Source organism: Aquila chrysaetos, chromosome 3 (genome assembly GCF_900496995.4).
Source record: "Aquila chrysaetos chrysaetos chromosome 3, bAquChr1.4, whole genome shotgun sequence".
In the NCBI taxonomy this organism is placed as follows: domain Eukaryota; kingdom Metazoa; phylum Chordata; class Aves; order Accipitriformes; family Accipitridae; genus Aquila; species Aquila chrysaetos.
Genome location: NC_044006.1, coordinates 77,318,771 through 77,390,859, shown reverse-complemented (window position 1 = coordinate 77,390,859; position 72,089 = coordinate 77,318,771). Strand labels below are relative to the sequence as shown.

General features: G+C 42.9%; 1 protein-coding gene across 2 annotated transcripts; it reads left to right on the top strand.

Annotated features, from left to right (window-relative positions):
• Window positions 1-13,382: 13,382 nt before the first annotated feature.
• On the top strand, window positions 13,383-49,960 carry MYL3 (myosin light chain 3). 2 transcript variants are annotated; one of them, XM_030010455.1, is made up of 8 exons: window positions 13,383-13,572; window positions 13,969-14,108; window positions 35,425-35,452; window positions 40,649-40,798; window positions 41,937-42,110; window positions 43,992-44,069; window positions 45,546-45,581; window positions 49,122-49,960. In XM_030010455.1, exons 1-7 carry the CDS (start codon window positions 13,491-13,493, stop codon window positions 45,572-45,574), a joined length of 681 nt encoding a protein of 226 aa, XP_029866315.1. In that variant the 5' UTR covers window positions 13,383-13,490; the 3' UTR covers window positions 45,575-45,581; window positions 49,122-49,960. The 2 variants fall into 2 exon arrangements, with proteins under 2 accessions (XP_029866315.1, XP_029866316.1); XM_030010456.1 differs by lacking the exon at window positions 13,383-13,572 and adding an exon at window positions 13,758-13,776.
• The last annotated feature ends 22,129 nt before the right edge of the window (window positions 49,961-72,089 follow it).

The window sequence follows — 72,089 nt, the reverse complement described above, 5'->3', positions numbered from 1 at the left end:
AGACAATTCTAATTAAAACCAGCTGGCCCTAACTATATTTAGTGATACTTATTTGGGTTTTGACGCTTCTTTTTTTCTTGTTTAATCCATATGGCTGTAAAGAATTTCGAAACAAGCATGTTGTTGATCAGCTAATGAGAACAAGAGCTGGATAAAAGGGGATGGCAAACCCAACCGAAGGGCGCAATATACCAATGAACTGGCCATAGGCAATAGAGCTCTTGAGCTTGCTTTGTTGTAGGGTTGTGACTGGAAACTAAAGCAGCTAATTGTCATGCCTGTGTGATTGAGAGGGTGGGATTAGTTCTGATTCCTAGTGGGAATCCCAACATCCTGGTAGACCCTGAAAGACCATCCAGTCCCAAGGCAGGAACAATTATATCTATGCTCTTCCTGACAGCAGTTTATTTAAACTCACCTTAAAGCGTTCCAGCAGGCAAAAGTGTTCCATAAGACAGATTCCAGCACACAGTATTCATCCTAACACAGAGTTTCTCCTAACATTTAAGCAGAAATATTAACCGTCCTGCAGTTTAAGCTCTTGATTATCACGGACATTGAGAACAGAGTAGTTTTGTATGCTCTGAAGCATTTTTTCATGTTCCTGAAGGTTATCAAATTCTTGCCTTCTCTTCCCCTCTCGCCCATCTCATTCCTCCTTAGTCCAAACAACCCCAGTTCATTCAGTCTGCCCTCATGGTTCACATTATTTGGATCTGTGTTGTTTGGCAGCATCTCGAGGAAGCCCGCCTTCCCCTCCCCACACAAACAACAAACCTACTTCTGAGTCTCTGTCTGTCTGTCTGCAGGATTTGATGGGTTGCCATTTGGGTGAGATGGGTTGGCTGCATAGCACATGGCCATCCCCACTTCACAAGAGTAGGCGCTCACCCCTCACCAACTGGTACTCATCGGACGAGGATTTACACAACTGGAAGCCCCTTCCCTTCCTCCCTTTAAATCAGCTTCTGAGCTAGTGATGTAACAAGTCAGATGGTCATATGGCTCCTATTTCCTTGGGATCTGAGCAAGGCCCGTCACTTCATCTAATACCTTGTGAGTGGTGGCTGGAGAGCTGATGTTTTGTGAAACGATGCATTTCACAGCTGATGAACCAGAAGGGAAAATCTGGTAGACTCCGTGTTTTATGAGAATGGGGACAACAATGCTGTCATCAGATTGCACTTAATCTTTCCCTCTTGGCAGTCCAGATGTAAGCAAGGTTGACATGCTGCTTTGTTTCAGACTGTGCAGTGCTGTTGTGAATATGACTGTTCTCTCTGCAGCTGTCATTCAACGTGACACAAATGAGACAAAATCAAACTCTGCAAGACTTGGAAAACCCCCCTAGCAGGTCCTCTGACCTGTTTATTCTTCTTAAAACTCTATTTTTCTCTGGTTTTCCTACACTGAGTGGTTGTGTACAGGGAAAAATGCCCAGCAGGCTGACATTGGCTGAAAAAATGTTCATAAAATTCATATCCATAAGCAGTTGTAGGTGGTTCTCTTTCTCTATAGATGTTTTTACCAGCTGAGGATGGGAAATGGGATGTAGCAATGTCCCCTTCCATGTTGTACTCTGCATTCAATTCATTAGGTTTACTTTGCATGGTTAAGCGAACCCCAGAAAATAATCATAGTTGCGTATCTTTTGAAGATACACTGAACAATTTATCATGACTGCACCTACACTGGAGGAGATCTGAACAAATCACAGCATCTATCTTTTCACTCATGCCTGTGGGACTGAGACTTGGTCACCAAATAGTTCTCTCCCTGCCCAGTATAGGATCTGTTGCAAGGTTGACAGGCTGAGACTGCATATATGTGTCTTCATAAATGCAAAATTTCCTTGACAGATTCACTGAAATACAGTGTATTTTTCAATTCCTGCTATATGTTTATGTATTTACACAGTAAATATTCATAGGCATGCATGTGGCAATGCAAGCACACAAACATATATGTATTTCTGCTCCAGATAAGCCAGTGTAACAAGCCAGACAGCAAGCGAATATGCTTTGATATCAGAACCTCAGAACATTCTTACAGAACCACTTTTGGGTTTTGGGAAATACTTTAAAATGGTCAAGCATATCTCTGGTTTGTTGACGTCAACAAGCATGAATTAGAGTCATTCTTTCCAGGAACTGTCCTCTTCTGTTACGTCCTTGTGGTGTGCTGTAAAACCAAGACGTGACTGGCCTGAGCTAGTGGGGATCACATGTCTCTTATCGCATGAGCTGGAGTCCAAGGTCCACTTGTGAGCCTAGTCCCAGTGTATGTTAAGTTTTGATGTGTTCTCAGACACCGCTTTGGGATTTTTAAAGGAATACCCAGCGTGTCTTCAACTGCTGTCGAGTGCTAACCACTGGTAATAAATTGCTATTTTGGGGGGCAGAAGGCATTGCCTTTCTGTGCACTGGGTGCAGGATACCCTGCAGACAACACTCGTAAGACAGGACTCATTAGTTGCTTCTGTAGTAGTCTGATATCCCCCGTGGGTATCACAGCACAGAGGATACTTGGCGGAGTGCAGGTTCAATGTTGTATTATTTCCCATGTCCTTACCCCAAAATATCTTTTGGCCTTCTTCTGTACAATATCATCTCTGGGCAAACTCTTGTAACTGAAACCAGGCAGGACCAGGCTGTTATCTATTTTATGGCTTTTGATTTATTTATGTCAACGTTTGTTACAGAGATCTGGGATGTTCTCTGTGGGGGTGGGCTTGTTTGTTTTAATTTTGACATTTGATCACTAAATATGCTTGGAGTAGGCTGTGTCTTAGTGGGAGAGTTTGGCCATTTAATGCATCCTACACAAAAAGCGTAACCCCATAAGGACCAGACACCCTTGGCATCTCTTTAAACAGAAAGCTGAAGGAATAAGAAACCCCAAGACCAGAACATCAATCCTCTTTCCCACATGCCTTCTAATAACCCAGTCATAGGACCATTGCAACATACGATCCACCTACAGTTGTCTTCCCACTGCAAAGTAGTGTCATTTTGGTCTTTTGGCAAAGTCAGATGGGCAGGCTTGGCAGATGCCTCATAGGTCAACATACTCAAGCCGTTTTGGACAAGCGTATGAGGATTATAGTGAAAGGCGAAAAGAGTCTTGTAGATGTGTTCTCCCTGTGGAAAAGTATCCATTTTTAGCCCTTTCTGTGATCAGCAGAGCACAATGTCAAAGGAAAAAACTTCAGCCTAAAGTAACACTTGAGAGGTCAGTGATATGTGCTGGCCTCCCCAGTGAAAAATGCGTATTAAACGGAACTGACTCATGACAAACAGCTTTCCAGGTCCCAAAAATCTGTGGCTCTCTTATCTCAAATGAGATTCAGTGAATGTTAGCAGTGGATCAGCTGACCAATCATAGAGCTCATGCAGTCTTTAGTCATTAGATAACTGTCCAAATCTTATTCCAGCTTCTTGAGTCTGTATGTGGGAAACCTCTCTTGGCACAACTAAAAAGCTAGGGGAAGGAGACAGAAGAGTACAACAAAAAAGTGAAAAGGGTAATTTTTTAAGAACAATGAAAGTTTAGTTAGATGTCAAGACCAAAGATATGTGTTTGGTGGACAACTTTTTAAAAAGGATCTCAAGCTCCTTCAGAAATGTGCCAGCTGATCAACAAAGAAATAAGAAATAAGAGGATAAGTTGATAACTAAGGCAGAGCAAGAAATGTAACTAGAAATACACTCAAGGGCAAGTCCTGGGTACGAATGTTGGGGGGTTAGCATGGGATCATATTCCCTGTTCGTGTGCTGAATTGTGTCTGTATGTCATGAACTGATCCATGGGCAGCTCTGGATCTCCACGTGCTTTGCACATACTTGAACACTAACTCGGCTGCCGGAGCTCAGCTCTCTTTTCAAACCTCCATGGCTTCTTCAGCCAAGCAGTGCCTGGTGGAGTGTCCCCAGGGTTTCAAGAGTGCAGAGCAGAGCTAGCCCTTGAGTCCTTCAGCCCAGGACATTCCTGGCGTTCCTCTGCCAGCCAACTCTATGTGACTATTGTTCCCAAGCTGTTGATTCAGATTGGGTTACAGCCCTTCACGGGGGGGTTGAGTTTCACAACCAAGCCAGAAATTCCACTGCATGAAAAAGGAAGATGAGTATTTTGGGAAGTGACATTAATGTTACACCTGTGACATCACAAGAAAAGACTCCATATTCCCTTTTGATAGTCCCTCTACTTATTAAAAAAAAAAAAAAAAAAAAAAAGAGCATCAACAGTAAATTATCTATGGTTAAAACATTGCTGTGTGAGGTTTCATGAATATGTTCCCATCACATACACTGTGTGCCCTCTGCAGGAATTGTATTCAGCTCCCAGGATGTATAGAACAGTGTGGAAACATCATGAGAAATTTATTTATTTCCTAACTCTGTCACAGACTCTCTGTTTGACCTTGGTCAAATCATCTACCCTCCCACTACAAAAAAAAAGGTGTAGGATAACATTCCCCACTCCCTTTTTCTCCTCTTGTTACTTGTATATATATTTTCAATTTTTATATTTTTTTCTATATTTTACATATTTTTTAATTTTTTTTTTCTCCATATCTGTAACTAGCAAGCTGGAATTGTGGTTTCTGCCAGGACCTCAAGATATTCCTGTGACTCAAATGATAATGATAAATGATAGCAAGGTGTAAATTACTTTGATCATCACTGCAAAGGTTGCCTTTATGGTTATGGCCCAGAATTTTAAATATCTCTGGTAATAAAAAAGGAATAGAGAAATGAGTAGCGGGGCCAGATCATGAGTCTTTATGGCTCATTTCAAGTTGTCAGTGCTAATCTCCAAGTAGGATTTGGCCTACAGGAAGCAGAAATGAGATAAGCCGGGTACACCTATTTTTGTTGTTGAACAGAAATTTCCAACAGAGACCTGACTTGTTGCAGGCTGTTTCTTCTGCTGTAGGATTTCTGCCTTCATCTCCCATCACATCAGGAGATAACATAAACTGCAAGCTTCCCAAAGCTATGCTTAATGCTATAGTTGTGTATGTCCTGGAAATTTCTTCTGATGGACTCTGGGCTTAGGCTTTGATAATGACTGAGTAGAGACACCTCCCCAGAAAATTTACAAGTGTCTCTTGCACATAACTCTGAGAGCACTGGAACAGAAAAGTGGGAGTCTCAGACTCAGTCTGGGACCTCTGCTAACCCCAAAGTTGCAATACTGCAGCAGTTACCACAACTTCACAGCTTGAAATACAGTTTTATTTGGCTGGAACTCATTTCATATAACTACCCAACCTGATTAGTCTTCCAGGCTTCTTGTCTCGTAAGTGAAGTGATGTAGATGCCTTTGAAAAGCAAGTAAGAGAGATTTCCAAGAGAATGTGATAAATTGCCCTTTTTCATAGAATCACAGAGTGGTTTGGGTTGGAAGTGACGTTAAAGATCATGTAGTTCCAACCCCCCTGCTGTGGGCAGGGACACCTTCCACTAGACCAGGTTGCTCAAAGCCCCATCCAACCTGGCCTTGAACACTGCCAGGGATGGGGCATCCACAGCTTCTCTGGGCAACCTGTTCCAGTGCCTCACCACCCTCACAGTGAAGAACTTCTGCGTTACATCTAATCTAAATCTACCCTCTTTCAGTTTAAAGCCATTATCCCTTGTCCCATCACTACATGTCCTTGTGAAGAGTCCCTTCCCATCTTTCCTGTAGTCCCCCTTTAGGTACTGGCAGGCTGCTCTAAGGTCTCCCTGGAGCCTTCTCTTCTCCAGGCTGAACAGCCCCAACTCTCTCAGCCTGTCTTCACAGGAGGTGCTCCAGCCCTCTGATCATCTTTGTGGCCTCCTCTGGACCTGCTCCAACAGGTCCATGGCCTTCTTATGTTGGGGGCCATGAAAAACTTCCATGGGAGTTTTTCTATTAGTTTCTAAAAGGGAACCTGAATGGACAATAATACAAAAGAATATGCATATTTAGGGGGAGGGAGGAAAGAGGGAAGGTTGACTTGTAGATACAGTATGGGAGCAAACTTGGCATTCACATTAATGTGTTGCCTTTTGGTGTCTTCAAATAAGGGAAGAGTCAATTGCAGGCCCTGACTAGAGATTTTTTTTGAGGTTGAAGGCAAGAGTCTTAATTACATGAGGTATTTAACAGTGGCCAGTGGTCAGACTCTGGAGGTGACTGGAAAACTTCAGTTTCTGTAGGACTTTGGAACAAACTTTGCTTTAGGAGGTCTGACCTGCCACTGTGATTCATCTACTTTAGAACAAAAAAAATCAGTGTTTGGTGATGGGTCTGGGTGAAGGTGCCTCCCAAAATACATACCACATTCCTTCCAGTGTATGATACTTTGCTTTAATTTAAGTGGCAAGACTTTATGCTACAGATTTGCTTGCATGTGAATGTGCAGAGAGAAGTGGGATGTTCAACTTTTTATAGATGATCCCATTAAGGAGACTGGATGATTAATTATCTCCTGTGTCCAGTACCAGGTCAGAGAAGTCTCCTGAGATGTCCTCAGACTTTGCTGTGAATCCAGATAAATTGGCTGGTTTTTTGGTTTTGTTTTTTTTTCTCTGCTGTATCCATCACTGGCCCCTTTTGGGTCTATTTCCTAGTATAGAGCTAGATCTCTGTGAATTCACTTCAGGTTGCTAAAAGAGGGCAGCTGTTACTTAGAGTCCCTGGGATTGCTTTTCAGTTAATGTGTGAAAACAACACAGCTTGGATAAAAGGAAGAAATCCACCTTTGCCCACCCCTTGCACTGCAGCTGTCCCTGGTAGTGGTTTAGTAACAACATGAAATGCTCAGCTTTGAAATTTGCAGCAGCCACATGGCAGTCCAAGTGGGGACAGTCAAAGGCTGTCAGAATAGTTGCAGTGCCATATGAGCTGCTGATCTCATACAGTACCAAAAAAGAGAGAGAGATGGAGGAGAAAGGAGGACAGCTCATTGAAATCAGCCGTGTGTATCTCCTTTTCCTTATAATGGGCTCCACAAAGTTGAAAACACAAGGTGATGATGAAATGGTGATGGTAGTGGGGGTTTCTGGCTAAATCAACTTGGATCTACCACTTTTGCCATCAGCATCTGCTCTAGGATCTGCAAGGTCACCCTGAAAAGAAGTATTTACTTGCCTGCTAAGTAACCAGTGATCAGGGTATGGGTAGTAACCTGTTGTCAACCTGTCATTCGCTGAGGCTAATCATTTTACTTTGTCCCTGAGAAGATCATGAGTTGACTTGCTCATAGCCCGTAAGTATTCAAAGCAGAAGAGTTCTCAGACTCTGCTGAGTCCCAGAGACAAAAGCATAAAAACCTGTGATGGATGGAGGTTGGGGGTAGGTATACTCCTTTTGGAAATAAAGGAATGTGTTATTTTATTCCTTTCCTGAAAAGAAAATTGAAATATCCTAGTGGGGATAAAAGGGACTATACGAGTATGGAAATGTGGGATTTCCTCACTTTAAGCACCTGAAAGTTAAGCCTCCAGTGTGAATGGCTGGGACTTCCTTTGCTAATATATATAGAGAAAGAAAAGTCTAGAAGGATATTCATCCTACCTGTTATAAAGACCCAAAATTGGAAAGTATCACCATGTGGGAATGTTTCTTCATTTTGACAAAGAAAAGGCATAGCTGATCACTCATCTAAAAGCTAAACATTTCATCGATGCTAAAGTTAAATGACATCATTGTCCCTTAGCATTTCTAATAGGAACTAGATGATTTTCTGAAGAAAATAAAAGTCTATACTTAAAAGAAGTAGGCTATCATGAAGTCTGCAAAATAGCTGTTAATTAGTCCTTTTAATTGACATCTAACACTTTTTCCTTTCAACAACCAGCTGAAGGATCTTGTTGATTTTTGCAGACTTTTACTGGCTTTGCAGCAACACCTTAAAAGTTTGCTAAGGCTGTAACTAACACACAAAGCATTTCATTTGTGTTCCTCATCCCGTGGTACCTAAATAGTCTCAGGATCCATTATATACTAATTTTCTACTAAATTCCACATGTAGCAAGAGCACATTTCCACTGAGTTTTGTGTCACCAGTGCTGCTTTGCTGCTTGATATCTTCCCTGTTACATTTTCTATCAGATTCAGCTTTTTTTTTGTTTTCTTTTTTTTTTTCCTTTTCCCCACCCCAGCCCAATGAACAGCAAACATGTGTTCTCCTGATCCCAATAGTCAGAAAGCAAATGATGGTTACTGCCAGACAATCTACTATTCTGGTCCATATCCACAGCTGGTATAAATCAGCATAGTTCCCTTGAAGTTAGTGGAACTCACTGATTTATAGCAGCTGAAAAGTTGGTCCAAAGGCAGGCGTTTGCTCTTCTTTTGAGCTGTTGTTGCTATAGGGAGCAGTGGTAATATTGGTCAGACAATTCACCCTATGGAAATTGGGAGCAGCAACAGTAATCTCAGAGAAAATTCTCATTTTTACCTTTATTTCTGTCCTCCTCCACCTTTGCTTACAGCAGGTTCCCATCAGATAAACACCCTCTCAGTTGGCCCACCACATCCCTCTCTCTCCATCCGCTTACAACCCCTTCTGTTCTTCCTTCCAGTATCTTCTTGTCTTGTTTTAACAACTCAGGTGTTAAGGCACGGATGGAAAAACTGATAAGCTCTGCAGCTGACAAAAAATAGGGAGAGAAATGGAGATTTCTTGGACATTCCCCATCTGGTTTTCTTTTTTTTTTTCCTTTTCCTTTTTTTTTTTTTCTTCATTAAGTATCTTTGAAATGCCATTGCCATTTGAAAATATCTGACTTTCTGTTTATAACTTGGTTATATTAAAGTACAGAGGTTGAGTAGCATATGAGCAGATGTGGTTTGGAGCTTGCTTTCTTCGTCCAACAGCTGACAAGACATCTGCTGTGCTGGGGACTGAAGAAGCAGAAAAATAAATCGTCTTCTGGTTGCAAATCTTCTAAAAACACTTTTTCGCTGTTCTCTGGGGAACACACTCAAGCTGTGGCCATCTTACAACTCTAAGGACAACATTCCTTATTGGGAAAAGTTGCACAACCACTTTTGGTTGGAGAGAGAACATCTTTGACGTGCTCTCAACCTCTCATTTAAAGATGTCTGGAGAGTTTCCATCAATGGTTGTTTTTGAAGAGAGAATTGAAGTTTAAACTCAAAGATTATTTTTTTTTTTAACAGGAAAAAAACCCCAACCTACGTGTGTGTGTGTGTTATTCTGTTGAGACGTCAAATGTCCGAAAACTGATACATTTTAGCCCCAAATAGTTCAATTCAAATATCCCACAACAATATTTCATGACAATTGTGAGCTTTTCTCAGGTCTTCATTTTCCTTGGAAAGAGGCGATTCACATTCTCCATGCTATCTCCTCTACTTGGTCTGAGGGGGAGTGTGGCAAATTGCAGTAAATGGAGTAAGATTGCTAGATAATCTCATCCAGGCTCCCTTTCCTAGGAAAGACTGGACAAGATGATCTTTTGAGGCCCCTTCCAAACTGGGCTGTTCTACGATTCCAGTAAAACTGGACAGACATACTTATCAAGGACTGGAGAATCATAAGGCACTGCGGCAGTATTCCCAAATTTAAACAATTCAGATTTTGGCCAGAATATTTTGTTTTCACGTATATTCTATTTTTCTGGTTCTTAAATCCAATTTTTTCTGTGGGAAATGTCTTGATGAGCTCTGTTCTCTTTGAAGATGATCTTGGTCCATCTCCCAGGAGAAACTTATCATACCCTGATGATCAAGACAATTTTGGAAAATTCACAGCTAGCCCAGCCTCTCATGTGGGACTCTAGGGTGACTCTGGAATAGCTTTTTGGCACTGAGATCTGCTGCTAACATCTGTTGTGAGCATGACTGAAAAATTGAAGAGCACCCCCACCCCCTGCCCTTCAAAACCTATTAATAGGAAGAGGGATTTTTGGTCAGGTTTTTTTGCAGCTGCTGGGACTCTAGGGATCTTTATGGAAGAGATGAATGGGGGATTTAGGGCAAGATTAGCTGCATTGATTTGGCTGTTTGCAGAAGGATTTACAGGGCATTGGAGTATCTTTAACCCGTGGAATTGATCCAAGACATCCACCCAGCAGTGGTTAGCCAGCTCTGCAGGTACTTAAAACTCATGACGTACCTCCCTGTTTTGCCTTGACATTGTATATTTAAATAAAGATAAGCACACATATATGCAGTAATCACATAGCTGGGGCTATTGCCTGCCATCTACGCTACTTTGTGATGAAAAAGCAAAGTGAAGAACCACATGAAGCTGTGAGAAAGGGCTGATCTATTAGGGTATTTTGGTCATCGATAGGTCTGCACAAATAAACTAAACAGACGTCAAGAGGGAATGTGCCATGGGTCTAGAAGAGGACCAGAAAGGTGGGAGATGGAATAAAATCCCAAAGTATTTAACTGGGATTTTTTAGCATTCCAGAAGCCTCCCCTCCAAGCAGAACTGACAATTTACAAAAAGTGGCAGGATACTGCAACCATTTTGATTTTGACAGAAGTGCAAAGGATGTTTTCTGTGAACTGTGTCAAGCCAGCTCTATTGGGAATACACTTTATCAGGAATATGTAAAAAAAACATATTGAGATAACCTTTGTATGACAGTATAACTACTGAATTTTGGCTGAGAATCAGACTGAGGTGAGCTTTCAGGATCGTCTTTGCTATTATTTCTCTTTTTATTAGAGAATAGCTGAGGGAAAAAAAACCCCAAACAACCCAACAAACCCCACAACCATGGCTGATTTGTGGAATTCAGAAGAGAAAGTGAAATATGACTCTCCTTGTTATTATGGTCTCTTCTTATCTTGCAGAGGTGGAGGTGACAAGATCCCAAGCTGCTGTTGAGCTGCTACTGGCATCTTAATTGCCTGATATTTTCCAGTGCTGTTTTCAGTTCAGGAATAAGACCTGCTGGGTTTTTTCAAATGTTGTGTAAAACACACTTATGTGCTTAGGCTGATGCTTGCTTAGCTGCTGTCCTTGTGGTTATGGCTGCTCCCAGAGCACATGTTAATTTGCACTGCAGTTTTGCTGCTTTGAATTAGCAGAACTCAGAATTTCCTGGGTCTCTGCTGGCTCCTGCCATGTCAATCAAGAAGTCTGCAGTGGGGAAACATGGAGAAATTACTCCCTGGTATTTCTTTGGGTCTGTGGAAAGCTCTTACAATTCTCCAGCCATGACCCATTTTAATGCAGAAATCAATACACCAAAGTGTTTTACAGGATATGAAAACAATGCATGATTTCTGTTATTTTTCACAGAAATACCTACAACTTGCAGAGTTTGCAGGTATCACTTATTCTGATCATCAGGGTACATCAGACACTTTCCACACTTAATTCTTGTTTTTCCTGGACAGAAAATGGACAAACGAGAAATAGAAACCTGCAGAAAAACCTCTACTCCAGGGCTTTGCAATATGAAGGAAATCTCAGAAGATGGAATTCAGCCAGCGTAGGGTTCATCTCAATTAATTCAGGCGTCTACAATGCAAATATCTTTACGTGAACTATGTGGCTCTGCTCCCGATCACAGTCAACAGAGGTCTAGTCCATATATTCAGTGTGATGGTGAGGCATCTCTTTCAGCTGTAGGTACCTGTGGCTTCACTCAGTTGCTTAAATGGAAGTATCTGGTGTCATTCGAGATGCCTCTGCCTACAATGGCCTTTCCAGAACTGTGTGGGCGTCTTGTAGTTTAATAATTCACAGGGGATGGGATTAATTTGCCCACATAAGTGTTTCTAGAGCCGTTTCTGATACCCTACGGTATCTGAGACATGTATGGGACTGGCAGGTATACAGTTATGGCACAGACCCTATGGGAGACTGAGGCCCTTCTGCAACAGCAGCTGAAGGCCAGGTGGGGTCATCTACTGCATCTCTGTTGCATTTCGAATGCAAACGATGCCCACCCTACAACCCAGCGACCAAATCTAGGTTTCTACCTTAGGGAAGCTGAACTGCTCCCCTGGCTGCACTGGCTGTAGTGAGCAGATCAGTGTTGGTAAGCTGCTGTCGGAAACTTCTTCCCCAGGTGACCACACAAACATGAACTGGGACTGGTGGGGTCTTGTGGCTTTTGTGAACTGAAGAGAATTGGCATGACTAGAGTCTGATCTGGGCAGAGTGAGCAGACAGACCTCTGCACAGCTTCTCATGGAGACACATCCCTTCTCTACCACCAGCTTTGACCAGAACTGAGTTTCCTGGAAGGTGACACACTGCAGGGAAAAACGCAGTTCTCCAGGCTGTCCCTGAAACACTGAAACACCAAAATACCTCACCAGCTTGGTCAGGAGCAGCTCAGGGCTCCTGTCATAGACAACGTTCTCAAAGTGTCCTCTTTGATGAGACGAATGAGATTTGCTTCCCATTATCCAAAAAGCACAAATTGCCATTACTGTGATGATCGCGCTATTGCAGTGATGTATTTGTTACTGCAACAACTACTGTGGCATTGCCTCAAACCTGGAATCAGAAAGCAGGCTCTCATTCAGGTAGGACCTGGAACTGCACAGTGTGGTCTATAGACACAAAGCTCAGCCCTTCTCCGTTCCCCCTCCAGCCTCCCCGGGATCCCCAACTGTTTTCACTTGCTGAAGCCGTGGTGGAGACAGCAGCTTAATGGGGGTGGCCAGCTTTCTGTGTAGTATTCATGTTGCGCTTCAAAGCTGCTTGTGCACTGCCAGCAATGGATGTGCCGTGATTTGGGAGCAGCTGGGCAGGATAAAGCACAAACGCACTTCCAGCAAAGCCACCCAGGGAACGGAGGAGTGCAGAGAGGCAGGCGCTGGGGGGGGGTCAGCCTGACAGCGATGTTGGGAAAAACAGGTCGGAAAGGGGTTTGAACAGTAGCTTATCAGGATGACGTAGTGAGCAAACCAAAGAGATTTATGATTCAACTGATATTTATTTGAAATGCCAACATAGATCCCCTTTTCAAATGTATTGTGGTTTGGTGGGTGGTTGTCTTGTTACAGGGGATGATTTTTTTTGGAAAAAAAGAAGAAAAATCTAGGGAATGTGGAAGCGACCGTGTCTCAGAGAGTGACCTCCTGATTTAGCAAAATGACATAACCAAATGCAGATCTGAAAATTGTTAACTCTGTTTTGCTTTGAAGGGTGCTTGTTTAAATCAAAGTAAGGCTGGGATTAGAAAAGCTTCAAATGGATACCCTTATCTTAGTTATTTTAATAGGAATCTGGCATTCAGGTCCCTAAAATGGTCTGGAAAATCTCAGCCATGAGGATGCACTTACAGACACCTAGTTCTATCCTAGACTCTGTGTGTGTGTGTGGTTTTGGTTTTTTTTTTCCCTGCTCGTTAGATGCATTCTGCTATAAGCAATACTGTTCCTTTGCACCTTCCCAGGAGAAGACCAGTGTGTGATCTGAGGCGTGAATTCTCCCCTGCGCCAGCTGACATGTTGATGGTCAACGTCCCGTACAGCTCCATCCTCGTGTCTAAATATAAATCCGTGCTTGCCTTTTAATGAACTGCAGCAGAACAAAGGCCAGCGGTGCCGTCCAGCCTGAAAGAGAGAGAGACCCTCTGCAGCAAGTGAGCTGGGAAGGTAAGTGTCAGCACGGGGAGGAGAAAACCCATCGATGGGACCTGGGTCGTAACCCAACCTCCCCCTTGTACGCGTACACGAATGCACACGCACACCAAAAATGTTTGACCCAGCGCCAGCCCCAGACCTAAAACCCCCAAACTCTCTTTCCATTTAAGTGCTAATTCGGAACAATGCCGTATCCGATGGCTCTAAAATAGCCGGGTAAATGTCTTGTCCTTTTATAGCAGTGGCCCTATTGTAAGCTCTGACATGTGACAGGTCTGAGAGTGACACAATGTGTGACTTCAAGAGACTGGAGGGGGATAAAGACCTGTGTGCGCTGGTGATTTATCCTGCAGCAGCCACCCCTTCCCTGTCTGTCCGTCTGTCTCCTTCTCTCCCTTTCTAAAGCAGCCCACCAGCAAACCAACATGCCTCCAAAGAAGCCTGAACCTAAGAAGGCCGAACCTAAGAAGGAAGAACCCAAACCAGCGCCTAAACCAGCAGAACCAGAACCCAAAAAAGAAGTTGAATTTAACCCAGCTTCTATCAAAGTACGTATCTTTTAACCTGGCATTGGAAGAAGCAATTTGGGTCTGGTGGGGCTTGGGTCTCGTGGTGGCATATTCAATGCTGCGAGATGACATTCTCCAAAAGTAGCTCTTGGTTTTGAGCAGAAAGTGAGCAGCAAAGGCAATTGCCACAGGCAGAGTAAGAAGAAGCCAAATTACAAGGAATTTGGCTTGGGGCTAGTTTTTAAAGTAATGACACCAGAGTTAGTGCCATGCTCTGAGAAGAACTTCCAGTGTGACCTTGGGCAAGTGGTACGTGGTGGGATCCAGCTCTCTGCTAACATCTCTGTACTTAACATTCCTGCACTGTAAAAGGAGGAGGGGGCAATTGCAATAACTTCTCTTCAAGGGCACAGACAGCTTCAGCCAGGATACCATGACATTGCGGTAATATTCAGCTGGGATACTATGACATTGTGGTATGAAGGGCAGCTAAGTCCAGTAGCAAGATGAGTTGTAATTAAAAAAAAACCCAACCCCCAGACTGGTACCACTTAAAAAATAGACAGGCATCTTTGTAGCCAACACAATTTCAGGATCATCAAATACATTTTCATCCAAATAGGACTTGAAGTCAATTCATTTCTGCATTTTTCTTTTAAACTTACTCACTCTGCATTCTTATTCATGCAAATTCTTATTTTTCCTTCCAGCACAACTTGCAATTATGGACTCTTATCATGTTTTCTAAAGTGCTAAAAAAATATGTATTGAGTTCCTCAAAAATAAGTAAATCCAGTACTCCCATGATAACATCTCTTCATCTTCGCAGAGACTATTCCATTATCTACCATACAGAAAATTGGTGTAGGGAAAGCATTGGTAGATGCATGGTTTGGGTCTGGTGGGGATTTTTTTATCCAAAACTCATAGCAAAGGGAGATGATATCCTCTAGAGAAGTTTTCCTGGGAATTTTTCAATTAAATGTTTTTCATCAAAAATACTTTTGTCAAAATTGAAAATATTTGTGCAGAGGGGCTGGGTCTGGCAAATATACTGCTTCCTGCTTCATAAAGCTAGCTCTGGTGGAGCTCAAGCCATCTGGTGTAGATCAGAATACGTCCCTAGATCATTGTACAACATTCGAAAAAAATGCTTTAATGAGTTTTGAAATTCTCCAAACATTCCATTTCTGCATTCCAGGATGAAACTGTTTCTTGTTTTCATGCAGAAGATAATCTGTAGTTAAAAAAGGCAAGGAAAACAACCTTGTATCAAAACAAAATGTTAAAAATGATCAAAATGCATCTTTTGATGGGATTGTCTCAAATTATCAATATTTATTCTCAGACCTTATTGCGCAATTTTGTGTTTGGAATTTTTAAACTTTTTTTTAGACACTCGAAAGTCTCAGAACTAAAATATTTCTGTGGTAGAGAAAAGTACTTCTTGTTTCAATTTTCCTGACTGTTATAGTCTGCTGTCATGATAATGGTTTAAAAGAGCCTTATTTTGCACGCCAGAATCCCATTTTCTTTCTCTTGCTGCTTCATGGTCTCAGTCTGTATTGGGTCTCTATTGAGATCTCAGTTACAGTGGCCTAAACGTGAGATACATCCCCTTAAGTAAATGCAGTTATTCTGAAGTTTTAATGTTACTCATATGTACATTCCCATAGGATTTAATCCAATACTTAGAAATTTTCAAAGTAGATTGGGTGTGACTGAATGTTGTTTGCAACTTATAGAAAAGAGTTTGGCTTTTTTTTTTTCTTTGTTTTTCTGTAAGAGTTTGGCTGAGTCCACGAGGTTTTTTTTAAGAAAATGTTTCTCTAGAATGGCCCCTGAACCTCTTTACTTTGGGGAACAGATTGTCCTGAAGAGATCTTATAGCAAGAAGACTGTTTTTTCCATATATCTAATTCATTTCCACCTGAATGCTGTCTTTTAGCAGGGAGGCACATTTTGCCAGAAATTTATTCTGCTCTCCTGAAAAATAGTAAGGCTGATGCAAAACAGGATTTGTCTTTTATTGTTATGGACACAGAAAGTGGGACTGGCTCATCTAGCTTTAACCATTGGCAAGTTGATCATTGATCTTAAACAGATCGTCTATAATCAGCAGAGAGAAACTCTCTAGAGGTTTATCCCTTGCAGCGGTGCAAAACACCTATATCAGGATGGACTGAATCACCCTTGGGAGATGCTGATCTGTTGATAAAGGGAGACGAGGCAGGTATTTGGGTGCCAACATTTCAGCAGCTAAATTTAGCTGAGATGACGTGTGCTTAGAGTCCAGTGAGTCCTGGGTACAAAAAGGCCACGCAGAGACAGCTGGCGTTATGTGAGGACCTGGATGGGACACAGCTTACCATACAGAGTTATCTTTAATAACCGCACCTTCCCTTGTCGTCACTTGATATGCTTATTGTAGCAGCATGCAGTAATACAGGTGCCTGGGGAAAAACAGTCATCGTTTATTTTTGTGGAGTACTATGATCCTGAAGCCACGTGAAACCTGTTCTCCCCGAAAGCCCTGCAGGCTTCTGAACATCTGCAGGGATCCTAAAAAAATAAAAGCTTCTTCCCTTTTTCTGCAAGAAAACGTGTAAAAGCATCCGGGATGGGAGTCAGCCACAAGGGAAATAAAGCAGGCATCGTGCCGGTAAAGATGAGATCCCGCCGGACTCGCCTGTCTGCTCGGTTCCAGAGCTCCGAGCGTGCCGCAGCGCGACGGCAGGGTTGCAGCTGGGCAGATGTGCGGGGGTACACGGGCGAACATCTGCCGCGGCGTGAAGCAGGGCTGAGCGGAGCTTGGGGTGGCTGCCGTCTGCGGGGAGGGAAGCAAACGTCTCTTGGGGGAGGTGGATTGATTTTCGTGGGGGGAAAAAAAATCCCATTTTGACAACAAATAAATGCCCTGTTAGGTGGGATCGTCACAGTAGTTTTTGGTGCCTTGCTGGAGAATTTATTCTGGGCTGAAGTGACTGAAATGATTATTTCAGAGTGAGCTTGGATGTGGGGGAAATGTATATGAGTTAATAGTGGACATACCTGTGAGAAGTGCTTAGAAGGGGGAATGAAAAAGCAGGAGACACTTTGTGGGTAAAAAGGATTTTGTTTGTTGGGTAAATGTGTTGCCTTAGTGTGCATGAGAGAAAAAAATGCTCTATTAAACACGTGGCTGTATTAAAGAAATTTGGTTTATGGGAGTAATGAATGTGTGTACAAGAGAGGGTGAAGCAGCATGTGACACCTTTGTGCCTACTTGTGTGAGACAGAGGTTTCGTAGTCACGGTTTTGAGGAGTTTCTGTGTGCAATCAGTAGCTGTGGGGTGTGTGCCCTGACTTCTTGAAGTTTTGTAGCTGTGTGAGGGCTTTTGAATGTACCTTTTATTCAGAAAGAGGAATTTAGCTATATCCTTGACTTCTGTAAGAAAGGGGGGGGGTGTAGGGGTGAAGGGTTTTGTAGGCAAAAAGGCTTCTTTGTGAATAAGGAATCTGAGGTGTTGGCCCACTTGAGAGAGATTCTGAGTGTGCAAATCAAGTATTTTATTTGGATGTGTGAGGGAAACGGGGGATGAGCTTACGGGCCCACATCTCTTCTGGCGTGGGAGGCTCAGCAGCGGGTGACCTGTAGCTGGCTGGTGGCAGGAGTGTAAGGTCCTTTGCAACCCAGACCCATGGAAAGCATCATACGACAGGGTTTACTTAGGAAAGAGGTTTTTTTTCTTGCCAGAAGAAGCCATTTGCTGGGCCAAGGTTAGGACATCCCAGCGCGGGCATGAGTCGAATCTCAGCGTGTTGAAGAACCCCTTCCCTCTGGTGCAGAGACAACAGGAGCAGGTTTCTTCAAAGCGATTCACCACTCTGTCTCCCCTCTGCTTTGTACCAGAAAAACACAGCTATGTCAACAGTGCCTCAGGTAGAAGGTGGTACTGAGCTGTCCCTGAGCCACCCACACAGGGCAGCACAGTACTCGGGGTGGGGACCATTTCTTTGAGTCCCTGAGTAGATAGGTGATGACCTGGGACATACTAAAGACATCCAGACAACTAAGGGCTTGTCTGATTCAGAAAAAGCCTGTCTGGATATCCCATGCAGCGTACACATACCATAGTCAGCTTGGAAGAAGAAATCAGGTTATGTTTTAGTAAGAGGTGGGGGGGATGCAGGTCTTTGCCCACTTTGAAACATGTAAGGATGTTACATCTCATTGACAGTTTGGCCAAGTCTTCAGGCATCAAGACAGCTGAAGGTGGCCACCATAGGCGTTCAACCTCCCAACACCCTCTCATCTTTCTCTCTCCAACCTATTTTTTCCCTTGGTTTCCTTCCTTCCAGGTGCTACACATTTCCATTGTCATCACCATTATTATTATTGTCCTACAGTGCATCTCAGTAGAAATACTTTTAGAGAGCAATTTCCCTCCTGTGCTCACATATTTGAAGGTTTCTGAAGTGGGCAGACACCTGCCAGGCTAAACCCAGCCCATGCTGGGCCTCCTTCTCTCTCAGTGGCTTTTTCCTGAGCGTTTCAAACACAGAGAAATTTGAGTAGTGAGTCTTGAGGAGGCCCCAGGCAAAAAGACTGAAAGTTTAGCAAAGACAAGAGACACCATTGCAAGCTTGTGGGAGTCAGTAGGAAATGTTTCCTTTTGAGCTTTATGGGATTGGCCTCTGACTCACCATTCTTGCTATGGACCAGCGCTCTGGCAAGGTGTAAGGACTTTTGTAAGCTTATTGTGATTTATTTTTAATTTAGCGAGCAGCGAATGCCTCTTAGGTATGTGCTCAAAAATTGCATAGATCTGGCAAAATATCTTCAGATGCATAGAGAAAAGTCCCTTTTCAGCATAATAATGGTACAAAGTCCTGTAACTCCAGAGGAAGATTTCAGATGCCACCTTTTTTAAATATCAGATATCTTTCTTAGGATGGGATGAATAAAATTGAAAGTGGAAAAAGTCCAGTCTGGCTTCTACAGAGGGAACCTAGACATTTAGTTTACATAAGATGTCTATCTCAGCTGGTTATAGTAAAGAAAAGGAACTCCACCCTGAAACCTTTGGCTGCACAAGTTCAAGTTACTATCTCAAGCACATGGTCTTAGTAGACAATCCAAAAAAGTGCAGAGGGTGACTGGAGGTTTGGATTGCATTATTCAAAAGTTTCCACAACTAATTAATATGTGACCCACTTCCCTCTTGCACAAGATAATGTACCAACGTGCCCTGATACCCTCGTGGTGGGCACAGGAGAAGAACCAGAAAAGAATAAAAGAGGAGAAATTCCACTCAAACCCCAGATAACCGGAGTCCTCTGCCCTGCTCAGCCTACACCAAATGCAAAGATGAGGATGACTGAAGAAGGCCAAAGGCTCCTACATGAACTATTAGCATTTCATGTCACTGAGCGTGGTGAGTACTTGTTTTACAGAGCTTAAGGCTGTTTAATCACCTAATCTGACATCCCATATGCAGACTTTGACTCACATGAGCTCTGCTGAGCCCAAAGATTTTGGTTAGGGAAAAGCATTTTGGGCCCAATGACAAAGAAAGAAAGAAAGGAATTAAAAAAGTGGGATTCACGTGCGGTATTTCAGGCATCTACAAGTTAGATACTCAAGCCTGAGCTAGTCTCTTCAGGCTCCCAGTACAGCTGCTAAAGAGAAACAGGCACTTTCAGAAGTTCGTTCATTTCACCCAAAGATGAGCACCTAAGGTAGATCGAATAAAGCAGTGGTAGAGAAGAGGGACCACTGAAGTATAGGCACACTGGAGCCACGACCTGGATGCAGCGAAGACCCCTGGTAGCTCATTTTTATGCCCAACTAACGAGAACTGCAAGTACTCGGTGCTTACCAGTAGAGCCCTGCCAGAGCTGGGCTGTGCCTGGATGCAAACCAGTAAAACTATCTGGTTTGTATGGTGCTGTATAGATTTGGATTTCTACCAGTCTGGGGACTTTTCCACAGTACAGACATTGGCTGCTGAGTGTTAGCAGTTCTGCCCGAGGCCCTACTCTAAAAGAAATGATGGACCTACTCCAAAATCCTGGCTCTGGGCTGACCATGGAGGAGAACAGATCTGCAGGATCCTGAACCCAAGTGATCTCTACCACGTCTGAAAGAAAATCCTGCATCCTCCCGATCCATCAACGCCACGAATCCGGGGGGAATCCAAATTCAGCAGCCTGTGGTCCTTCCTCAGAAAAACCTGACCTGAGGATTTCAGGTCATGGTGGGCAGCAATTGCTTTGAGTGGGAGCTGGAAAAGGATCATCCTTCTGGAGGGATCCCCCTCCAAATTCATGACAGCTCAAGTCCGCAGCATAGCACTTTCCCTTTATAAATGGTGCTTTTTCGTACCCGGTCTCACACTCTCTGCGTAGCAGAGATAAGCGTAATTAACATGCCATTCTAAAGGCAGCTCTGCTCTTTTATTCTCTCCTTTATTTATCACACTCCATGTCACCCCATGGAAGCACAGGGCATTCCCAGCCAGGCTGGCCATTGCAGGGCAGCTTTTAATAGCGGAGAGAGCACCTTTGTCCCTCCTGTCCCTTCCTTCGGAGCAGATGGCCCCAGGCTGACATGGATTTGGCAGCTTGCTTGACAGAAATGAATCAGTGCCTGAAGGTGTAAAGGGATTTCAGCGCTAGGAAACAACCTGTAGCCTTGACCCAGTGAAATGTTTCATCAGAATAAGGGTGGGATGACTCAAGTCCCCGGGGCTGTAGCATCCCCAAAAGAGATAATCCCCAAGAGATACAGGCCAGGATGCAGAGCAACGAAGAAAGAGTAAGATGTTGAGCAAGCATGCATTAAAACACAGCAAAAGGGTTTCTTTGTGGTATATTCCACTCATTCTTAGGGCCAAAACCGAACAGCACTGGAAATTGAAGGAGCTTTCCAGATGAATTTTCTGGGCCAATAAAAGTCTGGCTATCTTTGTATATCGCTCTTGTTCACAGAGCTGGGTGACGTTTCTCGTAAAAATAGTTTTCGGGGAGACTTGAAAAGTGCAGTTTGGTGGTACCAGAATGTTTTTCAAATACACACAGATTTTGCAAAGGGTTTTCCAAAGAAATCTGAAAAGGATAAAGAAAATTACCAGTTTCAGGTTTTTTTAGTTGATTCCCTGTTTAGATTCTTTTTGATCTGAAGCAGCTATTAATTTTGGAGGGTTCTTTCCTTCTTATATAAAAAAATACCCAGAAATTTTTAATGGTTGAAATTACTTCAATTTGGGCAAAAGAGAACATTTTGACCTATCTGGAACAATTTTTCTGCCTCATTTCCAACTAAAACTGTCATCAAGTAAAACACAAAACCCAAACCTGTTTTCATTCTTAATCAAAATGACTTTTCCCCTGAAAATTTGGAAATTGCTCAGTGGCACCCTAAAATATGTAGTAGGATGATTAAAAAAAAAAAAAAAATTTTCTGGGCAGTTTCCTCTTCCAAGTCTCTGTTATGCAGCTGCCAAAAAATAACTTTTCTGCAATGTCTGATGTCTGTGGCACAGGGATGTGCAAAACCAAACCTGTAAACAGCTCAGCTTGGTCTGAGGGATGCGGAGAGGAAAACCTGTCAAGTTTCATATGTTCTTCTTTATTTGAAATAACTCAGAGTTGCAGCATTACTGAATCCTCAGGCCTTGAAAGTAAAATGTGTAGCTTTCTGAGTCTGTATCTGGATTGCTGAGAGGCAGGAACGCAGCATGATTTTCTGAACGTGGCTTTCCTTAGTCGCTTATGGAAAGGAGATGGTTTCTGTAGAAGGTCTTAAACACCATTAACTTTATTTCCCTAATACAGAAGACAAGGCTGTGGCATTGGGTAAACCTTGCCCAAGGGTAGCCCAGCTTTACTGACTCATTTGAAATCATCGAAAGTAAGATTTTCTGCAAGCATGTCTAGGGGATTTTTTCATCTCCCTCTACATTTCCTCTTGTACACCTGCATGTTTCACATCTTTTTCTGTCTCCCCTGATATTTATACACCCCTTGTCTCTGCAGTATTTCCCAGCCTGCTTTCACTTCTGCGCGAAGCACAGAAATTGTGCAAATTGTGCAAAGCAAAGAATTATGCAAAAGCAAAGAGTTGGTTTGAAAGCGTTTGCACTGCTCTCAGCAGGGTGATTTCAATGGCGTTATTATTTTCCCGGTTCATTTTCTCTTTTCAGTTGTTATCTCAGACAAACTAGGACACAAGAGGTTGTTTATTTCTGCTTTGTCACCAAATGAACTTTGCAGCTTTTTGAAAAGGGGGGGGGATGAAAGAATAACAAATAAGTCCTGTTTTGACAGTTTCTGGGGTTTTCAAGTGGCTCTGCAGCAGGTCCTGACCTAGAAAGCCCTTACAGCAATACATCCTGCCATGGTCTTCTGAGATCTCAGCCGACATGTTTGTCTGCTTCTCCAGCACGTGGTGTGGATGTAGCCTCTGTAGGCTTGTCTGCACGTCTGTAGTTGTGTGTAAGGTAGGTTTTCTTTGATTTATAGATGGGGAAGTAATCAACATATCTGTGCGGAGATCTCGTGCTATGGGTGTGTGTGCCCAAGGTGGGAAGCGAGTGAGAGCTGCCCAACCTGCAGCCTTACCGTCATCCCTTCAGCCGGTGCCTCCCAGCCTTGCCTTTTCCTTTTTCTCTCTCCAATCTGCCCCTTGATGAGCAGGGAGTTATTAAAAGCACACTCTGGATACGGAGCAGCTCTGTAATAAGGTCTGCATTTCTCACATAGCTGCTAAACCTCAATCAATATGGTTTTAATCGCCATTTGTGTAACGTGCAATAACTATTAAATTTAAATTAAATGCACAGCTCAGAGCATGCAGAAGGCCCTGGCCAAAGTGCTAACTTTTCCCAGGTTGCTGGAAAGCTGGACTGTAGAGACAGAGTATTTATTCCTCTCGTAAACCAGTTAAATCTTCACTTGGAGAAGGGGAAAAAATGTTGAGAGTAGCTATAGGAGGGATGGGGGCGGAGAAGAACAGTGGCTCTTAATAGAAACAGAAACTTTTCTGGGTTTCCCCTAACTTTTGCAAAGAGGTTAGTGTTCAGGCAGAGGTGACTGGGTGTACTTTTCCCCGGTGCCTGTGCTGACAGGATGGAAAAAGGCGTTAGTGGGTGTGGAGCAGAGCCACATAGGTTGTAAGCTGATGGGGACATGACTCAGATGATGATGTGCTGCCTTCCCTCCTGGTCCTGCGCCCCATCCCTTCCCTGGGGCAGGCTGGTTACCGAACTGTCACCAAGTCCTTGCCGTGCTGGCCAAGGGCAATGCATCTCCATATGAAATGCATTCTCAAGTGAAAGAGCCCTTCAGCTTCGCTGTGCAAGCCCCGACGGTGACCTTGGGAGCAGTCGCCTTGGGTAAAGACCTATCTCTGCACTTACGTGCTGCAGAAGCAAACTGGAGACAGTGATAATTATAGCTCTGAGAGGGGCTTTCATGAAGGGTTTTGATGTCTTAGAAGAGTGGGGCTGATATAAATACCTAAAAGCTGCTACGGAGCAGTTCCCCTTGGCAGCAGGAAAAGGCAGAGTGTATCTACAGTGATTTTCGGGCAGAGGCATGCAGCGGGTACCTGCTCTGGACTGGCCAGAAGCGGGGTAACCAATTCGCTTTGCACCAAGACGAGGAGCACGGGAAGAGCTCCTGCTGCCTTTCTATGCACATCCCTCCAGCCGATGAGACCTGCCCACCTCGCTGCACAGGCTCTGGGACTTTGAGTCCGAAATCATCCCAGCCTCTCCTGCAGCTGTAGTGGCTCTGAACAGTCTCACAGTATAGAGCTTTCTGGTGTTAGACTAGTAGTGAGCTTCTCCACCTCCACCTTCTTTCCTCCCCCAGCCCAGGGACTGATCTGTTTGCTTAGACTTTGTTGTAAGGTTCCCAAGTGACAAAAGGGTTGGTTAAAGCCCAGGTATTATTAAAACCAGCAACAACAAAGCAACATCAAAGCGTATTTCCTAACAATATTTCATATATATATGTACAAAATTATCATATGCTGGCCAGTGTAAAGAAGTGGAAAGAAATATGGGAAAGGAAATGGATGTAATGTTAGTAGAGGGGCAATGCCAATGTAATCCCCAGAATATTGTTTTTTTCTCTCCTAAGCAAATTTCCTTCTTGAGTTTAATTTCATGTCTCATTGTCTGCACACATCTTACATGGCATTGTTCCCTTCCCTGTCCTATCTGCAATCTGAAACCCAAAAAAGCAGACAGGCAGAGTGGGACTCACCTAAATTTAAACTGAAATCATCATGCTATGCTCAGAGTATGCGGTCGGCTTGCAGCCCAGCTCTCTTTGACGAGATAGCTGCTTCCCAGAATCCCAGCCATAGCCAGGGAACTGGGTGTTACTGACACTAATAACAGGGATCAGGACAGCTTTAGTGGCTTTTGCTCGTGAATGCTGTCCACGTCACAGACTAATTCCCAGCAGGGGGTTAATTATCACAGCCCCTGCCAATCACTCATTCATCCATGCTGATTTATCCCAGCTGAATACCTGCATCCTATTTTTCCAAAGATCTGTGCTCTAGATCCAAAAGATGCTAGCCCCTAGATTTAAAAGGATCAGTGCAGATTTAGACCGGTCCTTTATAAACCATCCTCTCTCACTTCTGGTTTCTCTGACTGCCTTGGGGGTTAATGACTGTGTATGGTTGTCAATGTGAGTGGTGCATACATTATATATATTAGGAAGAAATTGTTCGCTGTGAGGGTGGTGAGGCACTGGCACAGGTTGCCCAGAGAAGCTGTGGATGCCCCATCCCTGGCAGTGTTCAAGGCCAGGCTGGATGGGGCTTTGGGCAACCTGGTCTAGTGGAAAGTGTCCCTGCCCACAGCAGGGGGGTTGGAACTACATGATCCTTAAGGTCCCTTCTAACCCAAACCATTCTAGGATTCCATAATATACATATATATATATGTAGTAAGTGTGTGTGTATGTATATATAGTATGTGCATGTGTGCATAGACATGTATATAGGAAAGAAATGTGAGTGTGCATTTATGTATATTCATATGTGTATATGAATCAATACACACATATATAGAGACATATATATAGATGAGCAAACATTTACACCCGTGCATACCCCTGTAAAGTTTTTCTTTATCCAAATGCCCGGTGCATGTGTGAGCACACACCATACCCATGCGAGGTGCCTGGCTGGCCAACCTGGGGACCAGTGCCCCCCTGCCAGCCCTCCGATGGGTGCAGGATTGCCGAACCATGCAGCCCGTCCTGTCGGGATCGTGCTGGGAATGAAGGAAGGTGGCCCTCAGCCCGTGACCTGGCCGGAGCCTGCCCAGCCTCCAGCATGCAAAAACTGTTCTGCTCCAACAAAAATTACGCATCCAAAACCCAGAATAGAAACAGTGACAATCTATCGTTTGTGTTTTCTGGGAGGCAGTGGAACATCGCAGCCACTGGGCAGACGTGACTGAAAAATCTCCTGCAAGAAGTCTGCTGCTGTGAACAATCTTAGAAAAACAAACCGGTTTCTAACGCACCCAGCCTTAAAAAAACAGCAACGGGGAGCAAGGAAATGAAAAAAGGCATCACTGAGAAACCAGCTATGGTTAAGAGCAGCCTGACAATAACTGCTGAGTGCTTGGGGGGAAAAGAAAGAAAAAAAAAAGAAGAAAAAAAAAAAGAAGAAGAAGAAAAATAAAATGTTGGTAAGGAAAATAGCTCAAACTTTTCAGTGTTTGTGGTTAGTGCTGACTAGTAGGTAACAGTCACAGCCTGGCAGGGGTAAATATGTTGTCTCTCTTTAATTTAATGGTTGCAAAAAGAATTCCCCCCCCCAAAATGCACCCCTCTCAGTCCAGAAATGAAGAGTCATTGAATGCATGCTGCTTGGTGACAGCACTTTATAAACACGGCGACTGAATCTGCCTCCAACATCCTTGTGTATGATGGCAGGAGCTGGCTGTAATGAGGGCGAAAGAGTGTAGGGGACTGAGGCTGCGGGACATGCACAGACTTTGTGGGTCTCGGGAGAAACTTGTTTTTCTGTGTCACCTTGCAGGCTCCGCTGCAAAGCCTGGAGAAAACCGTCACGGGTCGGAGCACTTGTTAATATGATCAGGTTTTGGACATTGACACCATTGTAAGCGGACCAAAAACAACCCAAAACAAAACTCTGAAACGTCAGCTCCAATTGCAGTTATAGGAAACTTCAGATTTGGCTTCTTTCTACATAAATAAATAAACCTCTAAATCAAGCAAAGAACCCCAGCAGGCTGAACTGAAAAGAAAAACTCATGGTGGTGCAGGGAGAGGGAAAGGGTTTCTCCTTCTTTTTTTTTTCCATTGGAATTTGAGATTTTGATAAAAGGGCAGGATTTAAAATTTCCATCCTCTTGACCAGTCTCCCAGCTGGGGCTCAGCTTTTCGGACTTGAGCTCCCCAGTGGTGCTGGGGACGGGCAGGAACATCCAGTACGGCTGTGGTTACATAGCGAGATCAGAGCACGCTGTTTTTCTGCTCACAATGAATAACGTCCTGCTTCAGAAAATAATTTAAAAAAAACAAACCAAAAAAAACCCCAAACCCCAGAGTACCAAGTATGGCAGATACTACTTTGTGCTCGTGGATTTTCAACGGGGAAGTTTTGGCCCATTTGAAACTGGGGCTGGGTTATAGTGTGATTATTTTGGGAGCAGCATGTGCGCTGCGCCTGCCAGCTTCATGAAAGGAAAGCAGAGCTCTCCCCGTTGCCAGCATGTTATCACGGTGACTCTTTGGCAGCTTATTCCTGTTTTTTTTTCAAGACAGTTGCAGGACAAGGGGTGTGACATTTTAAAGGGGTCCAGCTACTGTTTGATTTTCCCGGAGCTGCAAGTGCACGAGGATGGACGGGATTTGCTGGGGGCTGGTGGTTGGCATCATCCCATCCCTGGGAGGGTTGGGGTGGTGATGGCTGCAATGCCGATGGTGGAGAAAAACAACACCTTTGGGACAGAGTTGGGAGAGTGTGATGTTTGCGTCGTGTTGCTCTGTGAACCCCACGGTATAGGGTTGTGTCTGCGTATGTCCGGGAAAACCTTAATATTTTCTACCCAGGACACTGAAGCTCTTTTGCATGCGTCGCTGGGCTGCAAAACACTGTCAGACTAGACCTTGGAGGAAGAAAAGCGTGGTAGATGGTTGTGGTGGCTGGTGCTGCTGGTGGATGGACTTTGCCAAGGTATTTTCTTTCTCGGGGCACCTCACTGTGTGCAAGCAAAAGCTTCAGCTTCCACATCAAAAAATGACTCCTTGGTTTCCAGGAGATTTTTGCTTTACAGCTGCCCTTCTGCTGCGTCTTGCCTGAGACCCATCAAGCTCATTTCACTTAGGCCAACTTAATGTCTCACGTGGTCTCATTCACTACTAGCATGACTGACACATCAATCAGCAGCCTAGAGGAGTTAGTTACACAACTGTGTCATCTGAGACCAAAATTAGTTTGGCAAAGGGTGGTTGTTTTTAGGCTTGGTGGGGGAATTAAAATATTAAAAGAAACCAGCTTGAATTTTCAGGAGGAGGTTTCAGCAACACACAAAAAACCCACAAAAATTCTTTTCTGGCAACTCAAAATGGATTTGTTCAGCCCCAAAAGAATTGTTTGGTAGGGCTGGGAGTGATCTAATGTGGGGGGGTGGGATTCTTTAAGTCAATTTTACATTAAATACGCCACTTCAATATAAAAATATTTGAATCTAAAATAAATAAATAAAAAAAAGATAAGAAAAAGCTGCCAGTATTTGCAAGAAAAAACATTTGATTTTGGAAATGAAAGAAAGGGAAAGGCTTTTATGTCAAAATTATAAGTGTAATAATAGTAATACCTCATATTTTTTCTTACTTTAAGCTGTTTACCAAATCAAATAGTAAAATATTTAGCTATTTTTAAATACAAAAGTGTTTCACTTTTCCTGGGCACTTTCCAACATATCATATCCACCAAACGTATTATCTGGTGACTAATTTTTCCTGTCCTGTTTCAGACCGTCCATTTTAAGATGATCATATTGCAAGGAGCACAAGTGCAATGCTGTCCCATAATTATATGTGGAATGGTGGAGTCCACCTGCCCCCATGCATGTGGGTTGAGAGATGGGCCTTTTTCCTTCTTAGCATCCAGTTACCAGGAGGTTTGAGGGCCTGAATCCCCCTGAAGTGTTGCATTGTGGTCCACAAGCTGTATCCTTGGGGTTCTTCTCCATCAAAGACCCAACCCATGAGCTAGTGTCTACTTCAAGCAGACACCACAGGCAAAGTCTGACCTCTCCTACACCCCAGGCTCCCCTCCAGGATTTAACAGAGGGTATTTTTTAGGTTTTATAATTTCTTCCATGGTTGCGAACATCTGAACAAACATCTGCTGATGGGGCTGGTGAAGGGGGGGAGTTGCAGAGAAGGCGGGAAGCCAGCCATCAATAAATGGTTGGAGAATCCAAACCCATGTTGCTACAGGGAGAACAGTCAGTCTACAAAGTGTTTTATATTTCTGGTGCTGGCCGTTGCCAGAAGCCGTCTCAGTTCTCCAAAGCGGCTGTGTCATTCTCCTGTCGAAGCTCTGGAATTTCCCTTTGCACTCCGGAAAGTTGTGGCAACACATTCCCCATCCAAGAAAGGGAGCTATCAATTTATAGCCTACTACCAGAGTTGGAAAAGCACAGTGATTGAAAAGCGCACTGCTCCTTAAACCCCAGAAGGTGTCTACGGGAAAGCAAGAAGCAAGGCGATGTGAAGCCCTGCCAGGGGACTGCCACCCAGCGCTCTGGCTCGGGCTGAAGATGCAGAGCATCAGCACCAAAAATGAGGCTGCTTTGAGTCACTGCGTGCTTGGACAAGCTTCCTGCAGAGTGCAAAGCTGAAGCTGTGCCCTCTAGACTTACCAGGCTGCGGTTCCTCACTCAGCGGGGATTCAGAGCACGGTACTACGGCTGAGGTATTGAGGTTCAGGATTATGTTGTATTTCTTTCCTTGGGGTAGGAACCTCATGGGTTCCCCAAATCTATTTCTCAATCTGGCTGCACCACTGATCTTGTGTCTCTCCACAGTCCTTCGCCACCCCATAACCTTTAGTGCTACCTCAGCTCTTCCCCTTCTCCAGCTCTGTCTCCACCTGGGAGCATCCCATGGAGTGACTCTGAGACCCAAACCAGTGCTTCCTAACCCCAAACCAGACACTGCTCTTTCACACAAGGCTTTTGCATCCACTTCTTGAGGGACCAGGTGAATCAAAAGTCATAATATGGCAGACCTCATCCAGGCTTATTCCAAAATAAAGTAGGGACCTGGAAGCCATAAAGTCTGCTGAAGTTATAGTAGGAGCAGTGGTGATATACTGCTGTAATTTTTCAGCTCTCAGGAAATGCAGATAAAAGAAAGATTCAAGGTGACCATCTTCTGGTGGAAAAGAGTGCAGGCTGAAGAAAAACGTGCTTGTGTATTTCCTTATGTAGCAGCATCCTCTGCATGACCTTGACAAAGACTTTGCCCCATTTTCCTGATCTTGAAATACGTATCTTTTTAATGAAAGTCTTCACCAGTTCAGCTGAAAATAATGGTTGATTTCTATGTTCACTTCACTTTCATTATCAGTATAGTTAGGTATTTTAAGAGGTCAGCAATTCAGTTCTCTATCTGACTCTCAAACAATATATTTTCTGCCATTCCAAAATGACCTGTCATTTCAGTCCAACCTGAAATAATTTTTCTCCTGAAAACACTGGGGACCAAACGTAAAACTGAAAACACAGAATATCAGTAGAGTTTTATGGTTGGGTTTCTACTCTGCAAAATGATCATTATATTTTATCTGTTCCCCGTGAAGACCAGGTGGAGCATCTTGTACTGTCCTGTGTCACAGCTCATATTCTAGTCGAGTGTCTGTATGTTGTACTGTGCCTTCCTTCCCATCAGACCATGAGCTGAGTAGACATAATGAAGAAAGTCCTTAGGGCAACCCTGGGAGCTAAATGTAGGCGTACCAAAAGAGTTTCAGAAGGCAGAGGAGATGAGAGATCAGGAGTAACTATCAAACAACAGTAAGGGATGGAGTTGTATGAGACTTGACCATGTGTCAAGGTTTACCCATGGGCAGCGGAGGAATTTATGTACATCGTAACTGCTCTGAGCAGAAAGTAATGGGAGAGGGGATGATGGGGATAATGTGTATTAATAAGTTTAAAAAGGTCTTAGTGGAAAAAACCACATGCTTGTGAAATACAAATGTAACCTCAACACAACGACACTGATCTTGATGGTCTTCTGGGCCTCTTTCCATCTGCTGCATTTCTGCCTCCTAAATTGGTCTCCCAAGAGCACAATAAAAAAAAAACAAACCCAACAACCCTTCTCCTTCTCCAAAAGTAGCCCTGCCATGGCTAAGTGAAAATCTTGCTGTTTGTATTAGGATTCCTCAGTGTACTATGAAACAAGAAGAACATTGTTTCTTTTCTGGAGGGGCTCCTTGCTTGCATTGTCTAAATGCTTTCCCCCAGATAACCTTCTGGCTGCTGGTTAGCGACAGTTTTATTAAGAGGACTTATTTCAGACTTAGTTATGTCTGACTTATCATGCACAGCGTTATGTGCTTGATTGAGATACTATAGGTTTATAAAAAAATTCCCTGAGATAGGAAGCTGTGAATGACGTTAACAGCGCCAAGGGGTGCGCGCATCCCTCCTGGTGTCTCTGGGACAAAACCAGCTTAATGCCATTGTTTAAGCAAAGCGGACAGTAGTATCAGGGCTACAGCTGATGCCACCAATGACCAGGTGACGACCCCCTGAAGCCAAGATTGCTAAAACAGCAGGGAAGCTGGCATAACACTTCCCATTTGTTATGGAAAGGATTTAATTCAGACATCTGGTGTCTTCAAAGAACATGCAGCACAGCCCACACATCAGGGCAGGGGGCAAGTGGAAAGAGATTAGCTGTCAGCAGCTCTGTCTCTCATATGGATTTGTACCAAATAACGCCACTGTGAGCCTTGGTGTTGTGGATGCTTGGCACTCATAGGAATGTCCCTGCTTTAAAACCTTGTCGGTTGCCAACAATGCCAGGGGAAACTCAATTCTTGTGAAGCGCCAGTGTATTTCAAACAAACAAACAAACAAACAAAACGCCATGGGAAATCATCCTAGTCTACTTCCAAGGAGCTGGAGAATGTAAAACCGTATCTGGGAAAGGAAATTCACATTAAGCCTGTGAACAGGTTTTGCAGCCTCCAGCTTTGGGCAATGCTCTGCTGACGGAGCTCAGTGAAGCGTGGGGTGATGCTGGGGTGCGGCGGTGTAAGTGTCTGGGGGCAGGAGCAGACCTGAGCATCAGAGATCCCACCGGGAGCTTTCACTCCCTCGGATGCTCGTTGCAGTAGAGCAGCAGAAGCAGAGCTGCCTCAGAGCATGGATATGGGTCACTGTTTGTGGCTGCGGTGCATTGGGACTCCTTTGCCCGCTGCTTGCCTTAGCCTGACCCCATTTTTACAGCCTGTCCTCTGGATCCCTCCTGCCTGGGTTCTCCGGGGCAGTGACTCTGCCGTCCTCATGGACACCTCCACCCTTGCTCTTGCTACAAGGAGGTGGCTTTGGTTTTGTGTCCTCCACACCGTTCTGAGGGAGAGGGGAGGGAAAACAAAACCCCAGCCGTCTTCAGTCTAAACATAACCCAGGGTTTGTTCCATCCATCTTCAATGATACCTTGTGGCCGGGTAAATGATGACTCGCCTTTCCCTACGACTCCACGGTGGTATGTGCTGAGAGGGGAGGAAAATAGCAGCAGCTGCCACCCACGCATCTCTGCAGCTTTCCTGAGAGGAAGCCGTGCCTGGGTGGTAGGTCTGGTCAAATCGTCTGCCACCGCTTTGCCAGCTGTCACACACGGTCCTCCAGCTCTGGGTGGTGTTTTTATAGGGGCCATGATTAGAGGTGAGGCACGCTCAGCCCTTCAGCTCAACCCTTCCCTTTGATCCGGCCGTGGGAATTTGCAGTCATCCCTTTTCGCTCTGGCGCGGTTTCTCCTGGCCTGCAGTCTGCCAAAGGGCTAGCTCACGCTTTCTGGGTGGGACTCACCAGATCAGAAAAGGACATCCACATCTGTGCTAGTCACCTGCACGCTTTTTATTGTCATTGTAGAACTGATTGATCCACTCAGTGAAAAGGAGAGCATAACTCATCTTCTCCTCAAGTATAGACCTAAACCCAGTCAAATTACACCCTAGAAGTTCCTGTTCCCTTCTGCTCATATAAAGCGAATGTGGGGTCACTGACACATCCAGATGTCTACATCTAAGTGTAGCTGAGATGAATTCTTCTCCAAGAGCCATCCCTCATAGTTATTTAAATATGAGTTGCCAGCAGCTCTGGCCTTACTTCACCCACACTGGCTATTGATGCCTGAATAAACTCAATACGTGATTACCTTCAGTCAAATTCTCAAAGCTTGATATAATTAGACACACTGGGCATAAGGCCGCTGCTGACAATACACCTCTATAAACGTGTTCCCCAATTGGTATTTATTTCAAATTAAATTAAGGTATGTGGATTTGGGATAGGACCCAATCTAGATGATTATAATCTTCATGACAAAGATGAGCTTTGGACCCCTCCATGTATTAGAAAATGGAAGAGCGTTGTTATTTTTTTAGGGGCTCCTTACTTGCATTCTTTAAATGCTTCCTTCTAGACAGCCTCCTGGTTGCCACTTAGGCAACTATTTTATTAATTGGACTTCATTCAAGGTAAATCATGACTGAGAATTGCCAACAAAGTGGTAATCCCCTGAATGAGTTAGTTAAGATAAGGTTGAACAGGGCAGACACAAAAATAGTGGCCTGATTTTCAACAATTGCAGGATTAGTGTTGAGTCCTGCCTTCCAAGTTCACCAGATGTTTTCTGGTTCTTCCTTCTCCTAAGCCAGAAATGCCATACTTGGAAACACTATGGCAAGGAGTGATAGGCAGGGCACTGGTAGGAAATATGTATAGGTGAAGGGTTGGGCCAAAGGAATGAGGCTGCTTCAGTGCTTAAATGAGGTACCTAATTGAATAATATGGTATTTTGGCATTTTCTAGCAAGGCAGACTAAGCCAGTAAATTCACCTGCACCAAATACACTGTCTTCAGGACTGCCAAGCCCCAGCTATTCCAGAAATTGATGCAGAATACCCTGCAAGAGGGGTCTGGGCATCACCTTCTCTCAGGGACGTTCTCAGCCACAAATAATGATAGACAATTAGAGCTGCCTGGAAGAAGATCCCAATCAACACAGTGTTACTCATTGGGCAATGACATTCTATCAAGCTTAACAGAGTTCTGTGAAGAGGGGATGGGATGAGTCCTTTAACTTTCTGCTGGAGAGTGAAATCCTCTTTCAATGACCTTGTTTTCCAGTCTAAAAAAATGGAAACTCTAATAGTAATGACTATTATTGCAAAATCCTCTAACACATGCACAAACAACTTTCAGTTAGAAGATGGTACTTTCTTGGGAGGTTGGTGATGGAAAGGTCCAAAATTGCCAGGGAATAGCTACATTGGCAAAAGAGGGACTCTAGAATGAATTTTTGCAGGGTACTGTGGAGCCACATGGCATGACCGAGATATACTGCTAATATGTGCCAGGAGCTGGACTACAATGAAACACCTGAAAGCATGAGTAGAATGAGTTTTGAATTGTCTGTATCTGCCCTGTAGGCTCTCATTGTGTCCTATGAATGCTAGGGCTCCTTGTGCTGCTTGGGGTATCTGGAGACAGAAAAGCGTCTGGGAGCTGTCCACCAAGCCCTGGGTGGAAGAAGGAGGTTGGTGTTGTCATGCTGTGCCATATCACAGACATCCTGGCTGGAGAGCTGAGGAATTACAACAGCTCCACCCTTTAATAGCATGAAAATCCCAACTAGATGATGAAGAGATGTGTCATGTTGTATTTCTCCTTGAAACAATGAAACAAGGAGTTTGTGTTTGAGGCTCTCACTATGCCTTTGCTCCACTTGGCTACTTTGCTACCACGGAAAAAAATATGATATTAAGCAATGAGAGGTGGTCAGCTTCATAAGGAAAATTTGATGCAAAATGTGTGAGGTTGTGCATATATTGGGGGGTAACGGGTCGTATATGTCCACAGGACTGTTAGGTCTGTCCCAACTACATGTTTTGCATGTGTGCATTTGAATGTTTATGCATATCAAAATATGGTTTCTCTTTATTTATGTATTCACCATTAGGGCAATCTGCCAGTCTTCCTGCACTTCAGAAATGCCCCTATCAGCAGAGATGCCCATCCTGTTGGTTTTTCCTAAGAGGCAGGTGTAAATTCTGCTGTAAATTCACATTGCTGACGTGTGCCTGCTCATGCAGAAGCTTGGACCTCACATTCTGACATTGTGTTTCCTTCTTTTGCATTTGAGCTCAGCAGCAGCCTGTGGGCATCTTGGAGCATTTTTGGAATCCTGCAAGAGGGCAATGCCGTGGAGAAGTAGGGAGTGGGACAACCCTAAAACTTAGGCAACAGGAGGAAATATGAAGTGATGAAAAAACAAGAGACAGATGGCTCTTAGAGCAAGGTCCGGAGAGCTGTCCAATATGGTCCAGCCATGGTTATTAGAGGATGCTTTAGGAAAAGGTACAAGAACTGGGCAAAACTCTCCCAAAACACTCTCCTAAACCTCAAGCAGAGACTTCCTAAGCTAAGTATTTCTGTACATTTGGTAACGTACAGAAATTGATTTCTTTTCTAGGAATTGGTCCTGTCACCCTTTACACACATGTAGACTGTGAGCATCCACAGTGTCCCATGACCAGCTTTTCACAATGCAGCTGTAAGAGCAAAGAACCATTTCCTTCACATTCCTTTGAGCCTGATTCACACCAGCTTCACTTGATACCCCCTAGTTCTTCTGCTGGAAAAGACTATGGATAGTAGATCCCCATCTGTCTGCAGATAAAACCCTTTCAGTGAAGTAGTCTGGGATTTACCATGGTGCTACCGTAATCATCTCTAGAAAGGACATCATCCTCCCTCTGGGGAGTCACTGGGGATAGGGAAAAAAGACTACAGCAGGAACACAGGAGCAGCAGAAGAATGGACAAAGGGCATCTGCAGCCACGTGGGAGGGGCAGAGGATCCTAAAGGTGGGACTGGTTGATAAAGGAAGGCAGAGGAGGAAAGAAGAAGAATCTACAAGCTCTATAAAATTATTTTCTTGGATTTATGAGTCAGTCTCCTTCATGGACCTCACAAGCAGGCAGAACACAGAGACTAACACAGTGCTGCTCTTATTTGCTTCAGTTTTCTGTTTTTATCTGGCTTTTATTCTTTGTCTTTTCCAGGTTGAATTCACCCCCGATCAGATCGAAGGTGAGGAAGACATGTTTCTTTTCTGCGCATAGTAAATGCTGTCACTGGGAGGTGCTGGCAAGTGCTGGGGTGAAGACGGGTGTGGTATTGACACTCCCTTGAGAAGGCTGTGCTTTAATTCATGGCTTTGCTCCTGCTCCATCCCTCCTCCAAATCCTCTGTTGAGTTGGTCAAGAGAAAAGGGGGAAGGTCAGGCACTATGCATGGTTAGGTACTTATTTCATTAAAGAAAACATCAGGTTCTCTGCCAATGAGGCAAAACCAAAAAAATACCCCCCCCCCTTCCCCCCCTTCCAAATCCTCAGTCCAAATATATATTCTTTCTTTAAGAAAACCCAGTAACAAAATATCAATCCTTCGAAGAGAAAGTCTCCCAACTCTGCTTTTGAGAACTTTTCCCTGTATTCACTCAGAATTTAATGTGTTACAGTTTTGTGACAGCTCTCCAGAAACCAGCAAATAACGACAGCAAAGGCAATTTTTTTCTTTCAAAGCAAAACATCAGCATCAGTTTCTGAAACCCTTGTCCCAGCCCAAGAAACTGATACTGAAACCTCATGCATGAAGTCCTGGGAACACCATCACTGCAGCTGTCCCCTTTTTCCTCTTCTACCAGCCTGCTTTTTACTTAAAGGGATAATTGATAGATGGAGTCAAACATCTGGCAGAATTTTGCTTTGGTCTTTAAACACTTGGCAGAACTTGGTACAGCCTGTGAAAGATGGTATCAGAAAATGGGTTAATTAGATGAAAAAAAAAAAATCACGGACTATCCAGTCAGGCTGATTCAGAGAGGATTGATACGGAAAGAAGGATTTCCTGAACTGGAACCAAATGCAATAATGCCTTAGTGACTGAGGCTTTGCCACAGACTTCCAACATTACCTTGGGATTTTCAAGTCCCCGTTAATGCCTTTAGTTTCTATTTTCTAACAACAGGTCAAAAGTAACATATGTTTGCAGACAACTGCTAATTTCTGGGAACCTGCCCCTTTTCCAGTCCCAAAGTCATGGGAGAACCGTACGACAAGCACAGTTCTGAGCCACAAACCTTTGAACTATTACAGCAGCACATAACAGCTGGATCTCATCAGCTAATGTTTTGGGGATTGGATAGGACCCACCTAGTTTCCATGCCTTGTTTTATCTCTCCCTGAGGAGAACTAGCTCTAGAGACTATATCAGAGAATGGGAAAAGAAAAGGCCTATTCAGAAAAAAAGGGATGCTTGTCTTGCCATCAGCCTATTGGAATGGCTAGGAAATGGCAAATTTGGAGCAACTCCAGAGCTGCCATGAAACATAGGGGGTCTAGAGAAGATGTAGACCATCTCTAGAAACAGAAAGTTGCATTTTCTTTCTTTACAGCAGCGCCTGCTCCCTTCTGGACTAGCTGTACTCACTGCATACACAGTGCAAAACTGGGAATCTGGGACTTGTGAATAGGATGGCCTTGAAATACCAAAGGGAAAGCCATGCGGCAGGAAGCAGATAACATAATCTGTGTAAGAAAGGTTATGAGACCTCCATGTCAGCTACAACAGCATAACAGAGTTATGCTGTGTGCTAGCACGGGGGAGAAACACTAAATCCGCTCAAGATTAATCCCACAGTTGGTTCATAGGTTCTGCCAGGAGTTGTGGCAGGAGTGCCTAATGGCCTGAACATCACCTGGGGACTGATCACTGCTCATCAGTCAGCTCCTCAATTCCTTTTATCCTGGTGTCTTCTGGTTCTTTTTTTTTTTTCTCCTCTCCTCTCCTTCACCTGACCTTTAGGAAGTTCTTAGATTCATAGGTGAGTAGGTAGGCAGGTTGATAGTTGTTACATAGGTATTTACTCCTAGGTAGAGCTTAGATGCTTCAGATGTAGAATTATATCTACAGCATGGTCCACAGTTCTCCCTGGACTGTCCCTGGCATGCGCTGTCCTCTAGACTAGTTTGCACATGTCAAAACCTTACCAAGAAGTGTGCCACCAGTTTAAGAAAGTGGACAATCAGTATTCCAGTGCTTGGGACTTTTTTCTTTTGTTTTAAATGCACAGGTTAGAAAGCAAGCACCACTTGCCATGATTTATAGCTGTTATACTGGCTGTTGGCACGACTTGAGAGTTGGGACTTACAGGAGCTCTAGAATACATCTTTTTGATTTGTTTTCTCCTCATTTTCTCCTCATATTCTCTGAAGCTTCCAAGATTGCCATCTGTCCCTTTCTTCTGTGTTTCAGTTGCACTTGTTTTGTTCTGGGTTCATTTTCAGCTCCACACTGCACTGTTAATTTTATCAAATTTCCTCTTTCAGGAAGTCATCAGGAGGTCAAGGTCACCTGTCATACCTTTATATGTGTTTGTAAAAATAATAGACCTCGAATGTGTAATAATCACCTCTTTCTCTCTCTGTTGATCAGATGAGGAGCTAGGTGTCTCAGTGAGACTAGATGCTTCCCCACTTGTCAGCTGAATCTAAGTCAATAGGAAATCCATCCTATGTGTTAGATATTACTGGCTGTCAGTCTATCACCATTGACCCCAACTGGTTTTCTGGCAGCTGATTCCAAATTGAGGTGGTGGACAAGAAACAGACAACGCAGCATCTCAAGGTCTTTTCCAGCTCTGTCTTCTAGGATACTCTGAATCTCTTCCTCTTGCTATGGAAAAGACTTTGCTGCACCAGGCTTACTTCCCTACAACGATTCATTATTATGTTATTATGTTAGCCCCCAAAATGTTACTCTCAGAAGAATGGTCTGTGGGTGAAGCCATATGTAACACACCCATCTTTATACATCCTCCTGCGTCAACTGTGAGTGAAATTCATTGGTTGTGGCAATGTGTATTTATGAAACTGGATTCCTTGCCTCTTCAGTCCCCTAAATTGCTGAAAAGAGAAGAATATGAGCTATTCAAGATGAGAAGATAGGTAGCAATTAGGCATATGAAAATATACACTGCTCCTGCCAGTGGTTTAATGGCTAGCAGGAGGACAAAGGAGACCATAGCCATGCTGCTTTCACTGCTTTGATGGAAATGTGCATTAAGCCAGAAAATGCAAATGCAAATGCAAATGCAAAAAAAAAAAAAAAAAAAAAAGGCTGCTTCTGTATATTGACAATATGGGGTTTCCAAACCCATGGGCCAACGCTCTGGTGAGAGGCAGTTACATCTAATTTTAAATTAAATTTAAAAAAAAATTAAAAAAAGAGAGAGAAATGTGAGCTGTCAGTAACTATGATGAATTCTGAACCTTTAGGGGGTGGTGCGAAGCGTGCTCAGGCAGTTGGTCTCAGGAGAGAGGTAAGGGGCAGGTGGATGAGTAGCGCAGGGAGGTGGGTGTATTTCTCCCCCACCTCAGCTGCTGAGTTCCCCAGGAAAGGACAGAGCTGGGAGGGGGGCTCTGGCCCCCTTCCACTGTCAGCAAGGAGCCCATGAAAATCCACCATTGCCCTCTGCTGGAGTGAGGGCTGCCAATGGGACCTGGGCTCCGGCCGGTCACGGAGGAGGCAAAGATCCAGGAGAGAGAGGCAGGGAGAGAAAGAAAGAGAGAGCGAAGAGGAGAATGCAAAGAAGAAACCAAGGGGACCATTAATTAGTCCAAAATGAGAAAATGCATTGCTGTTTGAAAGTGTTGGATGAAGAAGGAAACGAGTAAGATGAGTGGAATGATAAAAACGAAAAGGGAGGGAGAAAGGAGGAGAGGCAAACCCAGCAACACTAGAAGAAGGAAGGAGAGAGGGAACGAAGCAAAGGAGAAGAAAGAAAAAAGAGGGAGGTGGAATAATGAGGAGGAGGAGGAGATGAGAAGGGAAAGGTGGAGAAAACATGGCATGCAGAGTGCATGGCTGAATGGCTGATTGAGTCAGGACCTAGGGAAAAAAAGATAGCCTCGCTGTGTTCGGAGAGTGGGAGGGAAACATATACAGAAGAGTAACAGCAGGACAAGGGGCAGATTCAGGGATTCACAGCTTTAAAGCCAAAGGGATATTTGTGATCCCTCATAGACCGTGCACTATACAGTGTGTTCAGTAAAGGATAACAGCCTACTACTGTTGCTTGCACCCTGAGATGTTCCTCTGTCTCTGCAATGTGTCTGCAACTCCAACAGGGAGAGGCGAACCTGAGTAACTACTGTCTCTGGGGAAACCCTGGGATCCTGCATTGACCCCATTAATTAGAACCATAGAATCATAGAATCATTTAGGTTGGAGAAGACCTTTAACATGATTGAGTCAAACTGTTAAAGACACTGCCAAGTCCACCACTAAGCCCTGTCCCTAAGTACCACATCTACATGTAATTAGTGGAAGAACAGGGAGCCTCTTCCATGGGAATGCCTTTGTCAAGATATTGCTGCTCACAGTGGTAAGGGACTTGCTCTTCGGTCAGAGTTAAAGAGAAGACATGAGGATCTGTTCACAAGGTGTAGTAGAGGGGAGCTGGCTCTCTTGCGAGGGGAAGGGCTCTGCATGGGTGCACAGGGGAAAGCAGGCAGATGTGAAACCACTGGAGGGAACGATTGCATCGCCACACGAGATCTGGCCTGCTAGCGGTAGCTGATGGCATACCAAACCTTACTTCTCCAGATGCAATTGGACTGGGTGCTAGAAAAAACAAAAATCAGAGGATTCTTCTGGATCTGCTCCTTGACACTGTTAAATCCAACAATTTATCAATTATAAGGTTTTCCATATACCTTCACCCTCCCCCACCAATCGACTGCTTGTTGTGTGATAATTCCAGTAGGTTATCATGGCGTATCTTGTTACCCGCTAATAGAGGTGCTCCTTTATCTCAGTGGGCTGTGTCAGCGCTCTCTAAGTGTACAATGCTGAATCCAGTTAGCTAACGAGTAGAACTGCTATTGAATTCTGTGCCATCCCGAGTGCTCCTGATGAGCTGGAAAGCTCTCAAGGCCAACCATTTCTATAAGGTTTTCTGCACTTCCCAATGATAGCTGAGACGGAAATACCATGAGAAGAGCACTTGACCTCTCGGATTCTGTTCCCTGATTGAACCGGAAAATGCAGGGGAGGTGGAACACAAACAATGCAGATAACAGCAACAACAGAGCTCATCAAACTTGTTCCCAAACTGCAAAATAAAAGGGTCAGGCAGAGTTAGTTAGGCAGAAGGTCTAGGCTTGCTTTGACTTTTTCTGGGGGACTATGGCATGCTTTTCTTTTTATCTTTTTTTCTTCCAGAATTTAAGGAAGCGTTCTCACTTTTCGACCGGACTCCTAAATCTGAGATGAAAATCACATATGCACAGTGTGGAGATGTCCTGAGAGCTTTGGGGCAAAATCCAACCCAGGCTGAGGTCATGAAAGTGCTTGGCAGACCCAAACCGGAAGGTTGGTGTCCTCCTCTGTGTTTGTTTTGAAAGAGATCACTCTAAGAATTATTCATGAAACAGATGAGGTCTCCATTTTCTGATGGAAAGATTAATTGTGAAATAACAAAGGATGTGGAACAGCCTCTGCAAATCACTAGCAGAAAAGTAAATGAGGAAAAAAGTGATCTTGCAGTCAATATAATTGTCTCAAATCTAGGAGAATGAATAAATTTAATGGCCCTGTGCGTCAATGTGTTTTACAATGACAAGTTTTCACCTTTTAAAATTGCTTTGATGACAGGCATTCACATGTGTTTACTAAAAACGCAGACATGTTGAAGACATCCAAAGAAACAAAGGGATAGACTGATTGTGAGGACACAGCTTGTTCTACAAAAGTATGTGTTAGGTCTGTAATGATTGCAGTAATATCTCCCTTCAACGTTTACCATACACTGGATATCTCTTCAGAACAAAGGAAATCTCTCTCTGACCATTATCTACATTCAGGCATTTTCTAGATTACTTCTGTCCTTTCCTTCCACTGAGGTGGAACTGACAATTAGGCCCTCAAAAATTCAATAACTATGATATGTCAGGATATTGCAATGACACAGTGGCAGGTAGGACAAAGAGTCATATGGGAACAAAATGCCCTCTAATGCTCTTAGGCAAAGAAACAGGAAAATAGGATACACAGCCCCGGACCTGCCTATTTGCTCTGAAGCTCCTCTCCCAGTATGGTTTTAAACACCTCTGTGTTATAGAACTGCAAAGCAAAGCTGATTTTGTATTCAGAATGAGCTTCTCTTACTGTCTTCTGCTTAGTTTCATACTTTTATGTTGCATGAAACAGCCTTGGGAGTCTAACAGTATTTTTTTTCCTTGATGTTTGTGTATGTCAGATACTAGGAGATATCTATCTATCTATCTATTAAAAACTCATATTTGTCTCTTTGCCACACCTCTTTCCCACTCTGACTGTCCATTCTTCCATCTGTACTTATGATATTTCTATGCTCTTCTCTCCCCTTTAGCTGGCATTTATTGCCACAGTTCTTCTACCCTCATCACCTACCCATGGTGGATACCCCATGATTAGTCCTCAACTCTTCCAGGATCCACCAAAACTTTCATTTCTATCTGTGTCTTTGTAGACATGAACTCCAAGATGATTGACTTTGAGACTTTCCTGCCCATGCTCCAGCATATTGCCAAGACGAAAGACACAGGCACCTATGAGGACTTTGTGGAGGGTCTGCGTGTGTTCGACAAGGAGGGAAATGGAACAGTGATGGGGGCTGAACTCCGCCACGTTTTGGCTACACTGGGTAAGGTGAACCTTCCCTCATGCAACTTCATCACTGAGGTCTTTCTCATACAGCTTGTATTATTATGGGTAACCTTTATGGAGAAAACGACTGGGCAAGACTGCAGCTATCACATTGTCCTCAGTTATAAAGGCTAAAAAAAATTTCTTTAATAATGAAGCTAAAAATCACTGATCTACAGCTCAAACATTTGCCTGCCTGCCTTCCTTTCTTCCTTCCTTCTTTGTTCCAGCGTTTTATTTCTCCAGTAAATATTATATTTCTATCACCATAAAATTATCCAAACATTGGAAATCTCATCAATTCCTTCAATATTTGTCTCCATCTTTCTGCACCTTCAAGAAAAGTTTTAAGATGAAGCACTTCTTTATCAGTTAGTCATCTCTTTAACAGAAGTGTCTCCGAAATCAAAAGCTCCTGTTTTTACAGGAGGGATAAATATTTGTCCTCTCAAATTTTTACTTCAGAAGCTCAGTTTTTCACAGAGAGTGATGACAACTGAATGAGTGCAGGACAGAAAATTTGTCTGTAACTTAATGACAGGTTTCCAATTTGGATTAGAAGGCACTGCCATGTTGTCATCTGAATCCAATAAGCGTTTCTCAACATCAGCCTTTTCCACTAGTGTTTGTCCACTATTTTCAAAAAGGATGAAGCTTTACAAAAGAGATTTGATTTAGACCAAAGGATTCCAATGATGGGTTTTGACCTGGGACATCAATTCAAGAAGCCAAACCTTTAATGCCCAGGGGTTTTCATTCAATGACATATCCATGTCTATGAATGACACAGGGAATAAGAAAAGAAAGCAATGCTATTTTCCTTTTTATCACTGATGCTATCGGATCAGTTTGGGGACCAAATTCAGTGATGACAAAAAAAACCCCACAGAGTCAGGACTGGTGCCCTGTCTAACCTTACCTGGGACAAAGAAACCACTGTGGGCAGTGTACTTTTGCACTTACCCTTCTCTTTCCAGTAACCGAGAACAATGTGGCAATGTCTGATTTTTCAAGCACCGATAGGAAGTATTTCAATCTTAAGAACTGACAGTTCTGTTTAGAGTGGCATCTCTAAATGCCAACCAAATGCTAGGCACAGCCAAATATTCTGTAAATTAGCATGCTTTTCTGTTCAATTTTCAAAAAATCGGTTGAATTTTCCAGGTTTACATCAGCTGAGGACTTGTTCCTGTGTGCCAGAACTCAGTGATGGAAAAGTGGAACAACATGAATAGCACATCACACCCAATGTATTTTATTTTATTTTATTTTAATTTCTATGATTTCAGCTGAAATCACCCTCAAATTTCTTGTTTACTTTTCTGGAACTCATTTGACAACATCCTAAAATCAGTGCCTAATATCAGAATAAGGGGATGGATTGGGTTCATCCCTGCTTAACCAAAATGAAGCTTTATAGGCAAATAGACATGTGATATTTAGATAACTAAATTAAAATGAATGGTTCTCTGATCCGAAACAGAGATCCTAAGTTTGACCTTGGAATCTTCCTGAACCTCAAACTCAGAGGCAAACTAGATGGTGACTTTAGTAAGAGTTTTCTTCGTGACGACTTGGTTAAAAAGTGACTAAAGCCTTCAAGATTTGGCACTTAGTGAAAGCTTATTCTTAGAAGAATGAGTATGTGAACATGATATCATGTGGGTTTCCATATTTACTCTGTCTTTCTGGTTTTCAGATCAAATTTTCTCAGTTTGCAAGTACAAAAGTAGCTTTCCTAGCAGTCAGCACCACAAATTAAACCGAAGAGAAAATCCCCTCTTCACTCTCACTCTCTTTTTTATTCTTTGCTTCTTTGAACTGTGCTTCATAAATTCTTAAAAAAAGGTACTGAACAGGCATTTTGCTTTCCACCCAGGTGAGAGGTTGACTGAAGAGGAAGTTGATAAGCTAATGGCTGGTCAGGAAGATGCCAATGGCTGTATTAACTATGAAGGTAGGTATGACCACTCCAGTCTGAGCAGTGCTCGTGCTTGAAGGCTTTGTTGCAATTATCCTGAGAAAGTTTAAATCTATGGAAGATCTAGGGCAGGATGTGTTCTTTCCCAAATTTTAGACCAATTCAGATTCTGTAATTCATCTGATATACCCTATCTGTTGAAGGTTACTTCTATTTTCCATAGCTGAATGGTCACGGCCCTTTCAGGAGGTGGGGCTGTATATTCTTATTTTGTTTGCCTTTTTTTGAAAAATATTTTTTTCTACCTGCTCCCACAGTTCTTTACCCTCTCAAAAAGAGATATACATCCCTTTTGAGACTTCCTTACAGAAAATCACTAAATTTTCCTTCAAAAACTCAGCAAAAAAATGTTATCCTCAGCATCGTCTTTGGTGTCCCAATAATCCTACAAGGCCTTCCATTGTATTTCATTGCTATTGTAGAAAGCCAGAATAAAATGATTTGGTCACGAGTTCGTGGACCATGGTTCTCTCCTGCATCTAGTAAGCCTACATGCTTTAGGCTGTTCAGTAAAACCACAATATTTTAGCAGGGATCATGAACACAAGCTTTCATACACAGCTGAGTCCTTCTTCAGGTTAACTGGTGACTGACATTGTATGATGGTGATTCAGCTAGTCTGTAGTATTCACTGAGCCTTTTATGAATATTTGCGTTGGTGGTCTCCTATCTACAAACACCAGTGATCTGACCTCAGAGAAACTTTTACAAGTAGTTTATTGGTAGAAATCTGTAGATTTAGCCAACCCAAACGACTCGTGAACTTATGCTGAATTCACAGAAATTCATAGCATGGGGGTATTATTGGGAAGGAAAATATATTTCCTTACTGCAAAATGTATTTTTCCTTTTCCTTTTGAATTTCAAAATTATATATAATGAATGCTTTTTTAAATGGAGAAAAATGGAACCCCAACCCTTTTTGAAACAAAAGCTTAATTTGACTTTGAAATACCATGTTTGTTCGTAAACCTGAGTTCACTGGAGAGATATAGTCAGGTTACCTGACTTGGTGACCTTCTGTGGATTCTGGAGGTTCACTCCAGAGACACCTTCAGTGTCCCCTGACTTAGTACAAATGTGCCGAAGTCTTGGAAGCCTTGCAGGGTGAGGACCTGGAGTTTCTCATGGCTGTATACTTTGGAAAGCCAGTTCCGTATGGCAGCCAGGGGTAAGGGATTAAGCAAGCTATGGACTGACTGATGTGTGTGTTCATTTCTACTGGCTACCTAGACTGCTGGCTACACTGCACTGCATATATTATCTTAAGGACTTACAAAGCATTTAGCGCCTGATATCTGGAACCTTATTTACAAAGCGGTGTTGTCTTCATTGCATCAGAGGAAGCAAGAAGAGTGAATTTAAATAACAACCAAACTGAGATATCCAGGATGTTACTGAGTTCGGTGAAAAGGAATTGATAAATGACCCTTCTCTTTCTCTTGTTTCCAGCTTTTGTGAAACACATCATGGCTAACTGAATGCCAGGTGAGTCTTTTCTCTCCTCCTTGCATACCCTATTATTTTGGTTTTGGCATCTGAGATAGACAGGCTTGAAGAATGTGTGACTAATAAAAGAGAATGAATATTTTCAGCATGCTGTACACGGAAGTAGGACAAGAATGAGTAAAATGTTATCTTCATCCTATCAAGTGCACAGAAAATCAATGACCTTTCTGCAATTGTCTGGTAAATCTGGACACCTTTATTTTAGAAGTCCAATGCAATATATCGTAAAAGGATTTGATTGCCAAAGAACAAGTGCTCATTCCTTTATGATTGACTGGAAACTTCAAAGGATGCATATTTTTCATGTCCATGTACAAGTCCCTGCTTTTCGACTTCTCCTAAAAAGGCGAGGAGATAGAATGGAGCTGACTAGAGAAAGAGTGGGGAAAAAGTACAAGGAAAAGTAGATAAGAAGGAGTAATGCAAGCTTTTGTTGCTGAACCTACACTAGGAGGATAATTATTGGCCTTCCATAAATCTGGCTCCCAACATCTCCTGGCAAATGGGTTGGTTTTCCAGGAAAAGACATGAGCTTTGTCCGGCAAATCTTCTGGTTTTATTCAGTGATGTTCTCCAAACCACAGTACCATTAATGGTGTCTCTGTCTCACCATTGCAAATGAGCTGAACTTTATTTCCAGTATTTCCTGATCATCGTTTATTTTTGTATTCCTGGAAAAGGTGCCTGCTTTTTTCAACTGGCATTCACCATTTTTTATCTCTGTTCAGCTCTTGGGGAAGGTCTGACCTAAGAGTTAGCCAACTCCATCTATTCTGCAAAGTATCTGACAAACTGGGAAAAGCAGTGGCTTCTTTCAGATTTGTTCTGTTTTTGGGTTTTGTTGGTTTGTTTTGGTTTGGTTTTTTTTCTTCTGCTTTGGTTTATTTTTCTACTCTGTCCTGACCAGGCCTGACTTTGTTTTGCTTTTAGAGCTGACATTATCACAGCCCACCAAGACCTGTCTGTTGTGTGGTGACTTTGGATTATGTTCACTCGCACCCCAGGGAGGGAGTTAAGTAGGAGTCACTTCCAGGTTTTTGGGCCTTTTGTTCCAAGACATAACTGAACAAAATGTAAACTGACTAAAAAAGATGGCTGGGTTTCTTTTCTTATTATGGTCCAGTCTTCTTTTCTTAAAGGCATTTATCTTCTCTGAACATTCAGTTTTCCAACACTGGCTCCCAGTATTTGATTCCAAAGATCTGGGCTGGTCCACAGCCATAGTGGGTAATTTCACCGCTAGCATGATCTTTCCTTGTTGTTTAGAGATGTTTCAATCCTTAATTCTATCCTAAACCCACTGACATGGAAATTCCCATTCTGATGCCAAAAGTCTTTCTAGTCACCTAAAGCAATGTCAGCCACTGAAGAAGACAAGTGAGCAGTGGTAAGCTGTAAAGCTGGCACAGGGCTGGGAGCTGCAGCATAGGAGCCAGCAAGAGTGTTTTTGCTTGTGATAGGTTTGGAAAGGGAGCTGAGAGCTCCTGACTCACAGAGAACCAATGTGCCACTAATTTGCCAATGAGCCATGATGGGCATCATTCAGGGGTGGCATCCTCCACTCCCTGCTGTGTTGCTGTTGGCATGTTTAGGGAAAGACAAATGCAGTCTTTACCCTTGAAAGTGTGATGGCCCTTTGCCATAGAGCACAGAACAAGCAAATCCCAAAGCACTGAATTTGAAATCAGTGGGAATCTGGATCTGAGTCCAAAAATAAAGTAGTGGCTCGTGTTTCTTGGCCATTCCCATATGCTGGAGGAAAGCTAGATCTGTATCCCAATATAAGAACTGAACTGTGTCTTTCCTTTTCTCTTTATTTTCTAAGCATAGTTGTTGTGACTCCTCTGTATTGACTTTTCTTATATACAGCCTCTCCACTGGCTTGTCCCCAGGTGCTACGTACTATTTATAACACAGAGTAATCAATTACATCTTTAGTTAGTGACTCTTCCACTGTTTTTTTCAGCACCCCCTGGTCAAGCATTCTGCAGGATTATAGCCAACTAGTCTTCCTTCATAGTAGACATTGTTGTAGAAAACACTCCCAGATTGGCTACACATCTAGTCCTTACTCTATTCAGTGGGAAAGAGATGGACAGCAGGACACATGAAGCTTTCTCACATAGCTAGAAAGCACTATACCCTACTCGTGGTCCAATGACCACTGCGGTGTGGAGCAGGGCTGTGGGATATGTGCAGTGGACTACATGGACCCCCTGTGAAGGCAATGAACACAACTCTCCCACTGCCAAGTGACTGAATGTGTGATGAGCAGAGTCATCTTATCTCATGGCCTATCTCTTGGGTGCATAGCCATTCATGGGAGCTGATCAAACAGCCCAAAATGCTGGGAAAGAACATCTTTGGGAGTAAGCTGGATGTTGAGAGAGTTGTTCAGATACCTACTCTCTAAAACAAACCTTGTGTTACAAAACCACCCTACTTAACTTTAAACATATAAGCTCAATAGCAGAGCAGTACAGCTGAAGGGACAGTCCATAACGTGTACACAGAAGCTCAATTCAGTGTCCCACATGTAGGTTCGTGGTGTTGTTTGAGATGTCCCAAGTGTCTCATAGATCCATAGCCACAGATGGGATGGATGCAGAGCCCATGGCAGACTAGTGTCTTCTGGCAGTTGGCAGCCAGGCACGGTACTCTAGGACATCTCAAGTGGCTCTAGGTGCTGAGGTGTGGGGAAGTGAATTGAGCCCTGTGGCTTGAACTCATGTGACTGTAGGTGAAATCCTAAAATATGCCATCAGTATTTGACTGGCTCACATAGTCTTCCTTGGCCCCCATCAGATTAAAGTGCCTACAGGTAGGTGTCTACATGAAAGCAGGGTATCTGTTTCCAGACCTAAAGGAGGTCCAGTTAGATGGAGCATGCAGAGTGATTCACCTCATCCAAAGAAGGGACATAGATGCAGCGAGTCCAACTGCCAATGTTGAGAAGGACAAATCTCCCACAAATACTTTGTCATATTTGTCATCTGTATGGGAATGTTCTGAATGCCCTGGGACTCTCAAATTGCATCAGATGCTTATGGTTCAGGAACTGAATCCTGCCTGAAATCTAGATGTTAGCTAAGAGAAATCCCTCTGCTCAAATGTTGCTGGTGGGACACTGAGTACAGATAATAGAGGGATAACAGAAGTAGGAGAAACTGTCTAGTGGCTCAGGAACTAGACTGATTTTCTGGAAAGCTGGGTCTTTACCCTGGCTTCATGTCTGACATGGCTATATTGCCTCTCCATATAGCTGCTTCCCATGTTTTGTCCATCATTTACACATGGAGTGTAAGATTGTGGGGTTGGGACTGACTAAGGATATTTTGTCATGTTGTGTGATTGCTCTTTGATGTCATCTGGCATTTGCATAGTGCAGAGACACTCAGCTGCAGGCCTCACTGCCTATAAGCTGAGTACAGATGCATGAGGATGACTGAGGCTGGTTCCTGGTGGCATTGTTTGTTTCTTCTTTCTTCCTCTAATGCTTAAAAATAACTTTATTTTTAGGACACGATAGGCACCGAGGACCCCAGATGCTGGCTTTGGATTTCGATGTAATGGAATGTCTTCTCATTTTTCAGCCCAGATTCCCATTACAGAGCTACAAAATGTGCTGTCCCTAAAGTTTTTTGGAGAAATGTTTTTTTGTTTGTTTTGTCTTGTTTCTTCATGGGAAGAGGGCAGCCTCTGTGGAGATGCAATACACTCAGGAAACTGAAGAAACTGGAATGTGAACTATGAACACCTGGGCGTTGTAATTTTTTTCTGATATAGAACTTAAACAGCAATACAAAATTGTTAAGCGAGAGGGAAGAAAAAGGGAGTAATTTTTTTCATGACTAAATCAATCAAAAAATGTATTTATCATTTATCCATATCCTTCCCTTGCCTCCCCTCTTCCTTCCAAAACAACTAGACCCTTCTCTTTGCATTTATTGCATTTGTAAAAAACAGCTGTAAGAGAGTAAGGGAGAAAAGAAAATAAACCAGTGGTATAAATCTCATGTATGCAAGCAATACTCTTAGTCTTTAGAGAAAAACAGTAAAAGTAGAATGCCCAGCAATCAGCAACAAACACAACCTTGTTCACATGTTTCTCAACTTTGGAAGATACCACCATTACCACCATTAACATATAAGATGTAAAAGAAAAAAAAGCAAAGCAAAACAGTCGTGTACATAATGTTTGCTAAAATGCGTCTCTTCTCCACAAAGATTACTTCCTATTCCAACAGTCTGACCTATGAAACAAGTAAAAAGTCTTTCCCAATGCAAACTGGAAATTGTTCTAGTATACATATCTTGGTCATGCAGCTTTTCGTAGTAAAACATGGGATTCTTTGTCACCTGGTTTCATCATTGTTTCTGTGTCTGTGTGAGGGAAGGGGAAATGGGAAATAAATGTTGTTGGGAAAAACCTCAGTAGAGGCAATGGAAAGTTGAGAAGCATGAAAATGCATACAGATTAAGTTGGCTCATTTTCTGGGGAATAATAATTTAAAAAGAAAAAAAAAGATATATCCATTGGGAGCAGAAAAAGGAGAAGCTAGAGGCTGGTACGGTTTGTTAGGAAATACCAAGAAATCGGAATATGCAACACTCCATTTAAGCAAGAGGTATCGTTAAAACAGACAACTTGGAAACTTACTGGAGGAAAGATAATCAGTGGAACATTGGAATACCAGGATACAAACTCCATAGCGATGACTGAATAGGTCATCCCCACAGAGAAGAATTGCTATGAACGAGAGAACACAAACTATCAAATTACATGAATATATGAGCTGTAGCAAAATGTACCACTGAATAGCCATAATAGAAAATCAGCAGTTAGAGAGCTAAATGCAGTATCAAGCTGATGGCAATAACAATAAAATGCTAAAGGAAATTCAAAAAGCTAGTGCAGAGGGAGGAGTAGAAAGATGCTAATAATGACAGGAATGTCTTCTATCTAGCCTGGGTTAATGGTACACAAAGGTGCAAATAAGTGGCAAAAACCATTGTCACCATGAATCACTGGTTCTGAAGAAACCACCTCTGAAGCACCAGTCCTGAACAGAGCCATGCATTGAACAGGCCATTGATAAGGTCGTGAGGTTAGCAGCTAGGTCTGCTCTAGCGTACCAGAGGTGGACACCAGAAATAGCCCCCACCAGTGGTCCATCTCCCCCCTCAGGGCTCCTTTTGTGGGCAGCCACTTCCATTCTCAGCATTGGCTCCTGTGTTTTCCTAGGGACTAGTTTGTCTTGGAGCAAACACCATTTCAGAGGCATCTTGCCTACAGTGTAAATATATATTTAGACCCTAATGATAGCCTAATATTGTTGTGACTCAAAGGTGTACAGAAGTTGGACAATGTAGTTCTTTCTCCCTTTCCTGCTGGTGCAATGAATCTCTTGGGAATGTCTCCTGTCCTCTGCGATACTCCTACAAGGTTATCTCCAGAGTAAAGACCCCTTGAGCTCTAGGACTCATACAACTGAGGAGCACTGTGAGGGCTCACTGCTAGCAGTTACCATCTGACTACCTCCTCTTTGTCCTCCATCCCCTGTTGTTCCATCACCAAAACTCATCTCTAATTTGCGCTACTGGCGTCACAAAATGAGTCCTACATGGCCTAGTCTAGGGCCAGATCCGTCAACATTTCCCTCAAAATCAAAGCATGGTCGTTTGTTCTGACTTCTTTTCAAAGAGATTTAGTTACCACATCAGGTGCAGCTTAAGTGGAGGAGAAATCCTAATCTCTCCAATGGACCATCAGCTGCTTTCTTCCTCAACTCAGACTTCCAGTAAGGGGTCACCTTGAGATATATATCTAAATCTTGCAGAATATTTCTCCATACGTTCTCCAGACAACATCTGTCCTCATCCACAGGTGCGGGTGAGGACTTTCATCTGGGCATATGGGTGGCATTCACCATCTAAATGCAGATATCTGTAGAGTTGGTGTCTCCATCTGTCCTAGGCTTCAATGCTTATCTTATTGGCACAGATGGTATCTGTACCATGCGGATTACACATTATTACTGGTGTTGTTACTGCTTTTGTTGTTGCTGTTACTAAAATCACAGTTGAAACCCCCTCATCACATGAATCCAGCAGCTGGGACTTACATGAGGCTCACAGCTATTTCAGGAAAACTGGAAGGGCTGGTCATGCTGCAAGTGAGCAGCTAAGTCCTTTGATGGAGCAACATGAGAGGCAAAGACCAACAGGCCAAGCACAACCACCTGAGTTGATGTGCACCAGCCAAGACTGCAAGGCAAGAGGACTGCCAAAATGCAGCACACGGGGCAAACTGGGCTCACCAGTGGCCCAGGAAAGCAGAACAGAATGAAATAAGAGCTGGTGTTTCTCCCCAAGTGCATTTGCAGGGCTCTTTGAGGAAGGATCCCCAGGTCTGTCCGAGGTGCAAAAGCAAACCTGTGTGTAGGAGAAGGCTGGAATTGTGCCGATTGCTTTCCGTGTCTCAGGACACGCTATCGCTGAATTTTGTTTTCATGAGCACGAGATTCATTCATAAGCAAACCGGAATAAATAAGCAATATCTCCCCCTTCCCTTCCCTTCCCCTCCTCCTCTCCCTTACCCCTAACCCCAAATTAAAAAAAAAAATAACCTCCTATCTAGAGAATGTTTCTTTAAAAAAAATGCGGGCAGGAGACATGCCAAGTTTCTAGAAGATCTTTTTATAGCAGTAGCATCTGGCTCTTTGGGAGTCTCCGTAGGGAGTTTTCTTGGTGACTTTACATCTGCTGTGGTTAAGCTGCTAATGGACTGGCTGTCTGGGCTGCTGCCTGCTCCACTGATTTCTTAGTACCATGGTTTGGTTATTTGAGGAGTTCGAGCCTATTGACTTCTTGCCAGAATTACATAGTACATTCCAGCAGTAACTTGCATTGCGACACCCAGTCGTGCAGAAGGGGTTTCAGATGGAGCAAAGATATTGACTGGCATTTCATTACCCTCTCCTTAAACCCACCCAAGCCTGGATTAGATCAGGGGGAGAAGTGTGGATTTTTTTGATCCGGAAGCCAAAAAGAAAGTGAACACTGTAATATTTTTTCAGTGATGTCCACAAGAAAATAAACAAGTAAATACATCAATAATTTAATCTGGAGGTCAATTAAAAATACTTTGCCCCCTAGTGATACGTTTCAGCTCATTTTTTTACTTATTCATTACTTTAAAAGCTATTTTTTAACCTCAACTAATTGATTGCTGCTTTGGAGTGAAAAATCAAAATGCATCCATCTGCATCATTTTGAAATAAAACATTTTTACGTTTTCAACATTTTCCCCTGTGAGTGGAACTATTTTTTTTCAGCCAAACCTGTTGTCAAAATTACACCTGACTTTAAGCATGAATTTCCACCATAACGTCATTTCCTAGAGAATCTGCAGTTTTTCCCAGAACTGGTTTCAGGTTTCATTTTTCTTAGCTGACCCGTATGATTTTTCATAGCTTTTGCTCATATGATAAGATTAATTGCCCCTTAGAAACCCTGTTTTTCCCTCCACTGAGAATAAAATGACCCTAAACAACTGCTTCAGGAATAGGCTATTTGAACTGTGGCCTAAACAGTGGTGTGCCTTGTCATTTGCAATGCTCTAGGCTATTGCCCCATGCTCTAGCTGTTGCTCAGAAATATGTGTATCTTCTGCAAGTCCTGTTTTGAGTTTTTATGGGTGAGATTCATCTTACTCCACTTGTAAGCTCGACAAATTTGCTCACAGAGAGTGTCAATTCATAGACCTTGCCTGCATACTACTTCACCCCTTCCTCTCCCCACCAAGCTAAAGCCCCACCAAGATAAAAGAGGTGTCTTTATCTGATTGTAGCAGCAGTGATTTTGAAGGAGTAATGATGTGAAAATATCTGTGAATTCATGTTTACTGGTAGATAATATCTGATTATACGATACAAATCTTAAATACGTATATGAGTGTTTATGCAGATATGTAACCACACTGCACAATGTAGACAATGTGAGCTATGAATTCACCAATAGCCTTGTGATTCAGTATAGTTATTTTTTCCCAGTTTTATTTAACATAGAAATTCCTTGGATTCCCTGAAGTTTCTTATGTAGCCTGTGTCCATCTATCCCACTTCTCTCATTTATCTGGTGAAGTTGTTGAAATATGTCAAAAGCCCAGCAGAACAGCAAAATGAATGTTTTCATTTATAAATCCAAAAGTGCCTGTGTTTCTGAACTAGCTGTTCTGTGAATTCCTTCACTTTCCTGTAATAAAAGTGCCACGGGAGAGTTATGATGCATGCCAAAGATAAAAGGCAGGAGAAATGAAGAAAGAAAAGTATATATGTGTGTAGGTAGACCTATACTGAATTGAAGCAACTGTGTGTCATTTGGGACAGCACTAGCATTTTAAGCTGTGCTTCTGTTCCCACGAGGAAGAATCAATGGGTGCATAGGAGTAAGCACACAAACACACAGATAACACAGACTCACATAGAATCTCTCAAGATGTGGTTTGACATTTCTGGAATGAAGTTTCTAGTTTGATGATACTAGGGTTTTTGGAGCCTCGTAACAGATTTTTTTAAAAAAACAACCAACCCCAAAACCCATGGTCGTGCAACACAAAGTACTCCAGTGTAAACTCACCGTGTGTCTTCAAACCAGCTCAAAACTTCTGAATAACTTCACTTGGTTTAGGTAGACCTATGGAGCACCACCTTTGTCTACCACTCTAATTTTGTGCTGGTTTGCCAGAAATAAAACATCAGTAGTATTTTTCTGTAGTTTCTGTAAAGCAGGTATAAGAGTAGAAACTCAGCCCACACTCCATATCAGGCACACCAGACAGAGTGACAGTATCACAGTCGCACACTCAGGGTTGGTCTGGATGAAAATCTGTGCATGTAAATTTGTGAGCCCCTTCCAGGTGCACTCATAGGCAAACTCACATGCACAGATACTTAAAAACAAAGACACTACTTGAAAATCCTTTGGCAACCCCCTTTCCTTTTGCTTATGTGGCATATCTCTTCACATATGTCCTGTATTTCAAACCTTCTAGCCGCATGAGGATTCACTTGTCCACAGAACAAACCAAATTCGGTCTTAATGATGGCAGATCAGACTTCACTGGAGCACGAGGCAGCAGCAAAAAAGATTCCCATTGTAGAAAAAGTGAAAAAGATGTGCTGTAGGGCCAGAAGAAGAGGGCATGTCTGTCATGCCGTGCTTTTCTGAGTTAAGAAAACATAACAGCCTTGGGGATTCCTGTCCTGATCTAGGCAGATGTATCTTCAATCCATCCCTGCTCCCACCAGAGTGTGAAAAATCACAGCTGTGGTACATAAGAGGTTTCACCTCATCTGAGCAGAGTAACCTGAAAGTTTAGAGAGTGATGCTTCTGCTGGACATTTTAGTTTTGAGAAGCTCATTGTCTGATGATGCTTAGTCATGTCTTACTCCTGCTGGGCTGCCCGTATGTTAGTGTATCACCTACTAAAGAAACCTTTAAGAAAATAAGAAAAAAAACCCCAAACCTTTATCCCAGTCAAAGCAACTGCAGAAAAAAACCTTCTAGAAGGTGTGGAACCCACGACTGATTCCTCTCCACTGCCATTTGTAAATGCTGAGGGTTGGTAAATAATGGGAACAAAGATATTTGGAACATGCCGGGATGTTTCAAGAAACCATGAACAGTCACAGAGTAAGTCCGTGCAAAGCCCATCTTTGAGAATCAAGTATTTCTTGAAGGGAAATGTTTTTGAAGTGCTTATGGTGTGCAGAGAATAATATAGTTATCTTTTTGATTGCCTCAGTCTATCTCATGTGTCTGTGCTGTTAGTTTGTGGGATTTATTTATTCTCACAGGGTACCCAAGCCTGAAATGTCACTGGTGATTCCAATAGGAGTGGGGTCAGTTCACTCTCTTTTCCCAAGGAAGGACATACAGGTATGTTTCTACAGCACCTAAACAGCTTTGGATGCTCAATCCCCATAAAGACAGTTACAGCACCAGTGTGCAAATGAGACAGAAATGATCTCATGTGACCCAGACACCTACAGTATAGGCATGTAGCTTGGAGCACCCACCATAGTCAGCAAGGAAAAATACTCAGTCCTTCCAAGCACTACATTTAGAAGCCAAAATTCAGGTTTAGTGTGTACAGCTGATTTATTGTCTCCATAGCAGAGCAATCCAAAGCAAACTTCTGCCTAGATTCAGACCTTGAGTAAATTTTATGAAGATATGTCGAAGGTCCCAGATATATAACTTCTCCTACATTCCCATAAAAACCCCCAACCTCCTGGAGGTTCCTAAGATGTTCTGCTGATTTTTTGGCCTTGTGGATAGAGTACGTGCTTGTTTGCTATGGTGGAGTAAGGTCAGGTGAGGTGTTTGCTGCAGAGTGGAGCTTGTGGGCATTGCACATGTCCCCAATTTTGAGGCAAAATTTATAATTGTGATGTAATTCTTTGCATAAAAGCGGATCTTGGGATAAACTGAGTAGCCCTGGGACAGCCCAATGGGATTGAATTCTACCCATTGCCTGTGGGTATTTCTGAAGTATCAGCAGTAGCAATACCATATTAATAAACCGTCTGCAGGGAAAAATATCTTCAAGTCCCTGTCTTACTGAAGCAGTCATAGTGTTGGGCTATGGAGATCCCCAAAATTTCCTTCAGGTTGTGTCATTTGGGACACACACACCGACACAAACACCAAAGGCAGCAGATTGGAGTGGAAGGATGCAGGATAGCAGAAATACCATGGCAGTGGACTGCAGAGATCTCTGCCTCTGTCAAGTCCTCTTAGAAGATTAATTTCTCTTCTCTGGTTCAGCAGTGCAAAATTCCCCAAAAGCCCAGGAGGCACCCTCTTTTACTGTCCAACAAATGGAGTCTCATACAGATTGAAAAAAAAGGAAGGGGAGAGAGAAGGCTGATGCATGCATGTGGGAGACAACTAGCAAATGCAAAATATTTCATTAATACATTCCAGTATTACAGGCATGATGAGCAAATTCCAGAATGAACAGGGGCACTATTAGTAACTGCTACTCATCATTACTTGCTGTTAATTTATAAATCCCTAATAATCATTGTTCTTGCCAAGGATTACAGCCATTGACTGGGATCATGCTGTGCTTGATGCTAGACCGAAACAGAACAAAAAGACAGTTGCTTCACCGTGCCATTTACAGTCTAGTTCCTTTCAAAACCATTGTTTTCATCAAAATGCATATTTATGATATTTGCCCAGTTATTAATGATACCATCAAACAGAAAAGTGAGGAACTGACAAAACAATACCATTTTAAGCAACATTAAGGTGTGCAGAAACTGGATGAAAAAGGACAGATGAAAATTCTTCACAGTAGAGCCCAAATTTCTGTGACTTTCTGGGGCCATATTGTAAATGAAAAGTCGCAGAGTAATTTCACATTTCTGTTTTGGAGAATGGGGATGAACTGTAGTCTGGGAAAAGTTATCAGCATCCCCAGAAGCTGCAGTTTTGCTTTCTGACGCTTTTGGTTGCACCTCTCCTGCATTCACATTACAGCTGACTCACATCGTCACGTCCCGCTCAGCAGCGAAGTGTGGGCATGTCGGCTGTGCGAGCATTTCATCACCCAAAGAAATGTTGCCACAAAACTGCATCATCTCCAACCACAGTCCTTGTTTAGAGGCATTCCCAGAGGACGTCTGCCCTGCTCCAAAGCTCTCTGATGCCATCCCTTAGGGATGCTATCCCGTAGGGACCGGAGCCTGTTGTTTCGGAGTACCCTGCAGGCAGCGGTGGGATCGGTTTCCACGCTTGCCGCAGGTGATATAATGGAGAATTTTACCCTCCAGAATAAGCATGACCACTGGACTAGAGGGAACTGATTCAAACCATGAGCTGATGCAGTGAATTGTGTTTATGCTTGTTTCTCCCTTTCTGTGTGTTGTTCGGTCGCATGAAAAGGTGTGAGTGTTGACTGGTGCAGCTCTGCCAGCAGAAGCTGTGAGGATAATTACACAGACAAGACTGCTTATTTTTTATTGATATAGTCTGTGCACAGTGGTGAAACTGCCTTATCAAAGTTCCCCTACTATAAGCCTGGTTTAACTGAGAGATGCAGCGTTTCAGACATGAATAAAATCTAGATTAAGTATCAAGCTAGTGAATTTAGGAAATAGCAAGGTCTTTGGCCATGTGCACACAGGGGATGATGCGTCTGGCATCATGTCTAGATGCTTTTAGCTCCTTTTACAAATGCAAATAACAGGACTTTATTCACAGCAGTGTTAATGAAAATGGCAGTGAGTGCACAGGTAAAGCATGTGTATGTAATGATACCTCTGCAGCACTGCAGTCTTAAGTGCATGTAATATCAGATAGGACCAGTATTAATAAATACTGGTACTAGTGTGACACCCATGTTATGAACTCATAGCCTGGCCCTGTTTCATCAGCTGAGGCGACTTTTTCTGGGAGGAGAATAACTGACCTCACAGCTGCAGGATTTAGAAGAATGCTGTGGCTGCTCAGGGAATCGTAGGACACCTGGGACCACATCGAAGTTCTCCTCATCCTAAAGAAACAGTCTGTTTCTGTTAAAAGAGACTCTTCATCCATAGCTAACAATATAGTGCTTATGATAAATGGGTTTGGGAGCCTAGGAGGATCTGCTATAGGGCACTGACACATACACATCAGAGCCAACTTCCCATTGCTGCTATTTAGAACAGGGGTGATGGATTAAAGTGATTCTTTCCAAGGTCAAAGTTGGAGCCTGTTTCAGAGCCAGGGTAAATACTTAAGAAATACTGACTACTGTCCAGAGCCTGTTTTTATGTACACAAGCACTGTAAAAATTGCAATCAGATAAACATTAATAAATAATACAGAAATAACATCAAGATGGCAAATTCTGCTCCAATGCCCAGTTTGCCATAAAAGCAAAAATTTGAAATATAAAACCCCAAAAGACAACTGAAAATATGTGCCACAGGGGACTGGTTTATATTTCTAGCAGAAGTCAAAAATACTGTTTTAAGAAGTTTCAAGGTTAGACTCGGTTCATGGCATACAGATTTGTGGGTGGCGAAGTGTGTGCCCTAGGCTGTGTTGGCAATTTCATGCTGCTCCCGGACAGAGCTTAAAATAAAACAACCATCTAGAAAGCTAAATAAAGTTCTCTCAGGATGAAAATACAGCCACAGTTTATGGGAACACACCAGAATAATTTGAGCCACATGGTTTTGTGTAGAGCAGCTTCGACTAAGATCACCTCAGAGATATAATGAGCTGCTCCTGCTCATAAAACCCAGAGGGAAAAGGTGCAGGATAAAGAACGGAATCAAAATCAGAGGATCCTTCGGTCACAGGAATAATGTCACAAGGAAATGGAGATGACATTGCTGCCTTCCCCCTGTGGGGAGGGAGGGATTGTACCACGTAGGTACCTGCCACCCCATGGCAGACCTTTCCCACATTAGTTTATCGAGGACTTCACAAGCCGGCTGCATTTATTGCCTGCCATCCTGTGACAGCCAAAAAGGAAATGGGATTCCTTGATGTGCAGTTTTGGGGGATCAATTTCTTATCACAGCTCAGACATTAGCATCAAACATTTCTCTTCAATGAACATATCCTTCGCTTTTCTAGAGAACCCCTTTTTAGTCATTATCAAGAAGATGAGATTATGTAGAAACATCTATTATGGATACCAATACCCACACATCTTGTATTTATCTGACTTAGATGCTCGCATGTATATGACTACATACGGCTTTGCAACCAATTTTACAGGCGTCTCTGTCAAAGTGTGCCTGTGTCTGCGTCTGGTTCCCAACCATGAGTAAAAATTTATTTGGGAAGGGAGGGGATTTGACAGGTATGTCTGTCTATGTGTGTTTCTATGTAGGTACCTGAGTCTGGATAGTCATAGGATAGTGGTCTGTGTCTCCCTTTGCGTTTACACAGGCAGGAGTTACAGCCTGTTAATGTGCGGCATAGTCTTGCTTACAGGGTAAGGTTGGTGAGAGACAGTAGTGCCAGTGCAGGTATATGATGCCCAAGATACATCCTGAGCAAGATGTGATGTTTGAAATACAGTGTGGCAGACCAGGTTATAGGAAACATTCAGCCCAGCCACGGTGTTTAGCAAAACGTGACCCCCATCTCAGATCTCCTTTCCCATTTCACAGATGCTTGGTCTGGTCGTGTGCTGGCTGAGCTATAATGAAGGATGAAATGCTGCCTGCAACGTAAAAAGGAAATTTCAGGCTTCCCTCTTGCCAAAGAGGAGGTGTGCGGTGGAAAGAGGGGAGCTGGGTCTCCGGGATGTCTGCATGTTTAGGGTTGGAAAACTCTTTAAAACGAAGTGGTAGAAATAACTTGCCTGTAATCCATAAGAGCACATCTGTTCCAGAAACTGCTCTGGGGAAACAGTGCTCGGGAGGCTTCATGAGGAGGTGGGTTGTCGGGCAGGGAGCCTAAGACTGTCTTCTCGCCATTCTCTTCACTTTCGCTGACTACAGCAAGAACCAATTTCCCGGGTGAACCTCAAGTCCGACATAGATACTCTATAAACTAACAAAACCTCAGAAAGACAGGAAGCGTCTAGAGACAGGGCAGCATAGCCAAAGTCAACAGCTCCTGAAGACACCCAAAAATGCTCCACCACTCCCTCCCCAGTGCCACCATTGAAGATCTGTTGGCTCCATTTTGGCTGGGTTTTTTTGCAAGAGGGCAAGATGCTCAGCCTGTCCCCAGCCTCCCTGGACATTGCATAAACAAAAGACAGACCCTTCTTGTCCCTCCCTCCCTGCCTCCCCTCCCCAGGGGGTGACCTCTCTCACAAACCCCTCCAGGAGAAAAAGAAACAAACAAACAGAAAAGATAAAAATAAAAAAGAAAAGGATGTGGGGATATGACCAGACAGACAAGCATAAAGTTTCCCCAAGGATGGGCAAATATTTCAGACTCGGAGGGACTTCTTGCAATCCCAGTCTTACCTCTGGTCTTCTTTTTACCCAGGAAATACTCCCCAGCCACAAAACCCTCTGAAAGCTCCCACTGTTCAGGACTCCAGTGGCATAAACACACCCACACAAATTTATATTTTAGCTCCCACAGACAAAACTTTACTCCTGCCTTGCCAAATAATGGTACAGGCTTGCCAGTCACGTCCACGGTACCCAAAGCACACATGGCAAGCTCATCGCTCACCTTTCCCACAACCAGACATTTATACCCTTGTGGTCCTCTCTCCGTCTCCATCATTTCCAAGCAGTAGGTGCAGCTGGCTGGGCTGAGGGAGCTCAAGGGCTTCAAAGAAGCCACGTACGTGCTGGTGGGCACCGTCTCCACAGAGCCCTTCTTGCAAGCTGAGCTCCAGTATGGGACTTGCCACCAGAGCATCCTTTCCTCCAGGCTGTCTCATGCATCAAGGGAGAAGGTACCTGAGGGGTCTGGGGAGCACAGAGAGCATCTCCCCTTGGGCATGACGCTGAGTCTGCCTGTGCCATAGTTTGTCACTGAAGGATGGAAAGTAGGAGTTTTTACCTCAATTAAATGAAAGGCAGTCTGAGGCAAGGCTATTTCCTGTGCTTAAGTCTGATCCAAATACAGGAACAAAAGTGGAAATTCCTGCTACTGAACTGACAGTGGTTCAACTCAGGAGACAATTTTCCACTGTTATATTTTCTTTCTGTTATTTTTTTATCCCTACAGGGACTTCTGACATTGCCAATATCCAGGCTTCCTCTTATTTCCTTCTTATGGTACATTTCCTTTTTAAGGCTCTCAATTTGAGGCTGTAGGGATCCCGAATTTGACAGCGGAATTTGGTCGAGGGGGATATTTTTTGACTTCTGCATGTGGACAGAGGGAGTATTTGTATTACAGACTTGTTTGAATTAAACATGAATTGAGTAGTTATCTGGAGTGGGGTCAGGAATCAGTTGCCATAAGAGACCCTTCCTACCTATGAACCCTTCTGAAGGTTTCATCTCACTGATATAAATAAAAATCCAAATATAAGCAATTATTGACTTAGCTGCGAGTGTAAATTGGTACTATTGAAACTGGTGATTTCTTACTGGCTTTCTTGAAGGGCGTATATTGACGAAAGTCTGAGGGAAACTGGCACAACTGTGTGCTGCTGAAAGCCAGTTTGTATTCCTGTCCTCCCTTGCCATGTTCTTTTCAGATGTGCTCATCTCTGAGTTTCTGTAGGGTGTGGGTTGATTTAGGGGGCTTGATAATTTTTCTGTGATTATCTTTTCTATGATTTTCCTCATTATCTTCCTCTATACAATGAAAGATGGGGACAGTGATTGTAATCAGCACCTTGCAAACAATTGGCTGAACCATAAGGATGTAATGAGGACTCGCTGAGGTACTGCTCTGCCTGCCACATACACAGAAATGAATCTCCCCTCACACAAAGGTGGCAATTTCTGAGAATAATATCCTTTAACGCTCTGCAGATTTCATTTCTCACATCTGCTACAAGATGGCAAAGCACAGAATAAATGTCCTTGGACAGACTCCTGTAGGACAGCAGTATGTAATAGCTGCCATGAAGCATTTGCTATGAGATTTACGTGACTAAGAGTCAACATTTCCACCCGAGCTAGATACTCCGAATTCTTTTTATTATCATCAGAGATGTGTTCAATACATTTAATAAACTGGAATGCGGTTCTTCTTGTCCTAAAGTTTGTGTTGAAGGTAACTCAGATGAATTATTCCCCAAAATCCCCGTTCCCCTCTGCTGACCGTAAGGAGGGAGAAGGGAGACTAACTCAGTTGGACGTGTTGACACCACAGACACTAGGGCTCCATTCACCATCTGCAGCTATTTAAGAGCTTAATGTGGGCACTTTTTTCCCCAAAAAGCCAGGTGGGTTTGGCAGCTGGTGTAGGTCTCTTGCAGAAAGCCACAGGCAGCAGCCAGAAGTCGTCACTTACAACTAGGTCAGGGTGACCTCTCAGATTGTTTTCCCCCTGATTTTTGGTGGGCAGATGATGGGGGCAGCAGGGGTAATGGGACTCTGTCCTGCTGCCACTGCACCACATTGTCACTACTTCTCTTGGCTCTGAGCTAGGTAGAGCAACATGGCTAAACTGGCCACTGAACTGGTTTGCTGAACCTCTCCTAGCTGCTGAGACCTTTCCGCAGCCCTTGGCCACCCGGTGCTCACCTACTTGACCTCTGAAAAACCTCTGCCTCTGAGCATGCCAGTACTTTCTCAGTCTCTTTTGGCTTCTCTCCAGAAATAACTCTCCTATTTTACTCTGCTTTTTTTAAACGCTAACCGTAGCCTAAAATTATTTTACACGCACACACATATACATCACACTAATATATATTTTCAGTACGCTCTGCAAAAAGGCAAATTTGTCCATAGGAAGAAAGCCATTCAGAGATGTGAGAGACTGGGAGATGTACAAATCCTCCATTATTTAACTCTAAATGAAATAACCAGCTGTTTCATAAAGGAGAATTCAAATGTAATGTGTGCTGCTTTGGTGGAGTTCAACTCCTTTCTCCATTGAGCTTTTCTGCTTTTAACAGAAGGTGTTGAGTGGGAAAGCATGTAAGGGAAGGAGGTTGACAGCATGCTTTGAGTGCTTATTTGAGAGCCCATTTAAAGTTGGCCTGCAATTGGCTTATGAGTGTATTTATGTGCAAATTCCCAGACTTTTCAGTTTTCCATGGGATTGTGGGATGGCATTATCTGTAGATATATTCATAACTTCTAAAGGAGGCTAGGACATTCATAGCAGCAATGCACTCAAATACTTGTTCCCAAGTATTTATAGATGGTTGGGATACTATGAGTGGGGTTTGTAATTAGTAACTTCAGATAGCTAAAATTGACCTGATTCATCTTTTCCTAAGAAATATCCAGATACAAGCCAGGAGGCTGGAGGGTAGGGGCCTGTAGCAAAGAAAGGTAAGTGAAGGAAGGCTTTTCAACGAGACATCTATATCTCAGGCATCTAAAGTCAGGTCTAGTAAATCTATTCTGGAAAAAAATGTAGTGCGTGGGACATATCTATCAAGTCAAAGAAGGAGTGATGACTAGCTGTTGTTTTGCATCAAAATTTAGACCGCACCTAGAATACTGCACCCAGTTTTGGGCCCCAGTTACAGCAAAAACGTTCACAAACTGGAGCAAGTTCAGTGGAGGGCCACCAAGATGGTTGGGAGCTGGAACACTTGTCCTGTGAAGAGAGGTTGAGGGAACTGTGTTTGTGCAACCTGGAGGAGACAGGGATTTGTGGGATCAAACAGCAACCTGATGCTACCTGTGAGTAGCTCGTCGAGAAGATAGAGTCAGGCTTTGCACAGTTGTGGTGGATTGGCCATGGCTAGCCACCAGGTACCCACCAAGCCATTCTATCACTCCCCTTTCTCAACAGGACAGGAGGAGAAAATATGACGGAAAACTCATGGGTCAAGATAAAGGCAATTTAACAAAGAAAAGCAAAGGCCATCTGCAGAAGCAAAGGAAAACAAAAATATTTATTTATTACTTCCCATCAGCAGGCAATGTCCAGCTACTTTCTGGGAAGCAGGGCCTCACTTCAGAAGGCTTGAAACATATCTTCTGGGTTATGCTGAACCCTTTCCCTTTGCCGTCCCTCACTCGATATCCCCTTGCTGTAGTCCCTTACCCTCTGAATAGATGGGACACTCGAGCCTCTTTATAGGTAGCTCCTTCTAAAAGAGGTCATTGCTGCCTTCTCTGCTTCTGCCATCGGCTTTGGTTTAAGGCCTGTGGTACTGATGTCGACAGAGGGGTGTATTTGTGAAGAAAAGGTATACTTTGGATTTCACAGCTGCACGAGTTAGACAGTGGGGAGGATGAGGGGAAATGCCATATGGATTTCTTGTGGTTTGTTAATTTGGTTTTTTACAAAATATTTTCCCTTACTTTGACATCATGGTTGGAGGACCAGGAAAAAAAAAAAAGGAAAAAAAAAAAAAGAAAACCTCACAGTTATGTATTTACCCTCAAACCACTAAATTCAGGCACGAAAGTATATTAGGCCATTTCAATGCACACAGGAAAGCTATTGTCGAGCAAAATTATTCCTTGGTTTTACTACTGTAATATAGGGGCATGTGTTAGAGTTTAGAGACTCCCTAAAGAGCAGCTGTTGGCCTGTAGCAATTTAATTAAGAATGTAGCTATGGCTAGCTGATTATATTTCTAAATCTGTCTTGGCTCTCTTCCCTTTTATCTTTGATCTTGTAGGCCTGATTCAAGGGCCACCCCAGTCAGGGCAAATCTGCCTTAGAGATTGATGAGGTTTGGATCAATCTTGGACAGCACAAAAGTTACAGCCAAACATGTACTTAGTTTTATACCCCATCCTTGCAGTGGGTGGGAATGAAACTAAAATAGCAACAGAACTTTCCATTCCCCAGGGAAAGAAGCTGGTAGAGATTTTCCTAAGCACATTTAGATCACTTGGGATATATACTGCTGTAGCAGTGATCCCATGAAAGTCAGACATCTAAATTAGGGCCAGCACTAAGAGTCTAGATACTCCAGTGTTACCCTGTAGTCAATGGAGAGAGAGACAGGTTCTTTCAAAGAGTGATTTAGAGGAAGGATCCAATTCATTGTTCAGAATTGCCCTCTCAAGGGAATCTTTCTCTATTAATTACAGAGGGGACTCAGAAAGATTAGCTTCCTAACATAGGTACTTGTCTTAGAGCCAGATCCACATGTAGACACCCACATTTAGGTGTCTACCTGTGAATTCTGTGCCCTGGGTGCCCTACCTCGCATCACAGTCAAGAGAGAGCCAAGACTCAGTTCGACTTCCTCAACACAGATAGGTGGTGCTATTTGAGATCCCCTAGGCAAAATATCCTGCCTCCCACAGGACAAATGACAAGGGCCAAGGGAAAATTTCAGGTAACTTGGGGGCCCTGAAATGGCACTAGAAGTCTATGTTTTGGCAAATTCTATTAGCCCCAGATCTACATAAACTATAACAATAACTAAGATACCCCATTCCTATGAACATATTGCATCTGAACTTCAGTTCAGATGTCTGAGTCTGCAAGGTGAATGCCACCCCTGGGGTTAGGTAGTGTCAATACCCCCCTCCAGCCCCTGGACCTGTCAAGGTCCCAATGTCCCCCCAGAAAATCATCTGTTGCCCTAAGAGTGAGAAGGAAGAGAACTTGTTTGTATGTCTGCTGGTGATCCAAGCCATGATTTACCTGGGAATACAGTAGAGCAGCGTGATCCTGAGCCTCCTTGATGGTTTCACTGAATGCTGGTGGGTTATCACTCATTAGCATAAGGAGTTCCTGAGGTGACCCTCAAACTAGAACCTTGGTACAGTGCAGAGCTCTGAGGAGATGCTAGTCTGCATCCCAAAACACTAGTTACATTATCTCAGACTTATTCCCACAGTAATAGGTCTGAGTGTCCTAAAACCAGATAGGGCTTCTAGCAAGAAACCCAGGACTTCATCTCATTTTTTTAAAGCAGTTTTCCTTAAGCTGTACTCACTCTGTCCCTGTTGACTGTAGTCTGCAGTGGAGACATCATCATTTATGAAAATGAAAACACTATCCTCATACCCAATTCCACTGCAAAGCACAAGCCCTTCTCTGCAGCAGGTAGGATGTCCTGTGCTGTAGCTGGGAAGCCAGCACTGTTGTCCTAGAGCAAGTTGAAGATGGATGGAAGAAGAGAAGGAATGGTGTGTTTATATGATGGCAACTGACATCTTTGGAGGGCAGCTCAGTTTGAGAATTTACTGACGACCTGCAGTTGGAATATGCACATTTTAGGTTCAATTTGTTGTCTTCTCTATTGCATGATGTCTCTTCAGTTCTCACATCTATTAAAACCACAAAGGCTAAATAGGAAATAAGTCACAACAGCATCTCATTGCTTGTAGGTAATGTTTGGCTGGATGGTTAATGCCTCAACTAATCCTTAATGCAAGCACCTTACTAAACCTGAGTCTCATCAAGGCAGACAAATCAATTCAGCTTTTAATAGCTAACCCCTTGCTATGCTTTTTAATAAGAAAGAGGTCAGGAAATTGAGACAAGGCAGCAAATAAACCATTTAGAACACCTTTCTTTATAAAAGACTTGAGAAAATATAGGTCAGCATGCCAAAATCAGCAACAGAGGAAAGTTTTATACAGTCGTGCCTATTAAAACCTCTACAAATGCCTTTGCAATTACCCTGGCCACATGTTTCCCAAATATTCCTGAGGCTAAACCTGTATTTGATACTAATTACAGGGAATATCATGATGAAGGTTAATTGCTAACCCTCAAATTGTAGAGAACCACATGAACTTGTCCATAAAGGAGATAATCAACTTTTATGCGGGACATATTAGTCAAGCTGTGAGCGATAATCCCTATTCAGACCACTCACCATGATACTCAAGGTAAAATTAGGCACCTGTCACAATATCTTAGATTTTGGATAGACATTCATGGTTAAATATCAAGATGTCCTTCCCTGACTGTGATTCCTGCATAAACAACAGAGGAAAACCATGGTGAGACATAAGACACTTACAAAACTGGATTGAACACAACCTTTTTTTCTGACTAGGAATGAGAATCTATTGCCAATGACCTGAGTACAACTTTTTGTGCTTGGGCTGTACAATTCAGCTTCAAAACTTTGGCCAAACCACAACTGAGAGACTCCAGTGCTCTACATTTGACACCTGACTTTACCAGAAAATTCATTTTTGATGCTGGATATGGCATTTCCCTTGGCCTTTCCTCTCCATCTGCAAAACATAGGCTACAAAAATTGCTTCATCTACTCAGGAATGACTCATGTATCTAGTCTCAGAAATCTTATTACATTTTAGATGACTAAAGTTGTTCCACTAGGTCTCCAGTTTCAAAGTCAGATGATCATGGTTTTCCCACTGGTCTTCTGTCACATCTATCAGTCCTATGCAGATGTCTTGGGTATCTCAAAGTGCCTCAGATGGCACTAGACAATGATTTTTAGATACCCAAATTGTTCCACTGGTGTCTGTTATTAAATAAACATGTGTACAACACACAATGGATCTTGAACTTACAGTCTCTTGAGTAAGTCATCACAAAGAAGCATATCTGCTGCTACCTTAGGGGAAAAAAACAGGGTCAAATGGTAAATAAAATGGTAAATAAGTAAGGACAGGAATATATCAATTCTCTGAGATATAGTAAAGAGGTTGTTATAAAAGTTTCAGGAATCAACTGTTGTCTGAGCCCACTGGGTGAAGAAAAAAAGTTATTAGCTTTCTTACAGTAAAAAGAAAGCTTTGGTATTGAATACCGAGGTTTAGGTAAGCAGTAGTGCAAAATATTTAAAGATGTTATGGATTTCCTTCTGGGTAAATTACTAGAATTTTTTAGGGAGATATCAGGGAAAGTATGAATATCCAGAGTCAATGCAGTGCAGTGAATTAGATGAGGTTCTTTCATTGCACTGCTGGAACCTCTTTGGTTGTTTACACTTTGACTACCCTAGGGATGCTCAAATGACATTTTCATACAAAAGCCCAGCTTATTTTATTGCTGTTCCACCAAGACTCCAGCTCTCTATTTTTCTGTTGTCACAGATGCTGATCTGTGCAAGTCTTTTTGTTTAATGGCCTGTATTTGAATAACTGGCTATGAAGGTTTTTAACTGCAGCTCAAAAAGCTCTCATAAGTGACATTGGGCAACAATCTTGGAAAGGGAGATAAATCTTACAGAATTTGGAAGGTGGCAAATTTAATGGGTATTGCAGATTTAACTCAATACTTAAATACTAGTTTTTAGTTAATTTCAAGTGTTCTAGGGTTTCTGAGACATCCAAGCTGGACTGGCAGGTGTGACACAGGATCTACAGGAGAGCTGTGTCTTTCTTGAACTGCAGCTGGAGGTCAGGCAAGACAACCTAAGGAATTTTCAGCTGCAATAAATGCCTTATGTTTAGGGAATTGAATTACTCCTTCAGGCAGGAGTTCAGCTTAAAAATTGAGAAATATAATTATAGGTGCCCACATACAGGGAGCAATCAGTGGGCTAGGTGTGGGAACTCCCATCATAGTCTATGGAAATCTTGAGCTCAGTTCAGTCATCAATATACAGAAGCCTCATTTGAGATGCTCGACAGGATCCCATCTGGTGTCTCTCTGCTGGGTGGGAGTCTGCCAGGCCCTGTGCTATGTTCACCACCCCTGCGTGAATGTCTTGGATACCAAAAGGCATCTCAGATGGCAATAATTGCTTAGATTTAAGCAACTAAACTGCATCCCTACTAGCTTCTCAGATGAACTGTGCTCTAAATTTCACTGAGTACATTGACTGTTTTTCCATTAATTGAAATGAGATCTTATACAACCATTTCACATACAGACACTTGCGTATTTTCATGTAAAACTTGAGTTTGAATCTGCAAGATGAAACTACCCTGAGTTCTGCATAACTCAGTCAATCATTTGGTGTATGCGGTTAACATTTCTCAGAAGTTCTGCAGTATCCCACAAGAGACATACTTTTACACTGTACCTCCCTGAATTTGGGTAAATTGCCTTCACTTAAGCAATTTCATGGCACTAATATAGACACTAGTATAGAGTCTCAAGTGACATTTTGTTTTGGAGCTAGGACAGGTTAAAAGCATGCATGCCTTTTACCATGGATCAGTGACAAAGGATAAGTTGCTAAAGTGTAACTTGATTAAAAACGTGAGCACTTGCAGTCATATGAATGTGCTCAGGAATCTTTCTCAGTGCATCGCTTGGTTACCCCTACTGCAAACTTAAAGCCTGAGCTACCACACCACCCAAATTCAGCACAGTGCTCTGGCACTTGTTTTTAAGCATGCGATGAAGCAAACCGTATGCCCCTACTCACAGCTGAGTGAGTTTTATGTTCTCTACCAGCATTTTTTTTCCACATTTCGCTTCTTCATTTTTTTCTAGTGGAAAATAACTCTAAAAGTGCCTTTAGAGCAAGCAACATCAATTAAAAACACCCTTGTTTCCAAGGGCGTAACTTGACAGCCTTGAGTTTGCAGCTAGAGAGCCGAAAAAAGGCATGGCTTTTTATTTCTTTTTTTAATAGACGCAAATTACAGGGTGATCCAGTAACAGCTAAACTCAAAGTTGTTTCATCTTTAACAGGGGCCATTAAAAGCAATGTTCAAAAACAAAGGACATCATCCAGTTATGAAAGTTAATGGAGCAGAACGTTCATTTCAGTTCCGAGTTTTCCTCATGTCTGGTCCGGGAACGCTTGTTTGTGGAGTCTCGTGTTTTAATGCAGAACAGGTGCTGGATGGAGAAATTCAAGAACAAATTGACTAGACAGGCAGCTTGTCAAGATCTAAAATAGATCATCAAAGCAGGAGGTGGAAGAGAGCAGGTTGCAAACCCCATATGATCCCAGGGAAGACTAATGCTATTGTTCATGTATGATTGAGAGACTGTGTATTTATGATTTCCTGAGCAGAGTCTGAAATTTTTAACCTACTGGTTTTAGACTGGTTTTGGACATGATTATCTCTCACCAGAGTTAATATGGGCTTTTTCCTTACAAACAACTTAAAAAATGAAAATGTTCTTCTTTCAAAAGGGAGTATTTCAGCTTTTCTGTATTTATATCCTTCTTTATTTCTTCTTTTTCATCTCAAGCAAAAATGTAGTCTTTCTTTCCCATTTGTTTTTCCTTTCTCCATTTTTTTATCCTCTGAATGCTTCCAGTGACAGCAAAAGAAATAAGTGGCAGCAAAATCTGGGAAAAGGCAAATTGAAAAATATAATTTATATAAAAATAATAATAAAATAATAATTTCAGAGTATTAAGAAGTTTTATTACTTTCAATAAAAAGTTTGGTAAGTTCCTTTAGCAGACAGAAGATGGACTGTGGTGCTAGGAAAATCATTGCCTTAAAAAAATCCAACCAATAAAACAAATAAAACCATCTTGGAAAATTATCTGTAGCTTTCCACTGCCGTTGTCAGTGCTTCACTGGGAGTCAATGCTACTGGTGCAATGTCAAAGTGCTACTGGTGCAATGTCAAAGTAGCATTGAATATTTTTTGCCATTTGCAATGTAATTGCACAGAATTTGGAAAAGGTCGAGGCTAAGGTGTATATCCTGGCACGTGTTTCCAAGTCTAAGTACCTCACACCAATTAATAATTTGACAGATGCACTGTAGAAGTTTGAGCACGCATTTCACATAAGAAACCCATGGATAACCCATGTTGAGTATAAGGTACAGGTCCTAGTGTGCTTCTTTACCCTGATTTGATTATAATCTTAAGGAGGAATCCATAGTTTCAGCTATAACCATTTACGCTCTGAAATCTGGCTTTCTCTAATTCAACTTTTATTGTGTCAGTCACTATGATGACTGTCCTAAAAGCACAAAGAAAGAGTTTGCAGCAGTGTTCACTGAAACCCTGGGACTTTCTTGGTTTAGCTCAGAAAACCTTTTCCTTCTCCTACTCTGCCCTTGCCCAGACAGTTCTTTCCCTGCCTGGCACACTGTCCTTCTGTCTTTCTGCACTGTTACTGGTGATTCCCATCTCCCAGATGCCAAATCTCACATTTCTGTGCCAATTAAAAGCAAGCTCCTATTCCCTTCTGTTCTCAACCACCCAAATCATCAAGTTCTTTGATGTGATGAACCTAGATATTTTGTGGTTGTTTTGCCCTCTTTAACCCATGGAAAGTAGAAGGGTGGGATGTTACTGTACGGTGAGTTTTGGTTATTCTGTGAGATGAATTATTAATATGACACCTTATGTCTTCTCAGGAGACACAACCTATTAGCTGAAAAGTCTTGACTTAGTTGGTACTGAGCACTTCCCACATCTGCCATGGATCTGGGCACTATGACCCACCATGCTCCTTACTGTCCCATGCTGCTCTGTCAGCATCCCTACCGATTTTGATTAAGAAAGGCAATGAGGATTTTGCTTCTCACAACAGGTTGGTAGTGGACATAAGTCATTACAGTTCTGCTGGGGATAAAAAGGCTTTTGCCAATTTCCACACTACCAGACAGTTTTTCCTTACTGCAGAATCAAACAGCATGTATTACTTGGGCTGTGTGTTTTCTCCCTCTGCTTCTGGTTTAATTATTTGTTTGGTTTACAGTAGTCTCCAGATAGAAACAATCTAACTTCATCAACCTGTGCTTTTTTTTACCCTTCTTAAACTTTTTCCCAATGATTGTGGCTCTCTGTCTCACAACTTGGACTTAATGACACTTATATGGTAAAACAATTTCAGCGTTTCACTTCAGAGCTCTTGCCAACAGGTTGAACTGATTCTATTTTATGCTGTGGTCAGTTCATTTTGCCAGGGATTAAGCTATTTTCCGTGTCCACCGCAGCCAGAACAAAAGGTCCTAGACTGAAACTGCAGCTAGGAAGATTTAGGTAGGATATCATGATAATAGGGAGGATAATGAATTACTAAAAGTGATTGCTTGAG

Excerpts from the sequence above, each read along its gene's own strand:
- MYL3 (XM_030010455.1), top strand. The coding sequence starts at position 13,491 with ATGAACTGCAGCAGAACAAAGGCCAGCGGTGCCGTCCAGCCTGAAAGA. Across the intron at positions 40,799-41,936 it reads TGGCAGACCCAAACCGGAAG|ACATGAACTCCAAGATGATT; the intron begins GTTGGTGTCCTC and ends GTGTCTTTGTAG. Across the intron at positions 42,111-43,991 it reads CCACGTTTTGGCTACACTGG|GTGAGAGGTTGACTGAAGAG; the intron begins GTAAGGTGAACC and ends CTTTCCACCCAG.